Below are 72,089 nucleotides of genomic sequence, written 5' to 3' on the forward strand. Positions count from 1 at the left end.
GCTTGGGTGCACGAACGGCGATGCCTAGCCATCTAGGAGGATGAACCTCCAAGAGTAACAAATGAGATATCGATGCGGCTTGACGATGAACTCAAGTGCTCAAAGATTGAAAAGTAGCTCATTAGCACTCAATTTGAATCTCTCAATCCAACTCTCAAAATCTTGCAAGAGTTAAAGCCAAAGTGAGTGGGGAGAGCCCTAGAGGAGCGTTGAATGCACTTGTTCCATGGTAGGTCAGTAGTAAATGCAAGGGGGTGAGGGGGTATTTATACCCAACCCCTAAAAACTAGTTGTTACATCACTTTCTGCCTAAACCTGGAACTTCTGGGTGGAACTCAGAACTTCCGAGTTGACACTTGAACGCATAACTTAGAGCCCTAGCCCAGACTCAATCCAAAGGTTCCGGCTAGCCACCAGAATCCAGAACTTCCAGGTTTAGACTTGAAACCCAAACAGAGAACCTCAAACCAGTTCTCATCCAGAACACCCGGCTACCCAGAACTTCCGAGTTTAACCCGAAACTTCTAGGTTGGTTAGAAAAGCCACATCGAGCTCCCTGCCCGGATCCTTATCTAGAGATTTCGGCTTACCCGGAACTTTCGGGTTGCACCCAGAACATCCGGGTACACACAGTAAGTTAGAACTTCTCGATGTTCGTGAAGTGATTTGTGTCTCTCAAGTTGGTTTAAAATTGGTACTTTGAGCACTGAGACATCTTCAAGTCTATCTACATGCGTCCCTCTCGATAGTATGGCAAATGTAAACTCAATTTCAAAACTAAAACAAATTTAAATCTATTGAGTAGGTGCATGCCGCTTCTTTTCCTTTTTGAGGGTCTCTAGCGTCTTATTAATTCTCCATGGGACTAATACCTGTTCATAAACTCATTAAACTTTATTAGTCCCTTAATCGCTTATCATCAATTAACCAAAACCCACCTAGGGGGCTTAGATACACTTTTAATCTCCCCCCTTTTGGTTATTGATGATAACACAATTAAATCTTACAAAAGATAATTGAATTAAAGATTTTGAATCCTAAGATATATTGTGAGCTCCTCCTAAATGTGTGCATTGAATGAAATTTGATTTTGACATCAAATGTATATATTTAAAAGAATTTTACAAGAGCTCCCCCTATATCTTAGTATTTGTAGGGTGCAACAAGTGAGTGTACAAGATGATCTGTGATGCGTATGACATGATATATCCCACAATGAGATAAAAACAACATTACATCCAAACATCACATGGCTTAACATCACAAAAGCATCACACTAACATATATAACTTCAAAAAAAAAATCAATGACTAGCACACCATATAGTTCAATACACCATTACAATAGATAGTCTTACATGTCAACCATTGGTAGAGATAAAGGGTTTAACTGAGAAGAAACTGAAACACGAACTGCCATAGAACCCGGAACTTCTAGGTTCTGGCAAAAGAACAGAACAAGAGAAAGATGAACGTTATCTCCCCCTTTGGCATCAAGAAACCAAAAATGAAAGAGAAATAGGAAGAGGTATCACTCGATGTCCTCCTCATAATCGTCATCTCCTTCTCCACTACCATCATCGTCCATGCCATTTGAGCCCTCCTCGGCTCCCCCAAGATCCTCTTCTTCGGACTCTTCCTCAATTTCTCTATCTTGAGCATGAGTGGCAGCGGAGGGTTCTGCACTCCCTGCATTAGCTTGGGCAGCATCATACCAAGCCCATGAGTTCTCAAAAACTTCAGGCTCACTATCTTCTTCCTAGAAGGCCACCGGAGAGCAAGGATGCTTAATTCTCAAATGAGCATGAATCTCCTTTTGTCTCACACAAGCTTCCTTAGCCTCATGTTGGTGTGATCTTTATGCTATTTAATCTTCACTGCATTGCTAGTGCATACTTTGAAAATAGCCTTGAGAGCCCTCTTGATAAAAGAGGATGAGAAACTACGCCTTGTTATCACCCTAGGAGGAGATGGCATGCTTGCAGGCCCACTTGCTTGACCAATTTTGACCTTATTCTCAACGGCTTATGCTTTACTTCCTTCACATAAGTTCTCCATGTAACCCTCTCAATCATATACATGATCTATGGAGCATACGCACAACTCTTAAGAGTATTGGTAGAAGTAATACAAATCTCTTGCCATATGAAATCGAACACACTAAAGCCTTTGACATTTTCATCCATCTTGGCCAACAAATTTCTTGTGATTCCCATAACACTTGTGGCATCACCACCTTTTGGAGCTAAAGTCTTTCAAAACATCATATTGATGATCTCAAAGAATGATTTCATTCATTTGGTCTTCCCATACTCAACTTCACTCTCATCATCATACATGAAGTGCATCTTGTCAGCTGAGAGTTGAAATTCATCATGGATCTTATCCTTGCTAGCGCCACGAATGTCAAAACCAAACATACATGCAAAGACATTTTATTTGACCTCATACTTTGCTCCTTTTATCATCCAACTCACAGTCCTATCCTCATCATGCTCAAACAAAATTGTGGCATAAAATTGTGCAATAACTTCAATACTACAGTCACACCTGAAACCCATGATCTTCTTGACATTCTTGTTCTCACAAGCTGCAATGATGAAATTGAACTCTTGATTGTTCTTCTTGGCCGTATAGTCCCAATTGATCCATTGCATATGAGTTATTGGACCTTTCTTTGGATAGATCACAGAAGCATAAAAGTCCTATTGGAACCAAGAATGAAATCTATAGTCGGTGGCTTCCTTCTCATACTCATAGGGATCCTTTTCCCTATCCCTTTTGCCAAGCTCCAATTTGTCTTTATACTCAACTGGCTTTCTTCCAAGGTCAAATTGATTTGTCATGTAACAAGCAGGACGCGGTTTCAAAGCTGCTACTGAAGTGTGCCTCTGCTGCTCAGAAGGTGCAACTTCTTCCTCAATCTCATCTCATCTTCTTGATCGAGAGGCCACTGCCTTTCTTTTTCCTCTTCCCACTCCCTTTTCTTTCCTAGGTGGCAAGGCACCACCACGAGCCATATTGGCCATTTGAGCCGACTCATCAATGCGGATACCACTTGATTGTGAAGCCCGAACCTTCCAAACGACTTTTCGGACTCCATGTTGTACATGTTCACTTCCACCTTCACTACCATTACATCCTCTATCTGAACCAAGCTACTGTGATGAATCATCCCTTTGAACTTGAGGATCATACCAAGCCTTTCTTCTCCTTTGATAAGTTTGAGTATCAACCATCTCACGCCCCATCATACAATGTCCTTAGAGACACCAGGATGATATGGTTGAGATAGGAAAAAGATTGAACAAGATTTGGAAGAGAAGAACAAGATCTAGATGAATAGGGTTTGGACAACTTGGAACTTCCAGGTTCAACCCAGAACTCCCAGGTTGCCCGACTTAGGGCAAGAGTTTAGGGTATGAAAGATTTATCTGACGGAATTGCAAACCCTTTTGAGACAAGATTATATGACAGATAAGGAGCTAGTTCATAAAAGAAAATTGACTCAGAAGATCAACATTGAGAGATTGAGAAGAATGGTCTTGAGATGTACCTTGGAGAACAACTGTGAGGAATCGTCCAAATAATATTCTAATTAATCACTAGGAGGATTATTATTCATAATCACAACCTCGATGATTAATCAGAATATCATCTCGGTAGTCCCGACACATGTTTTGTGCCCAAGATCGGAACACATGCCTTTCCAACATGTACATCACAATAAAGCTTAAGAAAGAGCGAGTAATTAACATTATATTACAAGTTCTTAAGCATGCAACAAGTTATCATAATTTACAGTAAAAGAGAGCTAGGAGGAGACTAAAACCTGCTCAACTCCTAACCAGCAAAAGAACTAAGCAGCGGAAGACTAAAAGATATACAACAAAAGGATATAGATCCACATGCCCTTAGGCTCCATACCAAAAACTGAGTTCGGAGTAGAGTGTGCTATTCCTACCCGCCACCTTGATCGGCAGGCACAAAGTAGCCAAACACCGTCCCCTCCTCGTCGACCTGTGAACCTGCATCAACTTAAGGGTAGCACCTTGAGTACGAAGGTACTCGCAAGTCTTACACAGTATGGGTATATATATATTCCTAACTTTAAGGATCATGCATTAAGCTGGTAGCAAGAATTAAGCATGGTTAAATTAATTAAGCGGTAAGCAACCTAGACATAGGTGTGAGCAACTAACTTAACCAACATATATGAAACTACCTTGCATGACCATCAACTGAACATATGTAAATGTAACAACAGGTGTATCAAATATAAACAAGTGCCATCCCGACCACCAGCCCACAAACCACCATACCATCATCCAGACCACCACCACATACCCAACAACCACAACCTCATGCCATTGCCCACAAACCACAACGAACCTCTACGACCGATACAAATGAAACAATAGCATGCTCATGACCGAGAGCGCGGTAGTTCGAACTGTTTATACACCCTGCAGGGGGATACTCCTGGACCCACATGACTCAGGGACCATACGGCTTGTGCCACCCGCTAAAGTGCACACAAGGGGATACCCGTGTTAACCTTTCCCAACCAGCCCCAACCATGTGCGACATGCAACGCTCGACGTGGCAGTGCTAGAACTACTCCCGGAGCAAACTAGCACCGCTTACAAGCCCGCCCGCTCACACCGTCGTTGTTCAGGCCCCACAAAACCACAGCTGCGAAAGTATTCGGCTCGCCTTACCATTAGATCGGCATGTGGTGAGTAAGGTAAGTACTAAAGTCAACTGTACCGACGGACGGCCTTAAACGATGCAAGCGGTCTACGGTGCTCGGGTTCCTCTCCCGACCTGCCTCCCAGACTTTCCGCCGAGGCAGACGACACTCCTAACACCGCCCACATCTCGTCTCATACTCATCACTCACCATCCAACCATCTCAACATCCGTGAATAAAAGTATTGCGAACCATAAGTAATTCCTATACTCACGAACAACGGAAACACCGTCGTTCGACTTCTACCGAAATACCTAAGCATTTCTAAGCATAGCGAAGACCTTTAGACATCGACATCACTTCTAGGCTTCAAGGAACATATATGAACTCGTGACCAAGGTGGAAGAATGCAACGGCATAGGTTCTACCCAAAGGTACCCGACACATGCATACATACATAAGCATAGATAACATTTTAGACTTTCAAATTTACATGGGCACAATATGATAGATGCTTGCCTTGCTGCACTGGATCACAAGTGTGAGGCACGCCGCTATCGAACTCGGCCTCCGGGATCGTCGGATCGGCGTTCTCTAAAAAAAAGAATAACATGTGCAATGCCATGAGTATGGATGAAACGCAACAATGCATGCCACAAGATGCGCAAAACATGAATTGCCCAAGTGGTTTCATAATTTTTGAAGATGGTATTGAGTATCGGTGATTTACACAAGTGGAAACACATTTAAATAACTCATTAATTCTCCAAAGTATTTTCTTTAGTTCCAACATTTTTATCACATAGTTCACACTTATACGAAGCTAACGCAACTGGTCTCACATCATTTGGAGTTCGGATGAATTAATTATGAATTTTACAGGCCTCAACGCACCCGATAAACAGTAAGTGCGGACCCTTCGCACTTTTCTGCGTAACCTCTGCACTTTTGCGGACTATCCGCACTTTTCTGTGGAGGTTCCGGACTGCAGAACCTCCGGATAATTTTTCGGAGGTTCCGGACTTTCCAAAATTGCTCCTATTTGAGGGGAAACTTTGCTAAATCAATTTGCGATCTTTTCCACTCCAAAGGGGGATATGTTTGGGAGAGTTTAGAGAGTCTAGAACTCAACTAACCAACTAGCAACTCAATTCCTAAATCAAATCTCATCTAAATCCTCATTTTGGTCTAAAACCTCAAAAACTCATGAACTTTGCTAAAACTCAAAATCGACCAACCAAACTACGAATTCTTGCCATGGGGAGGCTAAGAGACTTACTTAAGATACTTGTGGAGTTGGGTGACCGCCGGGAAGTGGAGGAAATGGAGGGAAATCGAAGAACTCCGGTGTTTCTTGTGCTTCAATCATGAACACCAAAAGACATCAAATCCAGCTCAAATCTTTCGAGAAAAAGAAAATGAATTGGATGGATGAGTAGTTTATAAGCTCTAGAATGCAATGGTACCATATGCATACCTTCAATCCTTCTCTAGAGCTTGGATTTGAGAAGGAATGGAGAGAGGGAGTGAGAGCTCTTGAGTGAGAAGGGGAGAGGAGGAGCAGCAGCTCCTGCTGCACGGTGGGAGTGAGGGAGAGTGAGGAGGAGAGAGAGAGGGTAGGTGGGGGCTGCCCACTTGAGTGGTTGGAGGGAGTGGGTGAGGTGTGGGGCCCACGTGTTAGTGAAAGAAGTCCGTTTTGACTGCGAATTCAACTATTTTCCCTCCCGAATTTCTTTCTCTCATCCAATTGACTTTTAACGAAGTGCAATAACGTTCCTAATTAAAATTACGCAAAATTAAACATAATGCTTAAAAAGCATAATTATGCTTAATTGCGTAATTAAGGATTTGGGACGTGACAACAACCGATGATCCCGAAGACGATCCGGATGGTAGCCTGGAGTATCTGACCTAGGGAGCGATACTTTGGGCAAAGATCTTGAGGTTTTGAGGGAGGAAACAAAAGATTTTTGGAGGGGCACCTTTCGAAGAGATAGAACAGTGGAGAGAAAAGAACAAAGAGGTGTGCAGTCAAGGGTTATGCTCGGCAAGGGGTTTAAAGATTCCAGAACTCAGAACTTCTGGGTGGAACCCGGAGCTTCCGTGTTGATATGTGAACAAAATCAAGAGGGGTCACCCAGAGGGGAACTCGGAATATCTAGATTAACTGATAGAATCCGGAACTTCCAGGTGAAACCTGGAACTTTCAGGTTCTGGAGGATGACAAAACTGGTTTTGAGCTGAGATTTGATTTGGAACTTAAACATATTTGATAGTTGGATGAGTAAGAAGTTTTACTACTTGTGATCACAAGTAGCAAAATATAATTATAATATCAAATACTCAAATCTTTTTGAAAAATACCACTTAAAAGGAGATTTTCGCAAACTTCTAGCTGTCAAAACTACTAAACTAAATTAATCAATTGAATGCAACATATTAAGCCATATTGCAAGAATCTAGGATATTTAGCTTATTTCTCAATTCGCAAAACCTTTACTCGTCTAGTGGTTTGGTAAGGATATCAGCTAGTTATTTTTCGGTTCTCAAATGGGGAATGTTGATATCCCCTTTTGTTGAGTGGACTCTCAAGAAATAGTGTTGGATATCAATACGCTTGATTCCTAAGTGTTGCACAGGATTATTGGCTATTTTTATGGCACTCTCATTGTCACACAAAAGTAGAACTTTAGTCATATTGTAGCCATAGTCTATCAGGGTTTGCCTCATCCAAAGTAGTTGAGCGCAAAAGAACCCACGACAACATACTCAACCTCGGCGGTAGATAGGGCTATTTAGTTTTGTTTCTTTGAGGACCAAGAGACTAAGGACCAACCCAAGAATTGTTAAGTCTCCAAGGTACTCTTTCTATCCACTTAACAACTAGCATAATCAAAATCTGAATAGCCGATTAGGTCAAAGGTTGAACCTTTAGGATACCATAAGATAAGATAAGAGGTATGAACTAAATATCTAAGAATTTCTTAACGGTCATTTAATGACACTCTTTTGGAGCATCTTGAAATCTTGCATATATACACACACTAAGCATAATATCGGATCTAGACGCACAAAGGTGAAGTAAAGATCCAATCATAGAACGATATATCTTTTGATCCATGGTATTTCCTTCTTCATTTAGGTTGAGATGTACATTGGCTTGCATGCGAGTTTTGATAGGCTTAGCATTCTCTATTTCAAACTTTTTGTGCATATCCTTGATGTATTTAGTTTGACATATGAATGTCCCTTCCATGAGTTGTTTGATTTAAAATCTAAGGTAAAACTTCAACTCCCCTATCATTGATATCTCAAACATCTTTGTCATAATTCTACTAAATTCTTTACAAAACTTTTTATTAGTAGAACCAAATATAATGTCATCGGCATATATTTGGCAAACAAATAAATCATTATCAACATTTTTAGTAAAGATAGTAGAATTGGCTTTGCCTATTTCAAAGCCTTTTTTGATGAAAAATCCCTAAGGTATTCATACAATACTCTAGGTACTTGCCTAAGCCCATAGATCACCTTATGGAGTTTATACACGTGATTGGGGAACTTTGGGTCTTCAAATTTGGGTGGTTGCTCCACATACACCAATTCGAAAATTGATCCATTGAGAAATACACTATTCACATCCATTTGGTATAGCTTGAAATCATGGTGAGTGGTATAGAGAAGTAATCTACGAATTGACTCAAGCCTAGCTACGGGAGCATAAGTCTCACTAAAATCTAAAACTTCTATTTGTGTGAAGCCTTGAGCAACCAATCGTGCCTTGTTTCTTGTCACGATCTTATTCTCATCTTATTTGTTATGGAAGACCCATTTGGTGCCGATCATATTTTGATTGTTTCTTTCTACAAAGGACCAGACTTCATTCCTCTTGAAGTTATTGAGCTCTTCTTGCATGGCCATCACCTAATCTAAATCTCCAAGTGCATCATCTACCTTCAAAGGTTCTAAAGAGAAAACAAAAGAGTAATATTCACATAAAAGTTTGCAATTCTTGAACGAGTGATTACCCCCTTTAGTATATCACCAAGAATGTTGTCAACCAAGTGATCTCTTTGGATGTTTTGATGAACTCTTGGATGTGGCACTTGGGATTGAGTTTGAATGTCTCTCACTTCTTCATTATCATCATCATCAAGGATATCGTTGGAGTCACCATGAGCTTGATTTTGACTTGGATCTTGAGGCTTGATTTCACCTATTACCATCTTCTTGATCGCCTCATTTGGAATTTCTTCATCACCTAAAATATTTTGATCAACTTTCTCTACTTGAGATCTATTAGATTCATCAAATGTTATGTCATGCATAATTTCAACACAATCGGTGGTCTTATTGACAGCACGGTAGACGTAGGCATTTGATCTATAACCAAGCATAAAACTTTCATCAACCTTAGGTGCAAACTTAGAATTTTTGACCTTCTTATTTAGAATGAAACATTAACTTCCAAAAACTCTAAAGACACATTGGTTTTGTTACCGGTAAGTAACTCGTATGCGGTCTTCTTCAAGATCTTATCAAGGTACAATGGGTTGATGGCATGGCACGTGTTGTTGACTGCTTCCACCCAAAATTGATCTAATATCTTGTACTCATCAAGCATGGTCCTTGTCGACTCAATGAGAGACTTATTCTTCCTCTCGACAACCCTATTTTGTTGAGAGGAATAGGGTGCCAAGAATTCAGGTTTGATGTCTTCTTCATCAAGAAAGTCTTCAAGTTTAGTATTTTTGAATTCATTTCTAATGTCACTTGTCACCCTTTTTATCTTTAAATCAAATTCATTTTGAGATTTTCTCATAAATTTCTTGAATAGTCTCACTCTGATCATGCAAAAAGAATACACAATTGAAACGAGAAAATTTATCTACAATAACTAAGCTATATTTGTTACCATCAATGCTTATGTAGGCAATTGGTACAAACAAATCCATGAGAAGAAGCTCCAATGGTTTTGTGGTCATCATCACGTTCTTGGCGGAGTGAGAAGCTCCAACTTATTTTCTCGCTTGACATGCACTACAAATTCTATCATTCTCAAAAGAAACATTTGTTAGTCCTATAATGTGTTCCCCTTAAAAAGTTTAGATAACTTCCTAATTCCAATATGAGCTAATCGGTGGTGACATAGCCATCCTATGCTAGACTTAGCAATCAAACAAGTCTTAGGCCTCACTTCATCCATTGAAAAATCAACAAGATAAAGCTTGCCCTTCAAATGACCCTTATCCAACAAAAAAGAAAACACATATCCTACATACCTAACTCCTCCAGGTTCAAGGTTTTCCGTTTGCAAACACTAGGAAAAGGGAGGATGAAAGATATTGAGGAGTCCTCCCTTCTAAAGATGGTTACACCCTCATTAGTAAAAAGATAATTGTAGCCTCACAAAGTTATGACATGGACAAAAAATTGTAGTTAAGAGATTTGACTAACAAAAAATTGGAGATATAATGATCATTTGAGATAGCAATTTTACCTAAACCAATTACCTCTCTTTTCCCATCATTACCGAATACAATATTTTCATGTGGTCTTCTATTTTCTTCAAATGATGAGAACATGCTCTTCTCTTCGATCATATGATTTGTGCATCCACTATCAAGCACTCAACTTGATCTACCGGAGGAGTATGCCTACAAAGCAAATTAAGTTTTTTGTTTTTGGTACCAAATTTGTTTGGGTCCTTTCATGTTAGTCAGAAAACTTTTGGCACCCACACATTCCTTTCACAACGCGATACTTTGTGCGGGCACCAACATATAGAGCAACCACTTTATCAAGATGGTTCCTCTTCAAAACATAAGAGGCATAAAATGTAGCTTGTGGTGCACGGTCTATGGGTTGTTTGGCTTGTGTAGTGAAATAAACTTGCTTGCCTCCTTTGATGAATTTAAGGCACTCCTTGCCATTTACCACCACACGCTCATTTAGATTGCTTGTATACATATCAAACCTAAGCCCTCTCCTTTGCTTGTTGTCCTTGATCTCTATAGTTTTGTATAGGGCATCCTTACATTTATATGTCTTGATACACTCATATTTGACTAAGACATTTAACCTCCTATTTTTCTTTTGTAATGATTGCAAAGATTGAGCATTAGTAGCACAAGCATTGATATCAACATAGCAATGAGAACAACCTTAACTAATGGAAGCATTAGAGAGCAATGTTGCATCATTAGAGGAGGAAGTGATATTCCTAAGAGTATCAAATTGCACTTCAAGAGCCTTATGAGTTTTATCCAAACAATTGACATTCTCTTGAAGTGTGGCATTGCTACCCTCTTGGATGGTCTTTGAAAGGATCTAATGGCCCTAGAGGCGGGTGAATAGGGCACTAAACAAAAAACTAAACCAACTATTGATTTCTAGAACAAGGAGCAACCTTAGCCTAGAATGTATAAAAGCAACTAGACGACCTAGCAAATTAGAAAGATAAGCACAAACATGCAAGCATATAGAACATAAGTAAAGTGCGGAATTGAAACTTGCATGAAGGAAATGATAGAAGCAAAATGCAGAATGTAACAAGAGTAGGAAAAGAGGATACCAAGTTTTTCCCGAGGTATCGAAGAGTTGACACTCTCCACTAATCCTCATTGGAGCATCCACACAAGGATGTCGCTCCCCCTTGAGTCACCAAGACTCAAGCACTCACTAGTGATTGCCACTTCTCCATATCCGGATTGACGGGCATTAAACCAAGTACACAAGCTTCCCGGGGCTCCCACAAGACCTCCAAGAGATCACCGAGAACACCTCCAATCTCCACGATCGACTAGGTGTTGTCAACCACCAATAGTAATAAGCTAACTGGTTCACTTGATCCCAATCAAGCCTAAAACAATAGCTAGATGCACACTCACTACTCTTGAAGCACTAATGGAGTCCTTAATCTTCAACTAAGAACTTGCAAATCACTTCAAGTACTCTCCCTTGCCTCTAGATGATACAAAATATGTATGAATACTTTTGGGTTGCAAGAGAGAAGAATGAAACTAAGTGAGGGGGTATATATAGGCTAGAGGTCCAAATCTAGCCGTTGCCCAACCACTCACTTTTTCTGTGAACACCGGATGGTCTGGTGCACACGCCTCTATTAACACTAGATAATCCAATGAGTTAACTTTTTCCAATACTGATTTGACAGTTATCAGCAGCTGTTGCAAAATGCTCTAGTGTTCTTCCACATAGCATCACCGGATAGTCTGGTGCGTTATACTCCATTTCCTCCAAAAATACCAAGCTTCTGTTAAAAAGTCCGATGTTGACTCCTTTAAGTCACCGGACAATCCAGTTCAACTTTGATTTTCTCCAGAAAAACGATCCTTCTATTAAATAGTCCAGTGTATGAGTCCTTCAGATCACCGAACAATCTGGTGCATGTAACTTCAAATTTCTCTGAAAAATGACTCTTCTGTTAAATGCTCCGGTGCAAAATTTCTTCCATCACCAGACAATCCAGTGAGTTCATTTGAAATCTTCACACAGAAGAAAAATAGTCCGGTGAGTAAAATCCTTCTCACACCGAACAATCCGGTGAGAACAATCTTCCTAGAACTCGTCTAATTCAATCAATTTTGAGTTCTAACTTCTCACCCATGGATTTCTTTGAGCTACCTAGTGCTAGATTTTCGCAAGTATGCATCCAACTATGTCTAGACTCAATTAGGTCAAGCTACAACACTTAGCCCCCTTCTATAGTATGGTCAAAAGACAAAAAGGAGACCTATAACTGCTCTAAGTGTCCTTCATCACCTTATGACACTTAAAACTAGAAGATCCTTAATCTTGACGTAAAAGTCATTTGATCGATCAATAGAATTCCATGAGGGACCAAGAAAAAACATTCAATCATTATGAATTAATGAATTTGATTTCCTTAAAAACATGTGCATTAGTCACAATGATATGGTTATCATTAATCACCAAAATATTTACCACTTACCTAGGGGTCTAGATGCTACAGTCTTCTTTTGAACTTGTCTTTTTTTGTACTTGCTATAACCACATTTTTTCATGAATTTTTTGAACTTCCTTACAAAGAAAGTAATTTCTTCATCATCGGAGCTCTCTTCTTCACTTGAGCTTGATTCTTCACTTTGCTTGATCTTGCTTGCCTTAAGTGAAACTTCTTTAGTCTTGGAGGTTGAGCTTTGCTTCACAAGGTTCTTTACTTTATTTTCTTCCTCTTCCATGAGCTCATGAGCCAAAATTCTTCCAAGCACACCACTTGGAGTAAGTCTCCTATAATTCCTTCTTTTGCGGATGAGTGTTACCAAGGTGAGATTCCTTGGTGCGAAAGCTTTCAATAATCTTCTTACCACTTTGTGGTCATTTAGCTCTTCACTTCTAAGTCCTCTAATCTTGTTCACTAGCACCATCATACGGTCATACATTGCTTAAGGTGTTTTATCATCTTCCATCATGAATCTTCCCAATTTCCCTTCAAGCAACTAGACTTGCTTAGGAAACTTGTGGCGTTCTATCTTTAATTCTCTCACACTTGTGGCGCCTTCATGTGTGACTTGGAGTGTGTCCCGTATCACTTTGACCTCTTCAAGCCCACTCACCTTGTTGAACTCCTCAGGGCTAAAGGCACCAAGCAGCATGCTTGCGACTTGTGCATTGCAGTGGAGGTTTTGCTTTTGTACGGGAGTGAGCTCTATGTCTTCGTCCGGTAGTTCAAAACTTGTACACACAATCTTCTAAATACTTAGATGAAAAGATATTAGATGTAATTTTATTTTATGCATGCACATGGTATAATGTGTGCCATCAAAATATGGCGCATGTTCAGACGGCACAGAAATGTAACAATGAACTGCATTTAATTTATCATAATTGAAATCGATCTCAACTCCCTTCTTTTTATCATCGCCAGATGTATCATCTTTAGGACTCTTTGGGCTTTTCGGACTCTTCTCCCCGGATGTCGACATCATCAAATTCTCCAAGTGATGCAGCCTTGTAGGAGATTAGGCTCTGATACCAATTGAATGTTCAAGATGTCACATAGAAGGGGAGGGTGAATAGGCATTTTAAAAAATAAAAACTTCACAATAGATTAACAGAATCCAAAACTTCTGGGTTCAGTCCAATTCAACCCAGACTTTCTAGATACAGAGAGAGAAATCAAAATAAAAGTACGACTAAGCAAAGTCTAGTTGATTCTATGTGTTACCACCGATTTCTAGAGGTTCTATGTATCAAGAACGATATGGATGATGCTGACGAAGCACGAGCCCACAAGGAGTGTCTAGTATGTGGAGGACTCAGCTTTTTGTATGAAATGATACCAATTGAATGTTCAAGAAGTTGCATAGAGGGGGAGGGTGAATAGATATTTCTAAAAAAATAAAAACTTCACAATGGATTAACAAAATCCAAAACTTCTGGGTTCAATCCAATTCAACCCAGACTTTCCGGATATAGAGAGAGAAATCAAAATAAAAGTACGACTAAGCAAAGTCTAGTTGATTCTATGTGTTACCACCGATTTCTAGAGGTTCTATGTATCAGGAACGATATGGACGATGCTGATGAAGCACGAGCCCACAAGGAGTGTCTGGTATGTGGAGGACTCAGCTTTTTGCATGAAATGATAACACATTGCTGTAGCACAACATCTGTGTAGTGACTCACACTTTCGACACAAAGTAACCACATGACAGAGCTTTAAGCATGAAATAACAACACATATGTCGTGAATCAGGATTTAGACACAAGCTGACCACACGACTCGGTCCATGCACTAGCCCCCAGCCACCATAAATAACTCATCCCTCAACCATAAATACATCACTCCTTCCTCAGCTCTCTCAACTGCAATGTCTTCTTTAGCTCCACCTAGCCCATCTAAGAAATATTTGGGGTTTTTCATCCCCCAGGGGTCAAACCACTGATGTGCTTTTATGGCGACCCTTGTGGGCTTCGCGAGTCCCAAGATATCTCCTATACATATAGCCTACACTTCTTTATGTGTGCCAACTACCAATACGACAAGCCTCGATATGGACCGTACGAATCTGCACCGGTATAGTGAATGTTCGAGATGTCGCCAAGAAGGGGTGAATAGGCATTTTTGAAAAATAAAAACTTCAAAGCGGATTAATATAATCCAGAACTTCCGGGTTCAGTTCGGAACTTCTGGGTACCGGAGGTTCCGAGTTCAACCCGGACTTTCTGGATACAGAGAGCAAAATCAAAATAAAAGTTTCCTAAGCAAATATAGTTGATTCTATATGCTACCATATGTTTCTATAGGTGTAGTGAGTCCTTTCCATAAGTCACCTGCAATCACAAAAACACAATCATATAGATCGGGGCAAATTGCCCAAAAGTCAACTAGAACAAAAATGAACACAAATAAGCAAAGGAGACAAGGATTTATTTCTCAAAGTTTGAATCCAATGATACCACATCTCCGTTAAGGTACTCACAAAGAGCTGAGTCTCTTTTAACCCTTTTTTTCTCACTAAGCAACCATAAAGATTGAGCTTAGGCCTACTCAAAGTCCTCTTCCCTTGCGGAGGCAAGGTTGAACCTCCACAAACGTCACGTGACACTCCACAAGCTTGGGTGCACATAGAGTGACACCTAGCCTTCTAGGAGGATGAACCTCCAAGGGTGATAAATGCGATGTCGATGCGGCTTGATGATGAATTCAAGTGCTCAATGATTGGAAAGTAGCTCAGTAGCACTCAATTTGAATCTCTCAAAATCTTGCAAGAGTTAAAGCCAAAGTGAGTGAGGAGAGCTCTAGAGGGGCTTTGAATGCACTTGTTTCATGGTAGGTCAGCAGCAAATGCAAGGGTGAGGGGGGGTATTTATACCCAACCCCCAAAAACTAGCCGTTACAGCACTTTCCACCTAAACCTGAAACTTCTGGGTTGACACTTGAACGCAATACCGAGAGCCCTAGCCGGGAATCAATCCGGTGGTTCTGGCTAGTCACCAGAATCCAAAAGTTCTGACCCAATCCGGAACTTCCAGGTTCATACTTGAAACCCAAACAGAGAACCTCAAACCGGTCCTCATCCAGAACATCCGACTACCTAGAACTTCTAGGTTTAACCTAGAACTTTCGAGTTGGTTAGAAAAGCCAAACCGAACACCACTGCTCATATCCTTATCCGGAGGTTCCGGCTAACCCAGAACTTTCGGGTTGCACCCAGAACATCCGAGTACAAACAGTAAGTTAGAACTTCCTCGTGTTTGTGGGGTGATTTGTGTCTCTCAACTTGGTTTTAAAAAGATACTTTGAGCACTGAGACATCTTTAAGTCTATCTACATGCATCCCTCTTGATATTACGGCAAACCTAAACTCAATTTCAAAAGTAAAACAAATTTAAATCTATTGTGTAGGTGCATGGCACTTCTCTTTTCCTTTTTGAGGGTCCCTAGCATCTTATTAATTCTCCATAGGACTAATACATATTCATAAACTCATTAAAATTTATTAGTCCTTTAATCGCTTCTCATCAATTAACCAAAACCCACATATAGGGTCCAGATGCACTTTTATAAAGAGACATATATCACTCATGTGGCACGTTTCATACGATTTCATGCAATTATCTTACTAATCTCCCCGCTTTTTCCATTTGTCAAGTCTCCTCCACCTATATGTGACTTCACAGAATGGCTCGACATAGAGCAAAATATGCACCAAAAGTGGTAGGTCGACATGAGCATACGGTGGAGGAGGAAAATGTACGAACACCGGGAGTACGAGCAACAACAGGAGAAACTACGGCTGGAATATCAAGAGGAGGAGCGCATGAGGAAGGCAGTGGAGGAGCATGCTGCGGTTGAAGCACGCAAAGCAAAGAGGGAAAGGAAGCATGAGAGGGCCCGTTGTACTAACACGGTGGGCCCCGTGCTGTAAGAAAGGGCAAATATCCGAGGTGTACTCAGTAGAGAGCATCTAATGTAACCTGATATATTTTTATTCTCTAAGGCATGTTAGGATTAGCAGCGACACACTATTATGTTAGCCTTTATGTGTATCGTACGTGCCAACGTTTGTTATCATTATCTCTTTATGGTTATCAACGTATGTAACCTTCGTGCATGGTTCTAAGATAATTATGCTTCCCAACTACTATTGTTCGCAAAATTATATTTTGTGTTCTCCCAACATTACTTCATTCAAAAATTACTCACAATTTTAGATCAACTAAATCAAGAAATATCGACAAAATCACATTAAACCAAAAATAGGAAAAAAATGAACCACTTCATGATGTCGTTAGCCTCAGTCTCATTAGCCAATATCCGCATGCCTTATTGCCTCAGCCACCGTGTAGTCGTAGTTGATATTTTTGAAAGAGTGTTAATTCTTCTATAAGATGTACACTGAGTTCTGGTGGTGTCTCATTGATATTGCATAAATTATTATTAAAAACCAAATAAAAAGATATGTAACACGTCGGCATGTGGAAATTATCAGTATTCCAATTACCAATGTTCTTGTCGGTATTCCATATCCCTATAGGCCTATCGGCTAGCAACTAGACTGACGCCCATATCGGTGTCTACCCAGGGACCGCGCGGAATGCCGATAAGCTTTTTCTCCGCATTTCGCATACCAACAGTCACCCAAGCCCAGTGCCACGTAGGCTGTCGATATTCAAAGTACCGATAGGCCCTTTGTCGGTACTCCGCGTACCGATATATATATGTATTCTTGCAATTTTATGAATTTAACTATTATTTCTATAATTTTCAATAAAATAATATTTATTAAAACAACTCGCAATAGGCGTGGGTGCAGGCTTAGATGGCGCACAGTGGAGGTGCTCATTGTCGGTTGAGTCGGCCTGGTGTCTTGTGCGCAGGAGCCATGTGGGAGGCCCAGGTGGATGGCGGCCTTGCTGGCAGGCCCGGCCCAAGGCAGCTGTGAGATCGTGCGGCCAGGCCGTGGCCTCAGCCCAGGTGCCGCTCGGGTGGGTTCTTTGCCCACGTGGGCTAGTAGGAGGCACGAACAGCTGGGCGCCAGGCGAGTGGGACCGAGAGCGCGCGGCCCAGGAGATCACAAGACCAGGCCGGTCGGAGCCGAGTTCATGGCCCATGCGGGCGCAGATGCTCAGCAGGCGAGTGCGACATGGCAGCCCAGACCTGCAGGCGGTGCAGGTTGGAGTCGGTCATGTACTGTAGCGACCGAGAAGATAAAAGGATTCTGTGTCGATTGGTTTGGAACTGTGCGGCAACATACGACGACGAACAGTACTTTTGCGCATTGACGATGAACAGTACCAGAAGGAGAAATATATTTAAAAAATAGGGTTTCACGAGGAAACTTTTAGTGATGCTTTTAGATACATCTTGTGAACCCATCCATACGCTGAAGAGCGAAATTTCGTAAGTTTTTCTTCGTGTTCGTAGTTTCAGATTGATTTTTGGTGGATCGTTCGAGCGTTGCAATTTGTGTTGGTTTAGTGATGCTTTGGTATGCATCTTGTGAACCCTTAAGAGCGGATTTCGTAAGTTTTTCTTTGTGTTCATAGTTTTAGATTGATTTTTGGTGGATTGTTTGATTGTTGCAATTTGTGTTGGTTTGATCCATCCAAAATCACCTAGAGCATCAGCCTTCTAAAAATTTTGATTGGTCAAGTTTTCATAATTCTTGCATAATCATAAATTTAGTGTTTGATCTATTTTTATCATAGTCTGCTTGTGAATTTCATATTTATAGATCTTTCTGGACATCGTTTTTATTGACGTAATGACAGTCTGTTCTAAACTGATTTCAAGATTAAATTAAATATTTTATTAAGATGAATTAAACCTAGAATTTAGTTTCCGCAACCATTCACCCCCTCTGACTTGCGTGTAATTGATCCTACAAAACTTGCGTTGACAGTTGCTCAGATCGTGATGGTTACTGCTCACATCGGGACCTTCCTGGTTGGACTCAGATACGGAGCTCATTGGGATATTGTGCCGGCTGCTGTCTCTGAACTTTTCGGCATAAAACACTTTGGTGAAACGTACAATTTTTTCCTACTAGCAAACTCCACAGGATCAATCATCTTCTCAGGCCTTATACAACTACGAAGCTGAGAAACAAGCTTGCCAGCGTGAGAGCTCAGCGATGTTGCCTCCACGATTGCTTCACAACATGGGCTTTCTTGCAGATGAACCATGGAAGTGTGAAGGACCTGTTTGCTTCTTTGTCATCTCATTGGTTATGACAGTATTCTGCATTGTGGCAGCTGGCTTGAGCCTCGTTGTTGTTCACAGGACCAAACGGGTTTATGTTCATCTATATCTGTCTGACAGCACATGAATTTTTCATGGATAGAAGATGTCAAATTCTCCTGTTGTTCTATGTACCATATATAATATATTCTTGCATATCTGATCATATGTAATCAAAATTAAATGTACCTGTAAATTCTCAAATCTTTCCGTAGCTTGTATTGTAAGAAGTAAGAACAGGTATTGCTAGTATTTTTGAACAGCAGCCTCAAGAGTGTGTACTCTAGCTGCAAGATTGTGGCCTGGAATATCAAGTTGGACTATGGAGCAACTTCACACATGTGATCTTTAGTTTTTTGGCGTGTGCAGATCTTCCTACCCAGCTCAAGGATTAATCAGCTATAAATCGACTAACACTCAGCTTGTTCTACAACTATGAAGTATTATACAAAGATTCAGCTTGTGGATGCTACTGTCAAACAACAATTTGTTCAGTTGTCTTCTTTACACTTGCAGCTCTAAATCAGCTGGTACATTTTTCTTGTGTCCTTGTTTCAGGCTTTCAATGAGCAGCAGCTCACCAACACATCTCTCAAGGTCCACCCTTTCAAGTGCAAGTCTGTAAACAACAGCACACCGTTACAATCCCCAGCGGCTGCTCTGTTCTACTGTGTTCAACTGATAACAGCCTTAAGCCTGCCGCTCCGCCACCAGAGGCAATTGGTTAGCCTCGCCGGTTCTAGTTCAGAGTAGACATGAACTAACTATTGAGCACTTTCTGGGCCTAGGCCTGGGCCTGGGCCCGGGCAGGGCCGACCCGAGCCGATTAAAAGTCCCATAACTCTCTTGACCGACCGGGCCTGACTGTTTCTGTTGGCCAGGCCGGTGTAAGTCTAGGAATAAGTTTCCCTAAAAAGGAGTCTACGTGCAGTTGAATAAAAAATTGAAACAATTTTTTAAAAACAAGTAGTTGAATTCAAATATAAACATTAGTTAAATCTTTGTTAGGGCCATGCTTGGTTTGTCAGAATTTTACAGAAATTTCATCTAACTTTTATGAACATTACAGTTCTCGTAGCAGACGGTGAAAGCCATATATTAACAGGCCGACTAGAAGAGGATAACATAACGTTCGGTGTGAAAGGACATGCGGAAACATGTCACATTAGTTCTTCTTCATTTCCTGACCAATTTGTAATTTTCTACTACTTTTTTTATTTTTATGCTGCTAAAGAATCATGTGATTATGTATCCTAATCAGCATGTCAAAGCATCACGAAGTAGTGGTTGGATACGTCAGCACACTAGATACTAATTGATGATGAGTAATATAAAATTATTGTATATAACTATCCTATACGTATACAAATCCTCGGGTTTTCTATATTCTCGGAATATATGTTTGTGTCTAGGAAATCATAAGATGTATATAAACTGTCCACAGGTATCAGAGAGAGAGTGTGTAACAATACGCAAGCCTATTGCACAAGGCTACAAAAGCTTCAAGCACACCACGAGCCTTGAGCCTTTTGTACCCACGATCTACATTAACACCTCACCAAGACAACACACAAGGAGCTCTCGACTAGGTTTAGATTCCATCTAGGCTAGCCAAGACCCCTCTGTAATCTATCTCGAAGATCAACACAAGACCACATAATGTAGGGTTATTATCCTTCGAGAGTCCTAAATCTGTATAAATCTCTGAGTTTTAGCATACGATTCGGCAAAAGGGAGTATCCCCTACTTTATTCATGTATTTGTAAAATCGACGATTTACTAATCGTCGACAGCTAGCGCCATTAGTGGGGATCATGAACAATGATGGCGAATATTCACCACGAAACATGTCACCAACGAGGGATACTTAGACGAGGGGTTTTACAATAACTTTGCCCTCTCACTTGATAACGATTCGATGATCGATCAGGTGGATCTAGGAGACAACTTCCCTAGTAAGGAATCGCAGTTGATGCTGAAAAGACCCTTTTTCATCAAGGAAAGGGAGTAGGATGTATGACGCCCTCCAATCGAACTCAATGGTGACTCTTTGAGGAACCAATCCTAGAACACCCATGACTAAGCACCCAAGGTATGGAATTGTACTTTAATATATTGTTAATGCTCAAAAACTCGGGGGCTAGGGAAACCCTTGTCTCCCTGAGCGGAGAATGCCTACTATATGTTTTGCAAATTGACTTCCTAGTTTCAAATAGCGGGGCCACGTACAGAGGCTTGCTCGTCAGTCTTTGATTAGTTCTTGCACTTGGGACCCATCGCCTTATCATGAATTGAGAGCGAGTTGGCAATGAGTATTAAACGACATATAAGACCATTTCAGCTTGAATTACGGAGGTGAGGAAGCTAAAAAAAGAAATTTATTGGACTCAAGAAAGATAATTGCCTCGCCGATGGTCTTGCCTGACTAGCCACCTCATGATCTCCATGACATATCAGGATCTATTAAGAAAGATTCTCGAAGCCGTCTATGACATCATAAGATAACACAGTCGAAGGAGTGGTGGTCTAAGAGATCTACAATAAGCTCTAGATGTCACCAAGAATTGACACTCTACAAGGAGTCATGCTGGAACTCATAACTCCGCTCAAGTATGAAGATACGTGGATAGATCCAATCCATAAGTTTCTTCAGGTTCGAGTTGTACCCGAGTATGAGGCACTATCTGAGAAGGTTTTTCGTAGTCCAGAACGTATACCCTAGTCAAAGATAGCCTCTATCAAATAGGCGCCCACAAAGTGCTCATGACATGCCTCTCTCGGAAGCAGGGTAGCAAACTACTCGAAGAAATCTATGGAGGGGTGTGCGAAGCTCACGTTTCCTTTCAAACCTTGGTCCGAAAGGCTTTCAAACAAGATTTCTATTGTCTTATGGTTCTCTATAATACAAGAGAGATGATAAAAAGATTCACCAAGTGGCTCAAGATATACAAATGATCCCCTTGTCATGACCTTTCACTACTTGGCATTTGGATATTTTAGGGTGGGACTTCAAGTGCTGATACGATCAGCTGAATACCAAATCCCTCTAGAGCTACTATGACCAAGACGTCCAACAATGAACCCCTACAAGCCGAGAACTTAGTTCTACGACATGTTCAAAGCCAATGTAACAACATCAAGTTGTCCCCTAAGTGGTCGAGTCTACTCGCACTGTGTCTCTTAGCAATTGGGAATGGATGAGTCTTCAATAATTCTTAGAACGTCGACCATCTCTAAAAATTTTGTGTGTAAGTACTAAGAGTAAGTTTACACTAGTAAATGTTCATATTTCCTATAAGACCGCTTGAACCTATTTGTATTATTTTTTATCTTCCCTGGCACCCGTGAGACGGGTGCACCGGTGGTAAGCTGCAATCTGGGTACTTTACCTATTACACGCACTCAGATAAGCTCAAATATGGTCACATGGGAACCAACTTCAGAAAACAAAAGTTTCTATGATAAGAGGGAGTATGAACGTTTAATTTTTTTCTTTTACCCCAGCTGACTAATTCATAATTGTTGATCGATAGTTTTATCTTATTATATTTGACTGCCTATCTGAGTTCTCTTCCCAGATAACTGGTCAGGTCAGGATGAATATAATATACCAAGAGCTAACGAAATCATATTGTACGTGAGCCAAAGTGACTTCCTTCACGTGGGGACGATGTTCTAAGTTACGAACCCACGGGATGTGACAAAGGTTTCTTATCGCGTCCTTGAGTGCCTAGGGGCTACGACACCTGCTACTCATGTTGAACTTCGGGCTGAACTGATTAAGCTCCCCGATTAGTAACAAAGTCATCCTACCTTAGCTGGAGGATGAAGCGAGTAGCATTAAACATGTTATGTTGTCAGTATCTCCATGGTAACGAGTTCCTAAGAAATCCCACTATTTTCATTTACATTCTTTTTTGTTATTTACTAACAAAAGAATAAGTTTCTATTCCTAGGCACAAGATACAAAAGAAAGTCTAAGCGGACTCACCGATTCTTCGACTGACCACCGCGGCAGTTCTAAGTACTACTCGTAGCTATAATCTTCTATGCCAAGATCCCATCACATTTTATATTCACGATCTCTTCCGACACATACGGAGGCTGCTGTTACGAAATCCCAGGAGAGCTAGCACACGATACTTGACAAATGCGCTTAATTTCCAAACATCATCATGATCTTTTGCCAGGAAAGATTCTATTCACCACTACACAAAATTTCCACCATGATGGTTCAAGTTTTAAGAAACCGTCAAGCAAGGAGTCACTTCTCCTCATCCTTTTTAGGATACTGAAAAGTTAGGACAATATTTCTCAATTGACTCAAATTCTCTACTCAAATGAGGTACTTACTTGAAGGCTCATGTAGCTAGCTACTCGGAGGTGTCTAAAATTCTGACTAATGACCCGAGAACTTTCGGATGCCTGGATAGATGTACATCATATCTGGAGACCCGAGTCCTCACTCAAAGAAACAGCTTGTCAGGATGTTTTCTCTGGATGGGCTAAGTTTTTTATCCGTTCAAGCCTCTTCACGTATTGATGGGAGGCTTAACGACGAGTAATATAAAATTACCATGTACGATTTTCCTATACGTGTTAGTGCAACATGAATTTTTTAATAATATTATTTTGTTGAAATTGCAAAAATAATAGCCAAATTCACTAAATTGCCAGAATTGGTACCTGTCGACATGCGGAGTGCTGACAAGAGACTTGTCGGTACTCTGAATACTGACACCCTACATGGTAGTGGGCATGGGAGCCTATCAGCACTCCGCGTGCTGACAGACCCCTGGTTAGACATCGATACGGTTGTTAGGATAGGTGATAGCCGGTCAGTCTGTCGGTATTCCACGTGCCGACAGGCCTGCTAGCGAACGGCGTGTCTGTGGCCTTTTTTTTTCCATTTTTATTAATATATTTTTTAATTTGGGAAGAATAATGTATTTAATGAGCACAGCCAGAGTAAAACTCAGTGTACATCCGCGAAACATCCTATAGAAGAACTCAAACTCTTCCAAAAATGAACATCAACTATAGCTATGAGGAAGCTGAGGCAACGATGCGAGCCGATGTTGAACTACTGAAAATGTTTGTTGTGCAAATAGTAGTCCAAAAGGCATCACAGAGTGGTTTATTTTTTCCTTAATTTTGGTTTGATGTAATTTTATCGATATTTCTTTATTTAGTTGATGTAAAATTGTGTGGATAATTTTTTTAGTGAAGTAACGTTAGGGGGATACAAAATATAAATTTTTAAACAATAGTAGTTGTGAAATATAATTATTATAGAACTCGGCACGGATGTTACGCTGATAAACATCACATGGAACATGGAGTTTTTCATTGCTATGCGAATGGATTCTAACTATAAAGAGATGACGATAACAAACGTTGGCATATACGGTACAACTAAAAACTAACCTAATAGCGTACCGCTGCTAAACCTAACATGCCTTAGGGAATAAAAATATGTCAGGTTACAATAGATGCCCTTTCTCACTTGATTTACCTCTCTGCTTTGCGTCCTTCAGCTACGGCATGCTCCTTCATTACCTTCCTACTGCGCTCCTACTCCTAACGCTTTAGCGTAGTTTCTTCTGTTCTTATACTCTCGGCGTTCGTAAACTTGCCTCTTGCACCGCATGCGTATGTCAACCCACCGCTTATGGTTCTAAGTTTGTTCTATTTCTAGCCATCCCATGAAGTCACATATAGGTGGAGGAGATTAGATAAATGAAATAAGAGGGAAGATTAGTAAGACGGTACATGAAATTGTATGAAAACTGCTATAGTAGTTATCTATGTCGCTGTACCGGTGGATAGTCATACGACCTATGTCAAGGAGAGTCATATTGTTAGTTAGCAAACAAGAAGAAGCGTTTGCCATAGGTGTAAGAGATGTTTCTTGGTTGGACTTTGTGGAGTTGAGGAAGATATTGCACTTGGGAGAGGTGAGGAAGGAGTGGTGTACCCATGGTTCAGGCTGGTGTTATTTATGGTGGTCAGGGGTCAGTGCATGGACTGAGTGAATAGGCTTATTATATTATTGGAGGAAAGCAAGTGAATTAGATGAAATTCATAGCACGATATGATGTCATGTAAACTTACCTCACATCGGTACTAAGCAACTGTGGTAAGCGGGAACAATTTGTGACGTGCTATTTTACCGCAGTCACACCATGGCATGTGTACCTTGTGCTTCTATTTGCATCTCAATCTCCCTCTTCTTTTACTCCGGATCTTCATTTCTTTTTCGCTCTTTGTCCTCACGCTTGAGTCTATCAAGAATGTTGCGTCATAGGTCGTAAGGATCCATCTTTTCCTTATCCTTGTTGGACCCAATCCTGAACTTACAAGCCATGGATGAGATTGTGGTGGAGATAAAGTAGTTGGTTTATATACACTGAAGTGTATTCGCCCTTACGGTTACCCTTATATAGACTAGGCGGTGGTGGCCTATGTTAGAGATCTTAAGGAATCTAACCATGTGTTGAAATTGAGTCATGGATGCACAGTTTCTAGTCATGGGCACAACACATCTATAAATATTCACTGCTATCTCCAATAGATCGGTGCAGTCTAGTGAATAGATTTTTCAAAGCTAGTCCTAATAGGCTGGTGCAGTCTAGCCCTAATTTGAGCTATAAAACTATATATAAAATAGTACATACAAATACCTATTAATTCCACTATGTACCTTCACTCCAATCTAATGAAATATGTTACATGCCATGCACTATTTCTCATCAAATGTTCTTTAGAGGTTTTAAACTTTTTATTCCTTGTGCGTGGTAGGCTCGAAAATTATTGTGAAACGGAGTACATGTGAACTGTGACGACATTTGCTGAATTATATGCGCATAAATGTCCGATCAATTTAACTTCGCGTGGACCGATACCTCCTCTCTTTCTCATCATTCTTTTTTTCCTTTTTCTATTATCTTCCTGCAAGGTTTTTTAAGTTTTTTTATATTAATATTAAAAACATGTGGGATATTAAATTTTTAGAAACTAGCTTTTTTAACCTTTTTATGACAAAAGATACATGATTAGTCAAGTCATATATTTTGACGTGGTAAAAAAGATCATTTTTAAAAATTTAGTATCTTACATAGTATTTTTAAAATATTAATTTAAAAAACTAAAATAAAAAAACGCTCCTGCTCGTCCTCTTCCAACTGCGAGGAGCGGTCATATCAGTGAATCATCTTCCGGGAGGCGAATCCTTCTTGATTTCGATCTCTTCTGTGCTCGTTTCCAACTTTAGTTGGGAGAATTTTGGCAATATATTCACCACGAGTTCAATCGGAGCATCGAAATTATTGTTTTTGATTATCTTTAATCATATTTCTTTTATTTTTCTTTTTTATTTTCTCCTTATTTCTATTTCTCTTATTTTATTTTATCTTTAACAGCTTCTATTTAAATAGATATATATAAAAAAGAATTTTTTTTTGACTAAAATTGTAAAGAGAAACTATTATAACACTAAATAAAATGAGAATCCCTTTACAAGGAAGCGGAGCTGCGAAAAGATTGGGTTAGATATGTCTTAGTATTTCAGTAGCAACTCTGTGCTGTTTTCCATTAAATACTATCAAGATTGCCTTTCCGCTCGGCTTATTTGCATTCATTCTATAAAGTTCTCCCCTTTCCAATCTCTGTTATTTCCTTGTCGATCGCTTGCCTTTGATCAATCAAAGCCCAACAATCCTTTCCGGCGGATTAATCATTTCTTTTGCGCTAAAGAAGCTACCCAAATTAGTTTACCATTTTCCATTCTTAAGCTTTTGTTGCTTTAATCTAAATTTAGTCCCGTCTGAAGCGCATTCCTTGCTTCTTCCAATTGAAATTCTTCTTCTTTCCTCAGCTCCAAATCTGCACTCGGTTTCCATCCTTTTGCCAAATCTCCCTCCAGTGTTTCTGAAACTCTAGGATCAACGCCTGCCCCAGTTTTAGCATCAAAATCCAATCTTTTCTGGTGATTTCTTGGCCAATCCAATGGGGAAGCTTGGGGAGAAGCTGAGGGCCTTCTCCACGAGCCGATGGCTGGTGTTCGTGGCCGCAATGTGGCTGCAATCCATGGTTGGCATCGGGTACCTCTTCGGAGCCATCTCGCCGGTGGTCAAGGCAGCCATGGGGTACAACCAGCGGCAGGTGGCCGCGCTCGGCGTCGCCAAAGACCTTGGGGACTGCGTCGGCTTTCTTGCTGGCACGCTCTCGGCCACGCTGCCGGCGTGGGGAATGCTGCTAATCGGCGCGGCCCAGAACTTCCTCGGGTATGGCTGGCTGTGGCTCATCGTCACCAGGCAGGCGCCGGCGCTGCCCATCTGGATTGTGAGCTCATCCTGCATTGGTTCTTGATTTGCTTGTTGATGGAATTGGAACCCATTGTTCGATTCATTGGTTGATGGTATTATGAACCATAGAGTTGTTCAATTAGTTTTTTTATGAGTTATTCGAGATACTAGGCGGATTGGCGCGTTTACGGTGTGCCCATTTTTTTGTTGCATGGAGCATGATAAAAGAAGACTAAAAAAATTGGATTCACCATTTTTGGACATCTCAATATTTATTTATGAATTTATCAATATTTAACACATTCATTTAATTGTGGGGAAAACAATGGTACTTTCATGCATGCACATAATTTTAACATATAGATGATAGGAATACGGCCCTAACTAAATTTGTTTCATATTTTTTGAGTTTTAGATATTTTCCTATGCATTTTAGATCACTTCAGCCGATTTATCAATATAACTATTATTCCTTTCGCTATTTTTTTAGAATTTCAGGAAAAAAATATGTGTAAGTGTATATGTAAGGATACACATATGTATGCGTATATATACGTACACATACATACACGTATATGTATATATATGGATACATATGCATATCCGTTTATATGCGTGCACATATGTGAGCCTCATATGAACAGTAGCGACAGTAACTTGACCCTAGAATTGCTCCAATTCTTGGCCCTTTATATATGTAATAGATTAATGCTAGTTTCACTGTTCTTGGTCATGAACTCTGAAGATGAGATGTGTTACTAAATTACAGCACAAGTTGCCAATTTGTTGGCTGCCAAATTGCTTTTTCCCACCGACAAAATTTCTTGATCTGTCTCCTTTTAATTGGATAAGGATTAGTGCTTTTATTTTACTGTGAGCTATCCATTTGTTTATGGTACTGTGAAGATGGTGGGCTTAAGTGTGAGCTTGTGACTAAATAAAATGGTAGTTGGATTGGCTTGGCTGAGGAAAATGGGGCGTGGAAGCTAGATCTTAGATCAGATCAAGTGTAATGATGAGTTTTTGAGCATAGGCTTTTACTTCTAAAATTGACCAATCACATGAGTGCAATGCTGGGCCATTGATGGTATAATCTTTTAGTGTTCTTATTTAGGTTGTCTTTGTCACTATGTTGGGCCATATGCACCCCCTTTGTTTTTACTGTTGTGACCATATTCCGCCAATTATCTAGAGTGACAGCAACAGATTGCGACCTTTGTTAATATTTTCAAGTAATTTTTAGAGCATTATCAGTATTCAAGTTGTTATTTATCATGAAATTACACAGCAAAAGTTCAGATTAGCCTGTTTGCATGTTGCTTTATAGTAGAAACTATTGCGATTTGCTTATGAATTGGCCGTCAAAGTAATCAAGTTTGACTTCCTGAACTTAACTTGATGTGCTCATCCAGATTCTATAAAAGTGGGAAATAATTGTGCCACATATAGCTTCTTGATTTGATATATTTTCATTAATATGCACATAGTCTTGGCAGATTGCAACGTTTGGTCAGAAAAAAACTGTATGCAAACACCTCAAGAACTGATTACACACTGGATGACTTGATGGTGCCGATAAGTAAGAAATTAGTTTATTAAAATAATTTGCCTGACCAAAGAATGAAGGGTGTAGGGGTTACCTAGAGAACCTCAGTTCCTTGGTCTAGCAGCTGATAATGATGTGATCTGTTCATTTTTACTCGCCTCTTTGATTTATGAATCTATCTACTTTCACATTACATCTACTCATTTTTGCACACTAAACAAGAAAGACAACATGCATGGTATAGAACAGCATGGACTTTAAAATTGAACTTTTAATTTCGATGTATTCTGTAATGTAAATACAATGAAATTGACCAATACATCCCACTGCCATCCACAATTCCAAATTATGTGAAGAAAATGGGAATCTTTTACGTTCTGCTTTGTTCATTTTACCAACCCTCCACATTCAAATGAAACCAAAATTTTGGAACTTTGAGCAGTTATTTGGTTTAATTTTCTGCAGCTAGTATATAACATCATTGTTTTGTTATTCACATGTGTGCGCTTATTTTTGTTGGGACCAACGGCGAGACATACTTCAACACGGCTTCACTTGTTACATGCATCCAGAACTTCCCAAAGTGCAGGGGGTCCAACTGTGGGCATCCTGAAAGGATTTGCTGGCCTAAGCAGCGCTATTCTGACACAGCTGTATGCAGTAATGCACACACCAGACCATGCCACACTCGTCTTCATGGTTGCTGTTGGTCCATCATTGGTTGCTCTTGGCCTGATGTTTATTATTAGGCCTGTTGGAGGTCATCAGCAGGTGCGACCATCCGACAAGAACAGCTTCATGTTCATCTACACTATTTGCTTCCTCCTTGCCTCATATCTTGTCGGTGTCATACTAGTCCAAAATTTCCTGCAACCGAGTGACAATGTTGTGGTTTTTCTCACTGCGATTCTATTCGTCCTTCTTATTTTACCAATTGCTATCCCTGTAGCCATGACGTTGTCCTCGAAAACTGGACACCCAATGGAAGAGGTTCTTCTACCTGAACCATCAAAAGGAGAGAGAAGCACTTCACAAGATAAGGAAGATCAACCAGAGGTCATTTTAAAAGAGGCGGAAGAGGAGAGGCCTAAGGACATTTATTCATTACCCCCATCTGAAAGGAGGAAGATGGTCGCTGAGTTGCAGGCCAAGCTAGTGCAAGCTGCAGCAAGGGGTAGGATTAGAATCAGAAGGAGACCACACCGAGGGGAGAACTTCACCCTGATGCAGGCATTGGTGAAGGCTGATTTTTGGCTTATTTGGTTATCGCTTCTGCTTGGATCGGAATCAGGGCTGACAGTGATTGACAATCTGGGTCAGATGAGCCAGGCTGTTGGGTTTGAAGATGCTCATATATTTGGCTCACTGACAAGCATATGGAACTTCCTTGGTTGTGTTGGAGGTGGCTACTTCTCAGAGACTATTGTCAGGTATCAACAGTAAGCCATCCACCCTGTGATCTGTTGTATATAATGCGATAAAGTGAGCATGGATATCATTCCACAAATAAAAATACAAGGACATAGCAATAGAAATTCATTACACATGAACATGAAACAGAATGACAGCAGTTCTGGACCAACAGTGCCATATATCATGTGCAAAACATGAACTGAACAGCAGGTACATTTCTTATATATAAGTGCTCTCAGTAAAAGTATAACAATTGGCCCTAGGAATGTCATGGTCCTGCTTCCTAATTGTCCTAGCAAGTATATCATCGATTGTGCAATGTTACTAAGATTTCAGCTAGCAAATATAACCTGAACTGAATTCTCAAGTTTTAAAGGCGCATCATGGACAGTGCTGCAATGCAATTTCAGAGTGCACAAAACCGGAACAGGGAAGCAGGTCATTGCCGAGACAGAGATGAAATTGAACAGCAAATTGCAAAAGACAGGAACTGCAACTTGGACTAGAAATTCATCTAGAATCAAATATGTAAAGTACACTTATAACTCACTATAGCATTGAACCAAGGATAAGATTAACAGGTAGTATACAGGTGACCCAATCCACTAACTGTATCACGGTATACAAGAACATAACTGATACACACACCGATTAGCCTCCAAGTACTACCAATTTCAATCAAATAACTAGAGAAACCACTGCCCTAAGCTAGTGTACAAAGTGAACATGCCCAATCTCAGAACATCCAAACATCATCGAGCAAACTCGTATATGAACTTGCTGTCCAGAACATAGAAAGGGGGCAATACTCACAAAGAGAATAGCCGAAAAAGCTTTGATGACAGAGGCAAGACACGACTCACCAGCCGCTATCCTAGAAATCCTATTCGCCGCTGTTGCCGTCGGCAAGGAAGACGGAGATACAAAGCCTCACCGCACCGTGTCGGCACGTGCAGGCAAGCCTTGGCGTAGCACCGACCAGAACACCACTGTGGCTCCTCCACCCAATCCCTTCAAACACCTATTCACCAAAAGCAAAAGACAATCAACAACAGAGAGATCAGTGATTAGCCAAGAAGATGGAGATCATTTTCAAAAATTGCCCCCAAGGAGGAAGAAGGCCCACATATAGATGTCGCGGCGCCATCCAATCCCACACGACCCCCGAAAGGATCGGAGGGGCGGTTATGCTGCCGCCTCCTCCTCTCTCTTCCCTGGTGTTCCATTTTTCCACCATATAAACCCTAGCTGAACCAAAGCCAAGATCTTGTACCATGACCGCACGGGCCTGGGACACACAAGGACAAATGGGCCGACCGGTCCAGCAAAAGAAAAAAGCCCAAGAAAAACATTAAAATTCATATTTTTTTCAACATGATCTACCTTCTCTGTTTGTCTAGGAAAAAAATATCGCTATTATTGTTTGGCAATAAATTTTTTTCACTATAAATGGAAAGCCCTTTTCTTTTCTTCAAAAACTTTAACGTGCTCTACTTCTGTTCAGTCATTCTGCTACGATACATATATGTGTAACATAGAAGTTTGCTCCACAGTATCAGTTCTTTTGAATAAATAACACTTTTCTCGTCCTACTTTCGGTTATTTAGTTTACATTATTACTATTATACATGTTTTCTTAGGCTTGAATAGTCCTGTTGCACATCTCAAGTTTTTAAATTTTTATAGTCGTTATTCTCATCCTGACTGGCGATTCTTTTATTCAGGGACCACACATACCCAAGGCACATAGCACTGGCAATTGCTCAGATCCTGATGGCTGCTGGGCATTTCCTCTTCGCAATGGCTTGGCCTGGAACCATGTACATCGGTACCTTCCTGGTTGACTCGGATATGGAGCTCATTGGGCTATTGTGCCAGTTGCTGCCTCTGAACTTTTCGGCGTAAAACACTTTGGTGCAATGTACAATTTTCTCACAGTAGCAAACCCCACAGGATCACTCATCTTCTCAGGCCTTATTGCCAGTAACCTGTATGACTATGAAGCTGAGAAACGAGCACACCACTATCAGAGCTCTTCACTGCCGTCTCCAAGATTGTTTCACAATATGGGTTTTCTTGCAGATGGACCACTCAAGTTTGGAGGACCTTTTTGCTTCTTTGTCAGCTCATTGATTATGTCTGCATTCTATGTTGTGGGAGCTGGCTTGAGCCTCATTGTTCACAGGACCAAACGGGTTTATGCTCACCTCTATTGTTCTGTCCGCACATGAAATTTCTATGGATAGGAGATGCGAAATCCTCCTTTTTGTTGTTCCATTTACCGTATATTCTTGCATATATGTATCATACATACACAAGTTAATGTTTGCCTGTAAATTCTCAAATCATTTCAGTGCTTGTAATGTAAGAACAGCTGTTCCCAAGTGGAAATTTACAAGTCTTATGTGTCAGATATTCAGGGTGCTGTTTATGCTTGGACCATGAATTCTGATACTTGTAATCCTGCCAAAAAAAAAAAAAAATCCTTTTTTTACTTAGATGAATATCTGTATATTCCTCTCCAGATGGTACTTCAGCTGCAACTTTCCCTTACGTACATGGTTGAATCTTCATGATTTTACCAAACCTGAAAACTTGAGTTGTTATTTTGTAATTTTTCCCTTGCAATGTATGAACTTGTTACCAGTAATTGATTCTTCCTGCACAGCTTTCCTATATGCTTTTTTCTAGATAAACTGTACTTAGGAACAACAGCCTCAAGAGACAAAAGTTTCAGCTCCAAATTTATTCTAGGTATGTACACTCAGCCTGATCTTGGTCCCATTCTGAAGCTGGAACACATAATTGGCTAAGTTCCAGTGCATTTGCAGTCCTAGGCATCTCTCCGTTCTAGCATGCAGCCGTTACTAGCTGCTGCTGAACAATGCTGTCTTTGCAGATGCGCAACTGCAACCTAAGAAACAGCAGCAGCTTGTTTCCATTTACTCTGGCTACAAAATGATAATCCCTATATTATGATATTTTTTAAGCTTCTGAATGTAACATATGTACCTAGTAATCTTCTCTTTTTTTGGTGAGGATACCCAAGTGATGATCCTAGTCAGCTGAAGGATTAATCAGCTATCCAGCTTCTGTCCATTCAGTCTAGAATCGAAGCTAGTTCTACAACTAGGAAGTGTGATATAAAGATTCAGCTTCTGGCTGCTAATGTCAAACAACTGAATTCTTGAACTTAATGAGAAGAAACAAGTTGCTCAATTCTATATCCCTAAACTCAGTCACACTGCTGACTCAGCCCCCACATTTATCTTGTGTGCATGTTTTCACCTTTCAGTGTGCAGCTCTCATCCACAATCTTTCCAGCTCCACCTCTTCAAGTTCATTTCAGTAAGGCAACACAAGATGAGCATCTTGCTGCTGCAAGTCTGAAAAAACAACAGCACATGATTACAGTCATCAGCAGCCGCTCTCTTCTGCTGTGAACAACCACCTTATGAACTACCACACCGGTCTCAAGTGTGATCTTAATTAATGTTCATTTGCAGACTCTACATAGCTGGAGCCTTCAGGCTCATCTGCAAAAGTGCAACCTCAGGATCAGCGGCTGTCTTCTGCTATATCAAGAACAAATGGCATTCTGGAACTGGGCAATTCAAGGCTGCAGTTCAGTTCAGTGCAAATAATCCAAATTATCACCTCTGAACAGTAGCAGTAGCAGGATCAATCTGTTTGTCAATTGTTGCTACAGTGACTGAAGCAGTTCCAGCAATGTTAGGGCTAGTCCTAGATATTTTGTGCTAGTGCTGTTCTTTATTGTATTTCGTTTTCCTCAGATACCAGTACAAAAACCATAAAGTGCTAGTGAGTGATGATGTAGAGAGGGAATGCTTAAAGACTAGTAACAAGGAGAGTGGGTCCCACATTGGGGAAAAAGGTTCTCACACACAGGCATGCACACAAGGTATCTTCTCTGGTGGAAAAAAAAAGGATTAGAGAGGAGTGAGAAACTTTTTTTGTGGCTGGTGGTTGTGATTTTAGCCCTAAGCATAATTCTATGGGAATTTACTAAAATGTCCCTGACATCTGATTGTTTTAGCAACAGTGCTAGCCTACCCCTACTGCTGTGATTTTACAGGAATAGCCCCTAATAAAGTGTGATGTACGCGTATACAACTATACTGGGTCACTACATACGAGTTACCTTATGAGTGCCTTTGTATCTGTGCGACGTGGGACCCAGCTGGAGGACATTTGAGCCATTTCCCATGTGGAGTGCCCCTATGTTAGCCTCAAATCTCCAGCTAAAAAACAATAATTAATCTATTAATCCCCAAATTAAAGTCAATAAATTATCAGAAACCATTTGGTTTGCTTTAGTTTTGAAAAGAAAAACAAGGAGTTCTTCCCAAAAATATAAATATGAAATGCCAAGATAGCCCTTGAGTTAGGGCTCAACCTTGCACTGTTGGTGAATTTAATTTGGGGCACCGAATAGGGGCAAAGTTTGAAACTTTTAAAGCAAACAAAAACATATCGGAATAATTTATTTCCTTTTTACAGGACACACATGACCTGACCTACCCTTTTTCTACTTCTACTGCTGCTGCTGCTGAGCTACATAACACTCTCTCCCGTTGTGTATTACAAATTTGTTGGGGTTTTGACTAAAAAAGCTTCCATTTTTTTTAGAGCTTCCTCCTCCCCCCGAAATAATATTCGGGGGCCCAAAAAATTGCAATTTTGGGGGAGCTCGTGGCTTCGAATCCGCCCGGATTCGCGCGCCTCGACGAGCTGATCCGCATCGGTGAGTCCCCAGTCGACCCCTCTCGTTTGTCAGCTTCCGGTCGAGGTGCGTCTCGCCGCCGGCCGCGGCAGATCTGGCGGGCTCGAGTCTGAGCGTGGTTCTTCGAGAGCTCCGGATTCGTGGCCGCTGGGGTCGGGGTCGCGGCTGGGTCGGTGCCGCGAGGCTGCAGGTCGCACGGATCAAGGGGTTCTTGGCTCGATTCGAGCTGGGTTTGGGAGTGCTCGCGAACTGATTTGGGTGCGCCTCCTCCGCACTTGGTTTTGTTCATTTCGTTTGGTTTTCGGGAGCGTTTTGGGGGTGGTAGGGGTGCGGGCCGCAACCACCCACGGACCCACAGCACGCCGCAGCTCTCCTCGAGATCTAACCTCGCCGCCGTCGTTTCCGTCAATCTGCCCTCCTGCCGTTGTTGGTTGCTATGAAAGGCCTAATTTTTGTTTTCGTTTTTCGGGGTGGAGGTTCTTTAGCTCTAGTTCTTGGTCCAGATGCAGATTAAGAATGAAACGTGGTTTTAGGCTTCTATGGAATTCCAATTTGTGAAGCAAGTCCCAGCGGCGCGTAGTGATTCCAGGGGAGTAGATGTTCTGTGTGGAACCGAGAAATTTGTCTGAGCTGAACTACATATTCTGCAATGCGATTTCTCCATCAAGTATTTCTAATAAAATGATTATGGGATACAATTTCTAGTGACTCTAGGTTTGTTTTTGAATTTTAAATATGATTAGTTCAAGCTTCAAGGTTCAAACTTTGTAGCTCTGCTGTTGCAGGTTTGACACTCCAGTGAGTCTATATGTTTTGGTAGTATGTTGTCTGCAGTTCTGTTGAGTGTGCTTTTGTTATCTTTTTCATGATTTCTAACCTTCAGCTTCACTGCAGGCCAACACAAGAAGGTTTCATTGCCCTCAAGGTTCGATGAAGAGTAGTGTATATTGAGCTCTTGTCCAGTTCATGGTCTTGGGCTTCTTTGCTCCTGCTCAAGTCCATCTGTTTGCCAATCAAATCAAGAGGTGCAGATGAGTGTGGAGTACAATATGGATGAGGCCCTGAAAGCCAAAAATGTTGCTGAGAGCAAGTTTCATGCCCGTGACATCAGGGGTGCTCGGAAGTACGCAATCAAGGCCCAGACTCTCTGCCCGTCGCTTGATGGCATATCTCAGATGGTGTCGACGCTTGAAGTTCATCTTGCAGCTGAGTCCAAGATTGATGGAGAGAGTGACTGGTACCGGATATTGTCTCTAAGCACCTTTGCAGATGAAGAGGAAGTGAAGAAGCAGTACAGGAAGCTAGCCCTGCTGCTGCACCCCGACAAGAACAAGTCAGTTGGTGCTGAGGAGGCTTTCAAACTGATCTCTGAGGCGTGGAGTGTGTTGTCTGATAGTGACAGGAAGATACTTTACGATGAGAAGAGGAGAAATCATTCTGTTGTCAATGTAACTAATGGCATATATACTTACGATAAGAAGGCAAACAAGAGAGCTCGAAAGAATGCTGCTGCAGCGGCAGCCGCCGCCGCTGCGGAAGCGGCAGCTGAGGCTACTACTCGTCCTGTCGGGGTTGATACGTTCTGGACATCTTGCAACCGCTGCCGGATGCAGTATGAGTACTTAAGAATTTATCTTAATCATAACCTACTGTGCCCGAACTGCCATCATGCATTCTTGGCTGTGGAGACTGGATTTCCTTGCAATGGAAGCAGTTCCTCGTTCTCCTGGTCGACCAAGCAGCAGCCGCAGCAGAACCACAATTCCACCAAGCATTCATATGGCTCAACAAACAGGACTTCTAGCATCCCAGGGACAGGGCACGGGGCATACCAGCAAGATAATACTTATGATTCCTACAACGATCAAAGCTTCCAGTGGAATCAGTACTCTAAGACAACACCTGCAGCTGGTACAAATGCTTGTAGTACACAGGCCTCGGAGAAACAGAGAAAGAAGCATGATGAGAGCCACATCTACAACTATCCTGCAACTGGCAACACTTATGGCCATGAGAAAACTACTTCAAGGCGTGGCCGCTTTTCAAAGCGGAGAAGGTGTAATAATGATGGGTATACTACCGTGGATTATGGTGTCGATAACAAAGAAACAGTCGCTGCAAGCACAGAAACAACTGCTTTCACTGATGTGGGACGGGTCAATGGTACTTCAGTGGAAAGGTTCAGATCCGCAGTGAGTGGAAGAAGAGCAAATATTTTGGGAGAGATCGCCCAGATAGATACACGAGGTCTTCTTCTTGAAAAAGCCAAGGCGGCTATCCGGGAAAAATTACAAGAGTTGAACCTCACATCATCTTCAAGGTTTGCATACAGAAGAAAATCAGAAGGGAAGCTACATCCTTGTGACAACAACATAAAGGTCAATGGGGTCCTCTCTCACAAACCTGGCAAAGGAGTCAAGCTATGCAACTCAAGAAGTGCTGACGTTCAAGTGCCCGCAACTGATGAAAAGAATCAAGAGCCTAGACGTGTGCCTGTGTCAATTGATGTCCCAGACCCTGACTTCCATGATTTTGATAAAGATCGAACAGAGAGAGCTTTTGATGGTGATCAAGTATGGGCTACATATGATAGTGAGGATGGCATGCCTCGTCTATATGTAATGGTGCAGAAAGTTCTTTCAATGAAGCCTTTCAGAATCCGCATGAGTTTCCTCAACTCCAAGTCCAATATTGAACTGGCACCGATAAGCTGGGTTGCCTCTGGTTTTCAAAAGACATGTGGCGATTTCAGGGTCGGGAGATATCAGGTCACTGAAACAATCAACATATTTTCACACAAAGTCAGCTGGACCAAAGGTCCTCGTGGGATTATCAGGATTGTTCCTCAGAAAGGGGATACATGGGCTTTGTATCGGAACTGGTCTCCTGATTGGAATGAGCTTACACCTGATGATGTGATCTACAAGTACGAGATAGTAGAGGTTATTGATGATTTTAGTGAGGAGCAAGGGCTGACTGTCATCCCATTGCTAAAGGTTGCTGGTTTCAAGGCTGTCTTCCATAGGCACATGGATCCCAAGGAGGTCAGGAGGATACCAAAGGAAGAGCTGTTCCGGTTCTCACATCAAGTTCCTTCTCGTCTTCTAACTGGTGAAGAAGGCAACAATGCCCCAAAAGGTTGCCATGAGCTGGACCCTGCCGCTACTCCGGTGGACCTTCTTAAGGTTATTACAGAGGTCACGGAAGATGTGGCAACACAGACTGCTAAATAGAAGAGGGCAACCCTGAACACTGAAGATAGTTTGGAAATCTGAGTTGCCAGATCACACTTCATCAATTACCAATGCTGGCACTCACTGGTCTCTTAAGCACTATTATGCCATCTTATTTTTGGCTGATGACTTGGACAATACTGCCAGGGCAAGCAGCTTATGTCAGAGACTTCTGATGTTTAATTATTAGGCATTTCTAACATTTGATTTTATCACTACACGGATACCACTTAGATTAAATGATCATTGGGAGGCTGCTCGCGGCATTGGTGAGGCGGTTAGTCAACGGAAGCTAGGAGGCTCATGACTTGCTGAGGGTGTTACTTGTTTGTCACTCTGTAAGGTACGGTATGCTGCATAGTGCGTGCAGAGCCAAGTTTGAGTTGAGGGAAAGAGCTGCGAGGCTTGCCCATGTACCCGCATTTGTGTACCCGTTTACTTATGATGTTGTATTTCCTTAATCTATAGTAATTCATCCCTATGTGTTGCTTGATAATTCTAGAATCTGATTGAACTCGTACAACCGTTTCAGAAATTTAGAGCTATATTTAGTGGAGGCATCTGTCTTTTACTCACCTTATATTGTTCGGCTGTATACCTCAATACCTAGGTTGATTGATACGCTGATGAAAATTTTGTGCTGGTGCATGCTCTATCCAAGCATGTAAGCTTCTGACATTATGTGCTGTTTTGCACCTGCATTCTGTTTCTAGAGGAAATGTTGGCATCGTTCAGGTTCTTGATGCGGTTATTGAAAAGAAATATTTTTGTATTCTGCTACTAATTCTACATGCTTGTTGCTTGCAGTGCCCAGTTGGGCGTTTTGTATATGCGATTATGTTTCTGAAATAGTGCTTAAGTATAGCTGCCCATGAACTCTGTGTATTTGGAATTGCTGCTCCAGCAAATATAATATCCAGAGAGACGTTGCAACAAAACTCACTGGTCAGCATGGTGTGATTTCTGTTGAACAGTAAATGGTGGCAAACAAAAAGCGGGAAAGAACAGTAAATGGTGCCCTATGATGTTGAACGTGGTATAGACTCTGATCGAACTCCAATTAACTGTTTCTTGGACTGAGTACTCTATTTAGTGAATGCTTTTGTTTTTTACCTTCACCTTACATTGTTTGGCTGTATAGGTTGATTGATATTCAGATGAAATCCTTGTGTTGGTGCTTCCTGCATCCAAGCATCTAAGGTTCTGACATTATGTGATGTTTTGTACCCATGTTCATTCTGTTCTAGGGAAAATGCTGGCATCGTTCATGTTCTTGAATGAAATATTTTGGTATTCTGCTACCATTTGTATATGCTTTATGTGCCCACTTGGCGGTTTTACATATGTGATTGTGTGTTCGGAGATAGTATGCAAGTATTGCTGGTGAATGATACTGTAGAGAGGGAATGCTTAAAAACTAGTAACAAGGAGAGTGGGTCCCACATTGGGGAAAAAAGGTTGTCAGACACAGGCATGCACACAAGGTATCTTCTCAGGTGGAAAAAAAATAGGATTAGAGGGGAGTGAGATACTTTTTTCTTGTGGCTGGTGGTTGTGATTTTAGTCCTAAGCATGATTGAATGGAAATTCCTAAAATGTCCCTTGCGTCTGATTTTTCTAAGAACAGCACTAGGATACCCCACCCCCACTACTGTGATTTTACAAAAATAGCCTCTAATAAAGTGTCACATACACGCGTATACAACTAGTATATTACATACCTGTACACAAAATCACCTTATGAGCCTTTGTATGTTTGTGATTGGGCCCACCTGGAGGACATAAGAGCCATTTCCCATGTAGTGCCCTTGTGTTAACCTCAAATCCCCTGCTAAAAACGATAATTAATCCTTTAACGCACAAATTAAAATCAATATACAATCAGTAGCCATCTGAATTGCTTATTTTCACAAAAAACATAGCTTTTTCTAAAAGAGATGAAATGCCAACAAAGCCCTTGAGTTAGGGCTGAACCCAGTGCTTGGGCCTGCACTGTTGGTGAATTTAATTTGGGGTACCGAATAGGGGCAAAGTTTGAAACTTTTAAAGCAAACAAAAACAAATCGGAATAATTTATTTCCTTTTTACAGGACACACATGACCTGACCTACTCTTTCTCTACTACATCTTCTGCTGCTGCTGTGCAGCAGCTGCATAACACCCTCATTACAAATTTGTTGGGGCTTTGACTAGAAAAGCTTCAATTTTTTAGAGCTTCCCCCTCCCCCGAAATAGAATTCGGGGCCCCAAAAACATTGCAATTTTGGGGGAGCTCGTGGCTTCGAATCCGCCAGAATTCGCGCGCCTCGACGAGCTGATCCGCATCGGTGAGTCCCCCATCGATTCCTCTCCCTGTCATCTTCCGATTGAGGCGCGTCTCGCCGCCGGCCACGGCAGATCTGGCGAGCTCGGGGTTTGAGCGTGGTTCTTCGGGAGCTTCGGATTCATGGCCGCTGGTGTCGGGGTCGCTATAGGGTCGGCGCCCCGAGGCTGCGGATCGCGCGGATCGAGGGGGTTCTTGGCTCGATTTGAGCTGGGTTTGGGAGTGCTCGTAACTCGTGAGCTGATTTGGGGGCGCCTCCTGCGGGCTTGGTTTTGCTCATTTCGTTGGGTTTTCGGGAGCGTGTTGGGGGTGGTAGGGGTGCAGGTGGGGCGGGTTTGTCTACGAACCCACGTACCCGACCCGTTAAAGCGTCATTCGTAAGGCCCACTTGTCCCTTGCGGGTTCGTTGGCCCGCAAGCCCACGTTCAGCCCGCGAGGCCGCAACCACCCACCGACCCACAGCGCGCGCGCTGCAGCTCTCCTCTCCGCCGTCGTTTCCACCAAATCTGCCCTCCTGCCGCCCGCCGCTCGCCTCCTATGTCTGTGGTCTCCTCTTCGGGCGGCGGCGGGGAGGGTTGCCTCTGCACCTGCTTCGCGGCCCGCTCTTCCTTGGCTTCCTCGTCGACACCGCCCGGCTCAAAGCGCTCCTCCCCGCCTGCGGCACCGGGAGCGTCTTCTCCGCCACCGTCGAGGTCGTCAGCCTCGTCACCAACGTGCTCGCCACGGACTGAGGCCTCGACCAGGGACTCCTCCGCCACTGCGCGCGCCGGGGCCTCCAGCTGCTCTGCCTCTCCAAGCCGCTCCAAGCTGCACGTTTTCGTCCGCAGTATAGGGAAGGGTGATTGCTTGAGTGTTCTTCACTCTTGGTTGCTTTCCATCTAACGAGGTCGTGAGTTGGATTTCTTGGTGGTTTGTTTTGGTCTTGTAGATTTGTATGCTTTGCATTTGGTAGAAAATTGCCTGTTTTCTTCTAGGTTTTCACAATATCATGGTTGAATATGGTATTTTGTTTAAGTTTTGCCAAGTTGTGCTAACGAAAAAAAAACTGGCTTATTCCATAAAACGAAAAAGAAAAGTAACTGGCTTGAAGTACATGTTGTCCAGCGTTGACGCGAAAAGACATCACACCAAATATTGAGCACCTAGTGTGCACAATCCGACGAGCAGCACCCAGGATACCCCAGTCGTATTGCTATGTTGTCGGATCTTCGTCGTCACCCACGCTCGGAAAAGACCTTGTCGGAGCGCGGATAGCCAGTGGCTTGTCCTTGATCGTCGAGATCAAGAACAGATAGCAATATAGATTGAAAGAGAGAATATAACTACAGAAGCTAGGTAAAATAGATGAAAATGAAAGATAGATTGTGTTTTGATTGATTGGTTCATTTTTTCTCAATCGGCTATAACCCTCTCATATTTAAAGGGTGGCATGTCTTAGCCATACAAAATCAGAACTTCTAATTCAAACCGAATAAGACTTACATATATGATTTGGTTTGTCTTCCGATCTCTAAATTTCCCATAACTAACATATCTTTCCTAGTTAACCATATGAACTCCTATATATCTACTCAAGTATTCTTTATTACAGTTCGACTTTCATGGTTCACTGGTTGCAGGCATTGTTCACTGGTTGAAGTAATGTTTATCGGTTGGAGTTACTATTCATCTGGTTGAAGGTATTGTTCACTGGTCGGAGTACTATTCACCGATCAATCAGGAAACTTTCAGAATTGAAATTCTTCCTAATATGCCAATTTCGGTCGTCAACACATGCCTACTTGTTTTTTGGTAAAACTTGCGTACCAAAAAACATATGTTCTCTACTTCTACATTTCTTAGGGCGATGATCAAGACATTGACCATAAGTATCTTAGGATGATGGTAACTAATACATCGCCCTTATGTCTTTGCTTACTGATTCACTACACCATTTAACCGAAACTCAGAAGGTAACATAAAAATCATATTAATATCCATACCTTCGGTTGGTGAAGCATCATTAGAATGCACTGGCGATTCTCCATAATCAAGTAATTCTTTATCTTCCTTATCATCTTGCATAGGCGTCGGCGCTGTTGTTGGTGAAGGGGCTGTTGTAGGAGCTGTTATAACATCTAGCTTTGATCTCTATATTTACTTCACGGGTTGCATTGGCTTAATCTCATTGAAAGTAGCATTCCGTAACTTTTCAGCTTGTTACTCTACCAATTCTTACTTATGTAGCCGCTGCAATCTTTGTTTCTTTGTTTGAGATAAGCCTGAGAGGACACCATCTCGGTTGTAGGTATTTAGAAAGCGTATTAGTGCTACTTGCTTCATGATCATTAGCCCTTGGAACAACTTGGACAACAGTAGATATGTGTTTAGACGTGATCGATTTATCACAAAAACAATCGGTCCTTTGCCAAGTTCTTCGGCCAATATCTTCATTGAACTGCTCTTAATAATATAAGCAGTAGTAGCACATGCTTTATCAACATTAGAATCTGAAATTTGAGTAGAAGCACTACCCTCCTTAGCCCGATATACTTTCTTCACATCTCTAGTATATTGAACATCACTAAACCGATTTGTACGCTTTAATTGGTCATGGACTGGACGTGATATTCTATCAAATACCGGCCTTCGTAGTTCTATCGACATCAAATAAAAGAGATTAAATTGCATAAGAGGGGGTGACATCCACATACCGTTATAGCCTTAAGTTGAGCAAGGAGGAAAAGACATTGGAGGAGGCATCCAGGACCATGGCGCCATACCAAATGGCGGGTAGATGTTAGTAGCATTATCCTCCCTTGATTGATCATGATTGCACATTCCTTGTCTTGAAGGTGATCTTAATTGCTTAGCTTCACTTGGCCGATTTGTATTTGCTTGGACAACATTATCTTTCTCATATTTAGACAAGAGTTGCTTGAAAGTGGGCTTGAATTTCTCAACCTTGTCATGTTTCTTCGTCTCATTGATTTTTTACTTGCCAACTTTGATCATCTTTGGCTTAGCATTGACATGCCTGTCCGCGGCTAAAGTGTTCTCCGCAGTCTTGACCAATCCTTTGCCTTCGAGAGTTTTTTCAAGTAACGTCTCTTTCAACAAGTTTTTGTTCTCCTCCAAAGGCTTTGGCCTTTCTTCACTAACGATTACGTTTTTCCCTATAGCTGACTCGGCTTGAGGTGGCCGAATTAATATGCTCGTCTTGTAGATCAACCATATTAGCCGGGAACGATTGAAGGTCTATTTGCATCTCCGTAAACTTCAATCGTCCTTTATTAATGACTGATTGAATCTGTCGACGGAAAACATTGCAATCGTTAATAGTATGAGAATACGAATTATGCCACGTACAATAAGCTCGCCTCTTTAATTCATCTAATGGTGGAATCACATGACCATGAGGCAGCTTATCTGTTTTTCATGTAGCAAGTAATCAAATATTCTATCACACTTTGCTACATCAAAAGTAAATTTATTTTCTTTTTACTGATTATTAGGAGGCATCGGTTTAAGAGCAGAGCAAACAAATGGTTTAGATTTACCAAGCCTATTCGACCCAACATCATCATCGTTCGAATTTTCAGATTCATACTCAAGCATGTGCACATTAGGACGATCTCTCTTACTCTATTATTTGATTTATGAAAATTTCTAGACTCTTTAGCCTGGCTTTCTTGAGTGGCTAACATCTAAGAAATCATGATTCTCTAGCTTTCCTTTAAATGAGAAAGTAAACCAGAATAAGCTAAGTCGGCCAAATCTCTATCATAAATTGTCAAATTAAAACATCGGTTTCTTGTATCTCTTAACCTTCGAATGTATTCAGCGACGAACTCAATGCGTTTTTATTTAACCGATGTTAAATGTGATAATCTAAGCTCAGTGTCCCTAGTATAAAAATACTAATAAAATTTTCACTCTAATTGGGGTCACATATAAATAGAATTAGGTGCTAAAGAAGTAAACCAGGTAAATGGAGGGCCAGATAATGATAAAGGAAACAATCTCAATTTTAACATACCACTAGCACTAGGTTCACCACACTGCAAGATAAATTGAGCGATATGTTCTAGAGTAGTTCTACCATCATCCCTGGTAAATTTAATAAACTCAGACACTCTATACCCTCTAGGATACTTAATATTATTATAGAAATCAGGGTATGATTTTTGATAGACACGTGCTCTACCCTTAGGTTCTACCCCAAAGTGTTCTTTCAAAATACTAGCTATTTGCTCTCTAATATTTTCATGTCCCATAGGTTGCTCAGCCAGAGGGCTGAGTAGGAATCATATTAGTTTGTTATTGCTGCCCAAAAAAATGTGGTGGCGTATCATGAGAATGCGGCACAACAAGCTGCGTATATGGAGTATTTTGTGGAGACACTTTGAAACAAGCTTCCGGTAATGGACCATAAGGGATATCGGAGCCTTGTTGAGGTATAGGTGGTGTACTATATGTAACGGTATTATATGGAGCTATCAGTAAGTTTGCTGAAATTTCATTAACTCGGTTGTTACTATTAACTATATGTGGAGCCGAGTTAATTATACTAGATGCAGTGTTTGATAATGGAAAAACAAATGGTGTGACCTCTGGTTTAGTTGCATCTAGTGAAGTAGGTGGTGGTGTCACAACATTGACCGAACCTACAACATTAGTTCGGTTATAAATTTGTTCCATCGATATACTTTATTGTGTAGGCATAGGTGGTATAAATTTAACCAATGAATCAAGCAGATCTTGCTGAATTTTACCATCATTATTAGAAGTTGAAGCACTAGCATCATGTGATAGAGGTCGTTTTAGTGTATCGTTAATATTTTGCATCTTAAGAGCCATAGACTCTAAACGGCTACTGAGTGATTGATTAAAACCCTTAACTAATGTATCAAACGTGTTACTCATAACAACACCTACTTGCTGATCAATCATCAAAGCAACTTTCTCTTCAGAAGACGGTACGTTACTTACAGTGGGAGTTACCTCGGGCTTGATATAGATAGGCGTGAAATCTTTTGGTAGCGCGAAGCGAACGCCCTATCAAACTCCATCTTGCGCCTTTCATATTCTTGCTGTGCCTCCTCATCTAGCTCCTCGATGGCGAGCACAATGACGTTGTCAGGGTCGACTTCGGATCCGTTCGTCATGGCTAAGGTTTTAAAATTCGGCTAAAAGTTAGCCGAAAGTTTCTTCCCTAGAGGAGTCGCCAAAAAGTGTGTTGACGCGAAAAGATGTCACGCTAAACACTGAGCACCTCGTGTGCACAATCTGAGGAGCAGCACCTAGGATACCCCGGTCGTAGCGCTGCGTTATCGGACCTTCGTCGTCACCCACGCTCGGGAAGGACCCTGTTGGAGCGCGGATGGCCGGCGGCTTGTCCTTATTCGTCGAGATCAAGAACAAAGAGCAATGTAATTGGAAGAGAGAACATGACTACAGAAGCTAGGCAAAATAGATAAAAACAAAGGATAGGTTGTGTTTTGATCGATTGGTTCATTTTTTTTCAATTGGTCATGACCCTCTTATATTTAAAGGGTGACAGGTTTTAGCCATACAAGATCAAAACTCCTAATTCAAACCGAACAGGACTTACAGATATGATTCGGCTTGCCTTCCGATCTCCAAACTTTACATAACTAACATATCTTTTCTAATTAACCACGTGAACTCCTATATATCTACCCGAGTATTCTTTATTACAGTTTGGTCTTCATGGTTCACCGGTCACATGTACTGTTCACTGGTCGGAGGTACTATTCTTCACCACTTGAAGTAATGTTCACCGGTCGGAGTACTTTTCATAGGTCAATCTGGAAACTTCCAGAACCGAAATTCTACATAATATGCCAATTTCGATCGTCAACATCTAGTAGTCATTAGGCACCGCAAAATTGGTTCTTAGTGGTGATTACTCAATTCAAATTTTGTTGTATCATTCTCGAGTGATAACTTGTACTGCATGCTGACAATGGCTTATGGTGCTGAGAGCCTGAAAACTCGAATTAAGCACAGTGACAACAAATTCAAAATAGTAGTCTGCAACTCTGCTGCGGTCTTAGCCAATGACTTGCGGGTACTTCCGGCCTTGGTGGGCTCAGTCACGAAACACACCAAGCGTGATAGCTTTAGGGTCAGCGGCAACCGCAAAAGCCTGAACACAAACTTGCGACGAATACAGGCGGGTTGCGGCTGTCCACAACCTGCCCCACCTACATTCCTAACTGTTGGTTGCTATGAAAGGCTCAATTTTTTTTCGTTTTTTGGGGTGGAGGTTCTTTAGCTGTGGTTCTTGATCTGCTAAAAGCAGCTGCAGATCAAGGATGAAACATGGAGTTCGGCTGCTATGGAGTTCCAATTTGTGAAGTAAATGCCAGTGGTGCATAGTGATTCTAGGGGAGTAGATGCTCTGTGTGGAACTGAGTAATTTGTCTGAGCTGAACTACATATTTTGCAATGCGATTCTTCATTAAATAGTACTAATAAAAATGACTACGGGGTGCAATTTCTAGGGACTCTAGGTTTGTTTTTGAATTTTAAATTGATTAGTTCAAGCTTGAAGGTTCAAACTTCGTAGCTCTGCTGTTGCAGGTTTCACACTCCAGTGAGTCTATATGTTTTGGTAGTATGTTGTCTGTAGTTCTGTTGAGTGTGCTTTTGTTATCTTTTTCTTGATCTATAACCTTCAGCTTCACTGCAGGCCAACACAATGAAGGTTTCATTGCTCTCAAGGTTCGATGAAGAGTAGTGTATATTGAGCTCTTGTCCAGTTCATGGTCTTGGGCTTCTTTGCTCCTGCTCAAGTCCATCTGTTTGCCAATCAAATCAAGAGGTGCAGATGAGTGTGGAGTACAATATGGATGAGGCCCTGAAAGCCAAAAATGTTGCAGAGAGCAAGTTTCATGCCCGTGACATCAGGGGTGCTCGGAAGTACGCAATCAAGGCCCAGACTCTCTGCCCGTCGCTTGATGACATATCTCAGATGGTGTCGACGCTTGAAGTTCATCTTGCAGCTGAGTCCAAGATTGATGGAGAGAGTGACTGGTACCGGATATTGTCTCTAAGCGCCTTTGCAGATGAAGAGGAAGTGAAGAAGCAGTACAGGAAGCTAGCTCTGCTGCTGCACCCCGACAAGAACAAGTCAGTTGGTGCTGAGGAGGCCTTCAAACTGATCTCTGAGGCGTGGAGTGTGTTGTCTGATAGTGACAGGAAGATACTTTACGATGAGAAGAGGAAAAATCATTCTGTTGTCAATGTAACAAATGGCATATATACTTACGATAAGAAGGCAAACAAGAGAGCTCGAAAGAATGCTGCTGCAGTGGCAGCTAAGGCTACTACTCATCCTGTCGGGGTTGATACGTTCTGGACATCTTGCAACCGCTGCTGCATGCAATATGAGTACTTAAGAATTTATCTTAATCATAACCTACTGTGCCCGAACTGCCATCATGCATTCTTGGCGGTGGAGACTGGATTTCCTTGCAACGGAAGCAGTTCCTCATTCTCCTGGTCGACCAAGCAGCAGCAGCAGCAGAACCATAATTCCACCAAGCATTCGCCTGGTTCAACAAGCAGGACTTCTAGCATCCCAGGGACAGAGCACGGGGGATACCAGCAAGATAATACTTATGATTCCTACAACAATCAAAGCTTCCAGTGGAATCAGTACTCCAAGACAACGCCTGCAGCTAGTACAAATGCTTATAGTACACATGCCTCGGAGAAACAGAGAAAGAAGCATGATGAGAGCCACATCTACAACTATCCTGCAACTGGCAACACTTACGGCCATGAGAAAACTACTTCAAGGCGTGGCCGCTTTTCAAAGCGGAGAAGGTATAATAATGATTGCTGCACTTCTGTGGATTATGGTGTCGATAACAAAGAAACAGTCGCTGCAAGCACAGAAACAACTGCTTTCACTGATGTGGGACGGGTCAATGGTACTTCAGTGGAAAGGTTCAGATCCGCAGTGAGTGGAAGAAGAGCAAATATTTTGGGAGAGATCACCCAGATAGATACACGAGGTCTACTTCTTGAGAAAGCCAAGGCAGCTATCCGTGAAAAATTACATGAGTTAAACCTCACATCATCTTCAAGGTTTGCAGAGAGAAGAAAATCAGATGGGAAGCTACATCCTTGTGACAACAACATAAAGGTCAATGGGGTCCTCTCTCACAAACCTGGCAAAGGAGTCAAGCTATGCAACTCAAGAAGTGCTGACGTTCAAGTGCCCGCAACTAATGAAAAGAATCAAGAGCCTAGACGTGTGCCTGTGTCAATTGATGTCCCAGACCCTGACTTCCATGATTTTGATAAAGATCGTACAGAGAGAGCTTTTGATGGTGATCAAGTATGGGCTACATATGATAGTGAGGATGGCATGCCTCGTCTATATGTAATGGTGCAGAAAGTTCTTTCAATGAAGCCTTTCAGAATCCGCATGAGTTTCCTCAACTCCAAGTCCAATATTGAACTGGCACCGATAAGCTGGGTTGCCTCTGGTTTTCAAAAGACATGTGGCGATTTCAGGGTCGGGAGATATCAGATCACTGAAACAATCAACATATTTTCACACAAAGTCAGCTGGACCAAAGGTCCTCGTGGGATTATCAGGATTGTTCCTCAGAAAGGGGATACATGGGCTTTGTATCGGAACTGGTCTCCTGATTGGAATGAGCTTACACCTGATGATGTGGTATACACGTACGAGATAGTAGAAGTTATTGATGATTTTAGTGAGGAGCAAGGGCTGACTGTCATCCCATTGCTGAAGGTTGCTGGTTTCAAGGCTGTCTTCCATAGGCACATGGATCCCCAGGAGGTCAGGAGGATACCCAAGGAAGAGCTGTTCCGGTTCTCACATCAAGTTCCTTCTCGCCTTCTGACCGGTGAAGAAGGCAACAATTCCCCAAAAGGTTGCCATGAGCTGGACCCTGCGGCAACTCCGGTGGACCTTCTTAAGGTTATTGCAGAGGTCAAGGAAGATGCGGCAACGCAGACTGCTAAATAGAAGAGGGCAACTCTGAACACTGAAGATAGGTCAGATCACACTTCGTCAATGATATGTCAGCACTCTTTGGTCCCTTAGCTCTATTATGTCATCTCATTTTTAGCTGATGACTTGGACAATACTGCCAGGACAAGCAGCTTATGTCACAGACTTCTGATCTTTTCTTATTAGGCATTTCTAACATTTGATTTTGTCGCTACATGGACACGACTTAGATTAAATGATCATTGGGAGGCCACTCGCGGCAGTGGTGAGGCGGTTAGTCAACGGAAGCTAGGAGTCTCGTGACTTGCTGAAGGTGACTTGCGCATACAGAGCCAAGTTTGAGTCGAGGGAAAGAGCCGCTAGGCTTACCCATGTACCCGCATTTGCGTACTTGTTTACTTATGATGTTACATTTCCTTTAATCTATAGTAATTCATCCTATGATGTTGAACTTGGTAATTCTAGACTCGGAAATTTAGTATTGTCTTTACTGGATACTTCTGTCTTTTACCTTCACCTTATATTTATATACTTCAATCTATGTTTGGTTGATTGGATTCAGATGAAATATTTGTGCTGATTCATGCTCTGCCAAGCATGTTAGCTTCTAACATTATATGCTGTCTTCTACCCATGTGCATTCCATTTCCACGGAATATGCTGGCAACATTCAGGTTCTTGATGTGGTTGTTGAATGAAATATGTGGGTATTCTGGTATGCATGTTTTGAATATTTAAATATAGGTATATACGTATAAGGAATATATTATATATGGACAGGGTATATCGTATATTTAAGAACAATTTTGGATATTGCAGATTCGAATCTACGGAACTTGATATACTCGGAGATTACGAAAACTCGTATTATGAAGATCTTGATTGGGTTAATCGATCCAAGTACGATTAGTATCAAGTTGAATTTGACTGCTTTACCTTGACTAATAAGATGACGTACTCCCTATCGACTATAGTTGAGGTGACATCAAGATCCCTTTATAAGGTGAGGACCCTGACCCCAGAGGAACAACTCACTAATCAATGCCTACACAACTCGATGCAAGCATTAAGACCCTAGTTTTTGGAGATATTCGGCAACTTCAAACCTAGATTAGTTTAGATCCGATCTACTCTATTGTAATAGGTCTACCCACCTTACTTGTACTCGAGATAATTCATATATTGCATCATCCATATAGGACGTAGGGTATTACTCCATATCGGAGGCCTGGACCTGTACACATCATGTGTCTTGTTTCCTGCTCGATCGCTAATCTCGAAGGTACCCTAGTTCAATTACGAATATATTGTTAGGAACTAATCTTCAACAGTTGGCGTTTCAAGTAGAGACCTTCATCTGTTTTTTAGGATCTATCATGTCTCAAGTGCGCGTTCGTGTTGGACTCTGACACCGGCTTCTACGACCACTTCGAGTCGGCGACGGTCATTTTCGCATCATCACCTTTGGAACAATGGCATACCGCTGGGACGATCAAGGTGAACTGATCCACACCAGTATCATTGAGTCTAGCTCATTAGACGCATATCGCAAGGTGGGACACCTCGAATGGGGATCCTAATGGGCCTAACATTCTTTAGTTCATGGACACCGACAACGAAGGTGGGAGTCAAGACAGTGGCGACGACAACTCCATCGATGACTAGAGCAGCCGAACAGATCGATTTGTGTTTATGGCCAGAGCCGACGGCACACCCATCGAGCAAAACATGGAGAATTCGAACACCGTGATGAATGATGGTGAAAGAATCCTCGAGGATCAAGCAGCATCAGCCACTGCCCAAGGCAATGGTGTTGCTGGAGGATTTCCACCAAGGATGTCCATAGCTAGGGCTATGCAGGCCCCCAGTACCTCCCATCATCGACGAGCGATGGAGAATCAGGGGAACCTTGATATTTGATGTCGACTTGGCCTGAGAATGCCTGCGCTGCAGGTACTGCCTCCACCAGCAACAATTCCAACGTCGAGGAACTTGAAACAAAAAAACAAAAAAAAATTAAAGCAATAATAAGGAGCAACCGGGGTTAATAAAACTGAGAAAATTGACTCGGAAAGAAACTTTTTTGGAAGCTCCATTGCAGGATTCAAACCTAACCATTAAAGGAGAAGCTATGGGAACGACAAAACCTATGACTGCATAGGATTTTATTGAAAAGAATCCTAAACTCCCTCAACATAGCGATCGCGGAGCGACATCAGTTCGACCACAGCTAAGTCTGGGCAGCTATATTTTCAGTACTCCGAAAGCTAATATCCAGGGTGGTCATATGATCCTGAGTTCCTTCCCCGAGTTGGACCCGAGAAATCCTCTAACCCTGATGGTCAATCAGCTCAAAACTCTACTCGATGCAGCTCAGATCTAGGAGGCTCGAGTGAATAACCCCAGCGGCTCTAGGCACCCTAGCCAGCAAGGTGCTGGTTTGAGGAGTCACGAACGCGGATATCTCCGAGTCGAGGGATCTCAAATGGGAAGCTCAGGTGGTCGAGTTTGAGCATAGTCCTGCATCCTAAACTATAATTGCCCCATCTATTGGTATAGGAACCAGGAAGACCTGAGGAACCGCATCCCTCACGATAGGCACGATCTACGAAGAGTGATAGAAAATCATCGTGAGGAACATCACGATGACGACCATCGTTATAATAACCCCAGATCTCCGGGACGAGATGATCGACGTGACTCCCTTGTTCGAAGGAATGTGCATAATAGTCCTCTCCCATTTCCTCTTGAAAAAATTGACAGAGGCTGTGAAGCCTTCGCACCTGAGCTTGGTCGATACGATGGTCTGAGAAGTTCAAGGTGAGCCCGATTAATACAACAGGAAGCTCAATCCTAATGAGTGGTTGCAGATGTACACTATTGTTATTCGAGCGGTCGGCGGTGACAACAAGGTAATGGCCAATTACCTACTGACCGCCCTCAATGGACCTGCAAGGTCCTTGTTGTTGAATCTGCCACCCAACTCGATCCGATCATGGGCTAAACTGAAGGCTTAGTTCATCGCTAACTTCTAAGGAACATTCGAGCGCCTAGGAACGAAAGACGATCTTCACCAGCTGAACCAAGCTAAGGATGAATCTCTTCAATACTTCATTCGTAGGTTCAACGACAGGCACAACATGATCTCGAACATCTCTGACAGCTCAGTCATCATCGCCTTCAAGTGAGGCGTCAAGGACAAAGATCTAGTCAGGAAACTGGCTATCCAGAGGATCAATACAGTAAAAGAACTCTTCAAGCTGGCTGACAAGTGTGCAAAGCGTGCCAAAGCTCAGGTACACACCAAAATTTCTCAGTCTGGCAAGGACAAGCATGAGTCCTCAAAGAATGAGGGGAAAAAACAAACCTAGTGACAAGCGTAAGGGTTCGGACATGACTGTAGCTACGGTCGATAGGAGCAAGTCGTGCAACACCGGGGATAATAAGGGCATGAGCCATGGAGGCGGGAAGTGGTATCCCGTCCATCGGATCAACCAGCATGACTTTGACGAGTGTCACGTTATCAAGAAGAAGCTCGACGATAAGCTTAAGGTTGCTACTACTGATTATCATAGCAAATAGGACAAGCCAGACTCCAAGGATGATGAGCCCAAATTCTATGGGGCTGACCAGAGTTTGGCACACATCTTCGAAGGGTCCGCCTCATACGAGTCCAAGAGACAGTACACGGCGGTTGAAAGGGAGGTCAATCTGACTTTAACTGGGCCTCCCCGGTACCTCAAGTGGTCATAAATCCCGATCACTTTCGATCAAGTTGATCATCCAGCCACGGTTCCACACCCAGGTCAGTATTTGGTTGTGGTCCAGCCTACTATCCTCAACATCAAAGTCTTTAGGACATTGGTCGACGAGGGTAGCTCGTTCAAGCTCATCTTCGCCAAAACATTAGACAAAATGGGGATCCAAAGGTAAGAGCTCAAGACAGGAGCTGAGCCTTTCCATGGTATAACTGTGAATTCATTGACCATGCCCCTTGGCTTGATCGAGCTACCGATCACATTTGGCAAGTCCGACAACTTTCGCATTGAAAAGTTAACCTTCGATGTCGCGGACTTTGAGATGGATTACAATGTGATCTTAGACCGCCCAATGCTTGGCATGTTCATGGCTGTAGTACACTACGCATACCAGACGCTCAAGATCCCAGGTCCCAAAGGGGTCATAACTGTCAAGGGAGATTAACGTGCAATAGTCAAATGTGGCAAGCAGAGCTTGGATATGATCGAACACTTCTGCCGAGTGGCAACCACTTCAAAAGGCACGGAGTCCAAGCGCCATAAGCATCAAGCCACCGCTAAGATCAAGGACTCCAAACTCATGAGCCTCACCAAGGCCTCCTAGTTCGACGACACCACCTAAGGAGATAACACCGATGGTGCTAAGGACAAGAAGGTAGGTGGTGGTGCCAAGGTAGTTCCCCTCGACCTATCTGAACCAGCCAAGATGGTCAAGATAGGGGTTGACCTTGATCCCAAATAGGAACTCGAGCTCATCACTTTCCTCCAAGCAAACCAAGATGTTTTTGCGTGGCAATCATTCGATATGCCTGGATTCCCTAGGGAGGTGATCGAGTATCGACTAGCTGTGAAACCCTATGCCAAACATGTGGTGTAGAAGCAGTGAAGATTTACAAAAGACAAAAATCTAGCCAGCCCGGAGGAGGTCGGTAAACTCCTAAAAGCGGGCTTCATCCGAGAGGTCCACATTCTACATGGCTCACGAATCCAACCCTCATGAAGAAAGCCAACGACAAGTGGAGAATGTGTGTCGACTTCACCAACCTCAACAAGGCTTATCCCAAAGATCATTTTCTTCTTCCTCGCATTGACCAAATAGTCAACTCTACAACAGGTTGTGAATTGCTATATTTTCTAGATGACTATTCAAGGTATCACCAAATTAGCATGGGGATATAGGATGAAGAAAAAAATTGCTTTTATTAATCCTTTTAGTGTATTTTTCTATGTAAAGATGCATTTTGGTTTGAAGAGTGCTAGTGCTATGTATCAATAGTGTATTCAGAATTATTTACATCCCTAGATTGGGCGCAACATTGAAGTTTATGTCGATGATATTGTAGTCAAATCTAGAACCAAATATGCATTGATTGACGACCTTAAGGAAACATTCAGTAACCTTAGGAAGTATCGTATGATGGTTAACCTTGAGAAGTGCATGTTCGGCGTCCCATCCAGTAAGCTTCTCAGTTTCCTAGTGTTAAGTCGAGGCTTTGAGGACAATCTAGGCAAAATTGAGGCTATCGACAAGATGTGGTCACCTCAGACATTGAAGGAAGTTAAAAAATTGACAGGATGGATAGCGACCCTTAGTCAATTTATCTCCAAGATGGGTGAGCGAGTGATGCCTTTCTTCAAGCTGCTGAAGAAACACGACCAGTTCAAGTGGACGGAAGAAGCAGAGAAGGTTTTTCAAGACTTAAAAAGGTATTTATTGTCTCTGTTGATTCGAACCCCGCCTAACGAAAAAGAGGAGCTCTTTTTATACATTGCAGCTACCCCACAATTTGTGAGCACGGTCCTAGTAGTCGAGTGGGAATGCCTCGAGAAGAAGGCCAAGATCCAGAAGCTGGTTTACTACGTGAGCGGAGTCTTATATGATGCTAAGCTATGATACCTACAAGTGCAAAAGTTGTTGTATGCAGTTGAATTCTTGAAAGTTACGACATTACTTCCAAGCGCACAAAATCACCATCGCGACAATGTATCCGCTAAAGGATGTTATACGCAATAGGGAGACTACTGGATGAATCGTGCAATGGGTGGTCGAGCTCAACAAGTTCGATGTAAACTACAAACCACGAACAAGCATTAACTTGGGAGTACTAGCATAATTCACCGCCAAGTGGATAAATGTTAAGGAAACAAAGCCAAACATGGTCGAGGACCACTATGCGCTCTTCTTCAGTAAATCGCTCATGCTTCGAGGCTTGGGGGACTGGCATCATGCTCAAATCTCCAATGGATAATGAACTCAAGTATGTTGTTCAATTAGAATTTAAAGCTTTCAACAATGTTGCAGAATACGAAGGACTGGTAAACGATCTCCGCACAGCTATATCACTTGGAATCAGTTGACTACTCATGAAAGGGGACTCACAACTAGTTATAAACCAAGTGCAAAAGGAGTACCAGTGCTTAGATGACAACATGGTAGCTTATCTGAGCGAAGTACGAAAGCTTGAGCAAATGTTTGAAGGGCTGGAAGTCACACACATATGGAGAGGTGACAACTCCACCGCTAATGAACTCGCCAGACTCACTTCATCTCGTTCTCCCACACTTGTAGGAGTCTTCATCAAGAAAATCCTCAAACCATCTATCTCGATAATCTCGAGCACAGATGCTACCCAACTCAGCCAACAGTTTGGTTGGGTCAGCGAGGTAGAATCCACATACACGATACATGCACTACTCAAACGCGAGCTGACTCGGATGACTCCATTCTGAGCCTATCTCGAAGGTCAAGATGTCCCTAACAATGATGCATCTATAGAGAAAATTGCTTGTAAGTCCAAGCTATACGTTGTGGTAGATGGCAAGCTCTACCGAAAGGGGAGTAACAAAATCTTGATGAAGTGTATTACTAAGGGAGAGGGCAATAAGATATTAATTGATATCCATGGAGGCATGTGTGGTAATCATGCACCTTATCGCACCTGGGTTGGAAAGGTTTTCCGCCAAGAATTCTATTGGTCGACTGCCCTCCAGGATGCTTTCGAGTTAGTCAAAAAGTGTGAAAGCTGCCAATTTTTTCGGAAGGCATACCACTCGACCGATTCAAGCTTTGCAAACAATTCCTCTTTCTTGGCCTTCCTCTATCTGAGGCTTAGATATTCTGTGACCTTTCCCAAGGGCCTAAGGTGGTTTCAAATTCCTATTCGTGGCTCTCGACATGTTTACTAAGTGCATCAAGGCCGAACCTGTGGGAAAGATAACCACAGAAGTGGCTAAGAAGTTCATGAGGAGCATAATTACTCGATACAGCATTTCACATAAAATAATTACGGATAATGGTAGCCAGTTCAGAAGCAGAACCTTTACTACATTCTGTGAAGAATTTGGCATAAAAATTTGTTTCACTTAAATAGCTCACCTTCAAAGTAATGGTCAGGTTGAGCGTGCTAATGGTATAGTCTTACATGGTATCAAAACTCGGGTTTTCGACAGGCTGAAAGCTTACTCAAAATGTTTGGTAAAGGAACTTCCCTCGGTACTATGGGACGTTCATACTTAGACTAACAAACCACTAGTGAAACTCCTTTCTTTTTAGTCTACACAGCAGAAGCAGTGCTTCCGACTAAACTGTAGCTTGGATCACCACAAGTGGAAAGTTACTCAGAAGAGGCGCAAGAACAGTTACGAGCAGACAATATCAATATACTCAAGGAGTACCGTGATCGAGTGTCCATACAAGTGGTGAAGTATCAACAAGCATTTCATAGATATCACAGTCAAAAAATCCAGCCCAGGAAACTCACTATTGGGGACCTGGTTCTACAAAAGGTGTAAAAATAGACTAGGTGCCATAAGTTATCACCTAAGTGGGAAGGACCTTACATAGTAGTTGAAGTCACTTGACCTGAATCAGTACGACTATCTACTCCAAACGGTGAAGAGCTTGAAAACATGTGGAACATCGATCAACTCCGACAATTTCATTCATAAATAAGGTAAGTTAAAGGTAAGTCGATTACATTTTAATCAGACTGACTACCGTATTACATGTTTTTTTTCTGACCTACATAACTAGTGCAAAGTTAATAGAAAGGATTCACCTAGCTCTTGCAAATAATGAAGATCCACCACCTCCAAGAGTTCAGAAGTATGTAGAACCCTACTTGCCCTCGAATGAGCAACCTCTTTTTCTCCTCCTTGGGGTAGCAGTTGATTGCCCCGGGAACTAGTCGCCTACTAGCGTAAAGGCTAGGGAGAGTGGTCAAGGCAAAGACCTTGCTGGAGCTGCTGACTGGCACCGACGATACCGAGTGACCCTCATGGGATGCAGAGGCGATCTGGTGGTTGTTGATGGAGAAGACGACCACACTTTCTTCACCACCGGAGGCTCGGGGGCTCCATCGCCAAATACCTCGTCAGTGACCTAGTCGATGATCTCTTCAAGATCACCAACATCGACATCTCCCTCTTGTGCAGCCTACGATGCTGACTCTTGCGCCATTGGCTCCTCAGCGTTGGCATCGAGGAAGCGCTAGAGGTGCTGAGTGAAGGGTTAACGACCTTCAACGAACATTTTGTTCCCTCTCCTCTTTGACCTCTCACTCGATTCCTCTTCATCGGATGACTCCCAGTGGAACCATGGCGAGAGGTCATGGGGTGAGAGATCCTACTTCTTTGATTTCTGGACATTGCTCAGGAGACGACGGTGGAGTGGAAGCCATGGTTTCAAGTTCTATGAGTTATACTGAGTAGTGCATAGGGAGAAGGGAAGGAGATTGGGGTGAAAACGAACGGCTTCAGGTCCCCCTATTTATAGTTACGGGAGCTGGTTGAACAAAAAGGTTTGGAGCTGTTAAGATCTGATAACAACAGTTGAAATTCTGAGGTCACCTCGGGTGTGCGTTGATTCAAAGCTGACACATCGGGCGAAAGCTGAGACATCACCAAGGCATTATGGCACGTCAAATCTCCATGTAGAGGGATGTCGCGTCATTATGACACGCCAAGTCAGAGGTTGCTGTGAAAATGAGCATGAACGGGAGTGGGTTTACAATGTTCACCTGTCTGACTGTTCGAATTCACTCGATAACCATAACATAACCACAACCATACACCTGTAGATTTATGCCTTCAAGCATGTGGTCGAGAATAATGTATCGATGCTTACGCTCTACTCTCCACTTAATCCAGTCATCGAGCAGAGAGTCGAGGGCTACATCGCATAATTTCGATGCTTATGCTTCACTCTCTGTTTAAATATCATGCTAACTAGAGAGCCAGGAGTTATATTGTTTAATGTCAGCATTGATGCTCTGCTTTCTACTCGAACTCAATTACTGAGCGAAGAGTCACGGGCCACATCGAGTATTTTTTGATGCTACAGCTCTAATCTGTGTTGATGATCGCATCAAACAAAGAGTCGAGAGCTACATTGCATACTTTCGATGCTACGGCTCTACTCTCCACTTGATCTAGTCGTCGAGTAGAGAGTTAAGGGCTACGTCATATACTTTTGATGGTATAGGTATGTTCTTTATTACTCTCCGATCGAGAAATCTTCTCCTCGACTAGAGAGTCAGGGGCTACATCGTAATACCATATTCTGTAAATATATATTTTTTGTAATACACATTTTTTTGCAAAAGTTTTTCTGGCTTTGCGTTTACTGCATTGAATAGAACCAATGGAGACATGTGTTGGGTTGATGACAAACAACTACACCTCATAAGGCATAACAACACAAGAGATTCACTATGCTAGAATAGCACATTAGTGACGGGTGATAACCGTCATCAGTGATGGATCTCATACCCATCACTCCGAACATGTCACTAATGATGGCCCATTAGTGACTAGTGCCGACCCGTCACTAATGACGGTCACCAGTGATGGGTCTCACTAAGGTGCGTTTCCTATGGCCTGAGCAGGCATGTTGCCCCACTAATGATGGTCATTAGTGATGGGTACATTTACCACCTATCACTAATGACCGAGTTTCAATGACGGGTTGTAATCTCACACGTCATTGATGACGGGTAGTAACCACACCCCATCACTAGGACTCGCTCATTAGTGATGGGTGTTAAATTCATCCATCACTGTGATACGGTCATTAGTGGCGGGTGGTAAATGCACCCGTCACTAATGAGCGATTCATCAGTGATGTATGAGTTTACAACCCGTCACTGATGACCTCTTTAGTGACGCGTGATGTTTTCACCCGTCAAATGTGCTCATGCCCCGAAGGGCTTTACCTGCTTCCTGGCTGCATCCTGAAGCAATGTCAAGATATTGCAGCCATCTTCTTCTACAAATATTTCACACCAGGAAACATATATATGCACATATCGACCACATCTTCAAAATCAGGTAACATATATAAGAGCTCAGGTAACATATATATGCACATATTATCCACATCTTTAACATCAGGTAACATATACAAGAGCTTAATCTATATAAAAGGGTGCCATAACAAAACACAACTGTACATCGACCATATCAAATACATCACATTAGTACAATGGCACATATCACATCAATACAATGGAACATATCAAACATATCAAGTTAGTGTGCCACCTCCCTACAATGGAACTCGCCTTTCGAAGAGATGACTTCTGTCATTATGAATGAAGTGATCCATCCTTGAACATTGAAGAGTGCAGACTCCTCGATGTTGTCATTCGCTATGCTGAATTCCTGCTAAATGAAAATAGTAATAGAAAAAGTATGCAATGAGCAAAATTATTTTATTATCGGATATTAAATGAATGAAAGCATTTATGAAAAGATTATATGCGATTATCTTACAGCTAGGGATTTTGTATCCTTTGATGCCATGGCTAGCAGCATGTGATGCGTAACATAGAAGCCGCAAGTGTTGTCGATGGTTGTTGGTGGCACTGGAGAGAAAAGAAACCGTTAGTTTGAAAGAAAAAGATGAAGTAGTAGAGTATTTGCAAATATGTCTGCTGGCACTTACCGTGAGGAAGGTCTTATGTGTCAGTGTGCGGGGCTCATTCGAATCATACTTTGGATCACAACGCATATACGTGTCAAAAGCCTAACATGCAAAGAGGGATCCATTAATCAACATTTGGAAAAAGTTTGAAAAGTTCAATATGTAACCTAAGTCATGAAGAACTTACTCGTCGAGGATTTGTCTGACCAAAGTATAGTCACGTACTCCCCATTCATCGTTATTATCCTACTATTGGTCTTCCTGAATCAAGGTACTAGACCAAGTTCCACCTGGGAGCAATGACCAGTAAGATCCAATGGCCACCCATGTTGTCTATCAAGTAGCCATTCTTCAAAAAGTAGCTCATTGCCTTAGCCACATATCACACAACGGATTTCCTATCTTGTTCCATCACATAAATTGTTGTAATTTGGGGGTCAAGGAATCCGAAGGGCTCCTTCCTCGTTTCTTGCATCAAGTGACTACATATAAGAAGTTAGTTAGATTAGAGAATTAGTGGTAATAATTAATAAACGTCTTGTTTGAAAGGTCTTACAATGTAAAGCATCGCAGTAGCTCCATGTCCAGGCCATCGAGATTAAAGAGATTGTATAAGTCATTGACGACCACGAGGAAGTAGCCGTCCCCATTCAAGAAGTGACAATTTTGGTACTGGACGAAAACAGAACTCTTCTTCACTGTACAACCTTACAGGTTGTACTTATACAACTCGACACAAGGCTGTCCCGCCCTCTATAGTGGATCTGCCATCAACAAGGGCTTCCCAAGCTGGAATTTTGGGTTAGCCTGAGTCCAAGCTTCTCCTATCATGCGCTTCTCGGTGCTTGAGTCCTTACAAGAGGAATTGGACTTCTTCGGCAGCTACTTCTTGGACCCTAACTTGGACTTCTTCTTCTTCTCTAGGCTGCTCTCAGGTTCCATAGCTGGAGATGGAAGAGTGGGCAAAGGTGATGCAACTGGCTCATCTCAAGGCTAAGGTTGGGGTAGGAAACTCAGTGCACTTGAACATCTAGGCAGATCACTCCTAGATGGTTATGTTTGCACCAAGATGTCCCTCCTCTTCCATTGGATCCTTTGAAGATGACCTTCACCCAGTTTTTGGATCTCATCATGGGGGGGGGGGCAAATATGTGTCCACGGCATTGGCATGTACAAAATACACAAAGACCACGGCATAACCAGGATGTATCAAGACTGTATGTAACATTTGTACCTTTGGATGCACCTGGCCCATTGCAACCTCAATTTGGTAGTCATCAGGTCTAATGACCAGCGAGCATGGCGTGAGCCTATCGAGAAGGTCTATAGTATATAGCTCCATGGATGGAGAGAAGACAGGTTGTTCAACCTCCTTGGAGGCTTGACTACTACTGCGTCCAGCAATGGGGCTATCACCCGCTGATGCACTAGGAATTATGACTCCCTGTGATACAAACCTTTACATGAGGTCTTGATAAACGCTCTCCGTGATTGACTGGGTCAATACTTACACATCGATTGGACATGGCCTCTTCCTCTTCTTATATATCCCAACGTGTTTGGGCAAGCCTAACTTCCAGCCCTGGAAACTAAACACGCCTCACAAGTGGCCTGTTTGCTCAGGGTTTCCTAGCACATTGGAGAGCTCGTCATGTTCCCTAACCTCGGTGAATGAACCTTCGGTGGATTGGACTGCTATTTCTTTGAGTGAATTACATAAACTATAAGTGTTGTGCCATTTGTAACACAAAACTACAAGTATTGTGCCTATTAACACAAAACTACAAGAATTGTGCATTAATTTCACACAAATCCCGATTTTAATTAGATTCACCAAAAAAATGGTCTTATGTTTCTCCAAAAATTCTAGAACTTTTTGTACGTGTTCCATAATTCATGTGCAACCTATTTTAATTGGATTCATCAAAAGGTTGTGTAGAATTTAAAATAAAATTCTCCAAAAAGGCTACTTTTATAACTCCTAACAATTTTTAGGGCCTCAAATAAAATCCCAAAAATATGGGAAAATTCACTAATATTTTTATTATATGATAGAAAAGGTGAGTACCTTTGTAATGCTCCATTTATATACTTACAAAGGAACTCACTTTTTCACCATATAATCTAGGGCTGAAAATAATTTTAGAAATTAGTCCACATATAAGAAGAATATTAGTGATTTTTTTTTTCATATTTTTGGGATTTTATTTGAGGCCCTAACAATTATTAGGAGTTATAACAGTAGCTTTTTTCGGAGAATTTTAGTTTAAATTCTACACATGCTTTTTTGGTGAATCCAATTAAAATGGGTTTGGACATTGATTATGGAATATGTACAAAAAGTTCTAGGATTTTTTTGGAGAAACGTAAGATCATTTTTTGGGTGAATCTAATTAAAATTGGGTTTTGTGTGAAATTACTGCACAATACTTGTAGTTTTGTGTTACAAATGGCACAATACTTGTAGTTTTGTACAAATCACTCTATTTCTTTTACCAGTTTCACTGGATTTGAAGGTAATTTTTCCACTATTTGACAGCTTACCCGTCGCTCACAAATATGATTGCGATCATCCCGGGAATTACAATCAAGGATTCTCGTGGTCTTCATTGACTAACTTTTCATTATTCGCTTGCTATTTATCCCTTTTCCCCACGTACCCATCTGTGCCCGGGTTGTCATTCTTCTTATTCTTTGCCCGACACTGCTTTTTTGATGAACTCTCCATTTGGAACGCCTCTGAGCTCCTTAACCCCACAAAAGATTCATAGTCCCTCCTTTTCATATATGGGTACTTGCTGAAGGGCTCCAACCCTTTTGCCATATACTTGTTCACAAGCTTGATCTTGTGGCTTCTCCAAAGTTTGGCGATCATTTTCATAGAAGCCCTGCAACCCTTCGCCTTCATGTTCTCCAGGAACTCTAGAAACGTATTGATGCAACCATTGAACAAGGCATTATTTTGAGCCATAGTGAGGTCATCGAACTTCAGAAGGGTCAATCGAACCCTCTACCGAGCATTAAGGCCTGTGAGCTTCTGCAACCTCTGCAAGGCTTTCTCCATAGACATGCCATCATCATCAATTTTCATGACGGTAATCTTGTTCGTTATCTACTTTGCTTGTGCCCTTGGCCTTTATACTGTTGCTCCACTAGGACCTGGTTGCGTAGGCATCTGACTGAGAGCTTGTCCTTCGTTAGAGGATCCTGATGAAGACTCGTTGGCAGACATCTAATAGATATGAATATGCAGATACAATTGTATAACTATTAGTAACTATATTCACTTTTATATGAATTTATGAAAATATGATGTTTTCTTATCTAAAGCGAATGATCCTAGCTAATTTCTAATAGGCAAAGATAGGTCTTAATCCCATTCGAGGATATGTGACCTGAATAGGTTTCCATACTCTTGTACAGTTCTAGAGAAAATTTTGGTAGCATGTCCCCGCTATTATCTAAATACACGTCTCGACAAAGAACCGAGAGGGTGTGTATCCGAAGAACAAGGAGACACCACCGAAATTCTCTCTAGAACCATACAAGAGCACAAAACCTACTACTTGGACCACATATTATCAAACTGTCCAAAATACGTGGACTATTCGGGAGCATCTTCTTATAAATATGACTTGATAACTCAAGTCATATTTATAATCAAACACTCATGAACGAGAGACGACGTAATAGGTTACACAACCTAAATTCATTTTTGGGATTTTCTTACAAATTTAGTTTTAATTTCCTAAATATCATCATCAAAGCAAAAATGGATAACAACATGTATACTGAAGCAAAATCATTCTAATAACATGATCTTGCATAACTGAAAGTAACTGGTAAAGAGCAGCATATGAGAATTTGAAATAACATTGTGCAAACTTTAATATGGAAACAATGGCATTAAATAGAAGTAGAGCATATATTAAGAGATATGATAATAATATGACAGTAATGGCATAACTAAATAAAACAATGTCAATATAATGTAAAAGAGCCATACAAATATGGAACCAAATCTGGACAGTGGGATTAAATATAATCATGGTTCTCGGTTTGATCATTACAGTTGGCCCCAAGGCTAAGAAATCCCTACTCCCTAACTGTACCAGTTTGCATGTCATTAATTGGGCAAAATATAAGACCTCAACTAGCTACAGAACCTGAAAGGTTTTCTAGACTGAAATAGAGCACATATGCAGCAGTTATTCTACAGAAGAAAAAGAACATATTCTGTCTAGAAATAGGTCTGCTACTGTCGCATTCAGTTCATCAACAGATTATCATGCTAGGTGCAAGTTCTGAATATCATCAGACCTGAGTAAATCACAATTGTACCTACAATCTTTCCCAATTTCAGTGTATATGCAATCAAAATACTAGAACAACACATAACAGGTTCAGAGCTAGTGTACCTAGAATCTTGCCCAATTTCAGTATCTTGACAACATCATCGAGCATTCAAGTAGTAGATGACCACCAATCTATCCAGATCAAGAGAAGAAAGAATGGCCGAAAGAACTCACATGCAATGCTGTGGGCATTAAGGAGGAGGGGGTGGCAACTGTCGAGAAGGTGGGGGTGACGGTGGTGTTGGGCGACGATGGATGGAGGCGGTGGGCACCCTTGGGTCGGTGAAGGCGGATTGGGGCGGCAGGCTCCCTCGGGTCAACGACGGTGGGTGGGGCGGCGGGCGCCCTCAGGTCGACGACAGTGGGTGCGGGCGGTGGGCTCCCTCAGGTCGGTAATGGCGAATGGGGGCGGCGGGCTCCCTCTGGTTTGCGATGGTGGATGGGGGCGGCGGACTCCCTCAGGCCGGCAATGTCAAGGAGGAGGGGGAGGGCAAGGTGGAGGTGTCGGTGAGAAGGAGGGGGAGGGCGAGGACATAGGCAAATTCAAGCTAGGGTTCTGTCTACCATTTAAATAGGCAGGTCATTAGTGACGGGTTATATATGTGACCGTCACTAATGACTAAGTCATTAGTATGACTAAGTTATTAGTGACAAGTCATAGTTTTCACATGTCACTTATGACTCGATGCACATTAGTGACCCAGATATGACAGGTGAGCCTGACAAAATTTTCGAATGCTGGATGATCCGCTGATGACAAGAAAGAACGCCAAATAGATCGCCAGACTAAAGTCTAGGAGGATGTGAAAAAGAGCCGATTTGAAGATATGAGCGCCGGATGATCCGGTGATTGCTAGAGATGAATGCCAGACCATTTTGGGAAGAACACCGAGATATGCACATATGATAATCCGATGATGAAGAAAATGAACTCGTGGGATGATTGCATAGAGACAAGAGAAAGGCTAAAGGATCTCTGAATGCCAAATGTTCCGTTGAAGAAATGATTGGGCACGATGAACTATCCTGTGAGAAGAAAAAGATTTTGCTGAACCAGAATCTCTCACTGCGTCCAAACTTCAAATAAAACACACAACATAAACACATGTTTAGACCAGATTCTAGTGAAGAACTTACCCTCTCAAACACTCATTTGAAAGTATTTGCCACCCATCACTAAAGTGTTTACGATCTATCACTAATGACTTTCAGAGGGATTTTGGGATATTTTCTTTTAAGAATAGAATTTCTTTTTTCCCTTCTGATTTAATTATTTCCTTTATAAATTTATTTACAATTGCATAAATTCATAAAAATTCATCTAAATTCATAAAAAATCATCTAAATTCATAAAAATTCGTAACTTAGGGCATCAATCCACATGAAATTCAGACTTTACTGAATATTACAAATATTAAAAATTTGAGATTACATTAATACATGCATCATTTGGGTTGTACTCGTCATTTCGGTGCTTTCTTGACATGGATCCCTTCGTTATGGTCGGAACACAGGTATGGAGTCTTCTCGTTCTGTGCAACATGTGGCATGATTGCAGTAGAAAAAGAGGGGATTTAATGAAATTGATTGTACTCATCCTCATCAATCACGTTTTCAACTCCAACGATCCGTCTTTTCCCAGCGAGAACCATATGAAGTTTCTTATTTGCCCTGTCAGTCATATAAAACACCTGAGCAACTTGTTTAGTGAGTACGAAAGGTTCTTTCTTATATTCGACAAGTTTGAGATTAATGCTAGTGAATCTGTATTCATCTTTCATAACGCCCTTTGTCCCATGTACCCAACGGCACCGAAGTAGGAGTACCTTGAATCCCATATAATCCAGCTCCCATATCTTCTCTATCTGACTGTAGTATGTGCTCCTGTGCATGTTGTTATTATAAGCATCTATACGGACACCGTTGTTCTGGTATGTGCTTTTCTGATCTTGGAACCGTGTAAAATGTGTAACCGTTTATATCGTACCCTTAATATGTTGTAATTGTGTATATAGGGCATGCTGCTAGTTTCCTGCTCAAATAACTTGTAGGAGTACTCGATTAATTGATTGGATCTCAAAACCAAGTGTTGAACCTTTGCATATGTTGCTTTGCAAGCCAATACGCCAATCCGTCGAGATATGGTATGCGATGTGGATGAAATTGTTGTATAAGCGGATTTTTTGTATTTCCCCTAATAAACGAAGACTCTTTTCTGTAAATACTGTCTTCGGTCCGCCCTAGGTTCTCTTGAAGAAGCAACTTCTTGTGCTTATCAATATATGGGTACACTTCGCTCATTTGTTGCAACACGAAGAAATGAACTTGGCCGTATGCATTTGGCTCAGGAGTAATTGCATGTTTCCCCAGAATACCTTAACCTGCGAGCCTACCCTCGTGGCGAGAATGATGCACACCAATTGGGTTATCTGGATCTGTGTAATTAACGCACCACTCCACTACCTCCTCTGTAGAGTAACCCTATGCGATGCAACCCTTAGACAAAGCTTGATTCCTCACGTATGACTTGAGAACATCCATGAATCTCTCATATGGATACATCTGATGCAGGAACATAGGGCCAAGGTAATAAATCTCCTTCACAAGGTGAGCTGTGAGATGGACCATGATATCAAAAAAGGATGGTAGGAAATACATCTCGAGAAGACACAGAGTCTCGAAGTTTCTACTTTCTAGCTTGGCTAGCACTTCCGGATCGAGTACCTTCTGACCAATTACATTGAAGAAAAAAACACAAGCTCATGATAGCCACTCGAACACCAATTGACAACATGTTTCTAATTTCAACGCAATCATCTACGTCAACATCACATGGTAATCATGAGTCTTCCTACTGCCAATCATTTTTAGATCTTTCACTGAAATAAGTCTTTTAATGTTGAACGAGTAACCGGAGGGAAATTTCACACCGTGCAAGAACTCGCAAAATTCTTTTTTCTCCTTCTTGGATAGGTGATGCAAGATGGGGGTAGGAATTTTCCTTTATCCGTATCCATGGAATAAAGCTCCGGCCTTAAGCCCATTTATTCAAGGTCAGTTCATTCGTTTCTATAATCCTTTGTTTTCCCCTTCATGTTAAGCATTGTACCGAGGAGACTGTCATAGATATTCTTCTCTACGTGCATGAGGTCAATTAATTGGTGAATGTCTAAGTATTTTCAATAATCAAACTCCCAGTGAATTGATTTTTGTTCCACATTATATTTTCATCACTCATGGAGGATTATTTGAAGGTGATATGCCTTAGAGGCAATCATAGAGATGATTGTATCACACGTCTATGTTCATGTACTTCTGAATAATGTGTTATTCCCAGAATGACTATCATTTACATTGATTAGAAAGTTTGTGAAACTCTTTGTTTGTATCATGATGTTATTCTAAATTAATCCCTGGTCACGTATCATTGTGATGATTCATAAGACCAGCACATGTATTGATTGATGATCACATTTCACGGATCATAAGTATAGAGATATCACATCAATAATGTGGACATTCATGTTGGAGAACATTATGTTGGATAGAACCACCTTGATATACTGCTGGGATTGTTTTTTATGATGTACCATTAGTTGTTATCTTAGATGGTGTAGCTACAAGATCCTTAGACCTAAGATCATCATTGATTCCCATAATGTGTAGTGATATATTTTGAGGCTGTCAAATGTTATTCTGTAACTGGATAGTCATAAAGGTAATGTTCAGGTTTGTCATGAAACATGTCGTGGGGTGTGAGTGATCAAGATGGGATTTGCTCCTCCTTGATAATAGGAGAGATATCTCTGAGGCCATCGAGGTAGTTGGATTGAGAAAGTGTATAGCCATGCTAATATGATTAAAGAGTTAATCATGATGAATTCACTACTTGATCAAGTGAATGGTCGAGCTATCACAAGGATGGCATGTATCTCGCCTTGACATTGACTGATATCATGAGGCGAAGGGATCGGTGCATGTGTATGTCATGGTTCAACCGATATGATCTTTGTGTATACTCAGGACTCAACATATCCTGCTAGGGACCATTATTGACTTCAGTTTAGAAAGGGTTTCTGAGTCGTAGCCATTCGTACATGAACTTAATAGGTCACACACTTAATGAGTTGGAACAAAACATACGAATTGGATTCGTATATGGATTTGATTGGATTGTAATCCATGAGGTGTTATAGTCCTAAATAGCTCTTTATAAGGAGAGACATAGGGTGGGACGTGGAGGGGTAGAGCCACTTCAAAACCCTAGCCACAACCCTCCACACGATCTCCTAAAACCTTTGTCGCGCGTGCAGTGCTAGCACACGGTGCTCAATGATTTCGCCCAGTACGTGTGAATACTGTAGAGGCGCTGTTGTTATTGTGGCGCTAATCTCCTCAGCATGTAGATCTTAACGCTGCTGCTAGGCTGGTCGAGGACCTACTGGGCTGGTCGATATGCTTGCTCGGCGTTAGTCGCAGAGCGTGACGTGACCACTCGGAGCAGGTCGATGACGTGATAGATTTGCTCAGTGTCTGGTCGATGAGCATGACCACCTGCTCAGAACTGGTCGAAGAGCACGACCACCGGCTCAGAGTTTGTTGAGGAGCGTGACCACCTGTGCAGGGCTGGTCGCGGACATGATCGAGAAGTTGTTCGAGGAGTTTGACACGCATAATGTTGGATCAGTATACTCCAACTCTTCTTCCGCTGCACTACGCGCCAAGTGGTAACGATCTATGATCTCCTACTTGCATGGTTTTCTGGGTGAAAACGGTAGAAATTTTTTGTTTTAGGCTAGCATAGCCTACCCGTTCTCCAACATCATTTTCTCTTGCCAAGGACAACATTGATATTCTTAACCTTATCATAGATATCTTGCCCACTGAAATACCTTAGAGGTGACGCTTTCTCTCTTGTGCCATCTAACTGAGACTTCATTTTCTGGGTACGGATGGTTCTTGGGAAGAAAACATCGATGTCGCATGTACACTGTTTTCTTTGACTCATTCAACCACATACTCTTAGTGTTATCTAAGCATTGAACGCAAGCTTCACCTTTTCTTTTACTCTACCCTGATAAATTACGAAGTGCTGACAGATCATTGATAGTGATGAATAACATGGCATGTAGGATGAGGTATTCTCGCTTGTACTAATCCCAAACCTCAATGCCTTCAGACCAGAGTGCTTTAAGATCATCCACCAAAGTCTGAGGTACACATCGATGTCGTTACCAAGTTGCCTCGGACTAGAAATTAATGTCGATAAGATAATTTATTTTAGCTTTTTACAAAGCTAAGGTTGAAGGTCGTAGATAGACAGTACAATAGACCAGGTGCTATGTGAGGTACTCATGTTACCAAATGGATTCATGCCATCTGTGCTCATAGCAAACCTAATATTTCTTAATTCTTCAGCAAACCAACCAAATGAGGAATCAATGGTTCGCCATTAAGCTAAATCTACAGGGTGTTATATCATTGCGTCGTTTTTACAACCTTCCTTATGCCACCACATCTATTGGGACTCCTTTTCGTTCATGAACAAACGCTTCAAATGAGGAATTACAAGGAAATACCACATCACCTTCTTAGGAGTCTCTTATTCTCTTACTGCCTTCCTCCAAGTTGCCATCGTCATTTCTACGCTTGTATCGATGGGTATCACAAATATGACATTGATCTTGGTCTGCATACTCTTCACGAAACAGGACACAATCCTCTTTATATGCATGTATTTTTTCTATTTCCAATCTCAAAGGATAAATTATCTTCTTCGTGTCGTAGACGGTCTTGGGCACCTTGTTCCCCTCTGGTAGCATATCCCTTAGCAGATGCAACAATGCTTTGAAACTCTTATAAGACCAACGATGGGTTGCCTTCAATTGCATAAGTGTAAGCAGCGTAAACAACAGTGTATATTTCTCCTTATAGCCAGGATAAAATGGTGTCTTCGAGTCTCGCACCAGTTTCTAGAATTTAGCAAACACACCATCACAATATTTGTCGTGCCCCTCAGTATCGTAGACCATTTGGTTCACATTCTCCACCAAATCCATGTAGTCATCATTGAATCCTAATATGTCTGCGTCCCTGAGATAATTATCCATATCACCGGCTGGCGTGAGTCCTTGATCCATACTGTTGTCCGGGAGGACCTGATCCATTTTCCCTTCGTTAAGGCCTTCCTCGCCGTGTTTCTTCCAAATGTGATATCTCTCTTTTAATCCACGCCTTAGCAATTGATCATACACATTGCTAGGTTTTGGGAATTTCTTCTCATTCTTGTAATCATAGCATGGACACCACATTGCCATTTTACCCTGACCTACCATATCCGCCACCACGACACTCATAAAAGACTTCACCCCACTCATGTACTCATTACAAGTACGACAATCAAGGTACAATGAACTTCGGTCCATCATCTACAAATTGACAAAATATTCATTGTTAATAGAAATGACAGAGTATATACAATTGAATAAGTATAAATTTTTTAACTAATTCTAACTAAATTAAGCCAATTTCTTATCTAAGGCGAATTATCCTAGCTAGCTACTTTCTACATAGGCAAAGATAGGTCCTAATCCCATTCGAGGACATGTGGCCCGAGTAGGATTCTATTCTCTTGTATGGTTCTAGAGAAAATTTTGAAAGTATCTTCCCGTTGTTCTCCAAATATACGTCTCGACAATGAGCCAAGAATGTGTGTATCCAGAGAACAACATGGAGATGACGATAAAATTCTCTCTAGACCCATAGAAGAGCACAGAAACCTACTACTCGGGCCACATATTATCGATCTGTCCAAAGTTCGTAGACAATTCAGGAGCATCTTATAAATATGATGAGTTACCAAATCATATTTATAATCAAACACTCCCGAAAGGGAAACGTAGGTTACGCAAACTAGGTTCACTTTTAGGAATATAATTAACATAATTGCACCATAAACATATCAAGATTTGCACCTTATAGCAACATAATTTAACTTTTAGGAATATAATAGCACCATAAACATATCAATATTATACTCAAACCCTAATCTAGAAAATAGGAGCAAGAGGAAGAGGAAAGGGGGATGCAAACCTTCAAAGGCCAAGGGGGACAATCTACATGTATCAAGATTTGGGAGAAGGAACAAAATTGTTGATTCTAACACCATATATGAGCAAGAGGAGGAGGAAGGGTGGAGGCAAACCTTCAAAGGCCAAGGGACAATCTCAACTTCAAATCACCCAGATTTGGTTGGTCCTTAACAGAATCGCCAAAAAAATCGCCCCTTTGCCGAGCAGCTGGTGGACAGACACTGTTTGGTCATGCTGCTCTGTGCAGTAAATATCACTCATTAGTGATAGGTGATAAGTACAGCCATCACTAATGACTATATCAATAGTGATGGGTGTCCTCATAACCTGTCACTATTGATGCTAGTCTCCACCAATCCAAGAACAACACATTAGTGACAGGTGACAACTATGATCCATCACTAATTACTTTCACATTAGTGATGGGTGTTCTCATTTACCCGTTACTAATGAGTGGCCCCGACAATGAACCTTT

At 41.7% G+C, this 72,089-nt stretch overlaps 2 protein-coding genes and 1 pseudogene across 5 annotated transcripts; all 3 read left to right on the forward strand.

The window, feature by feature from the left end:
- The first annotated feature begins 26,483 nt into the window (after positions 1–26,483).
- On the forward strand, positions 26,484–32,605 carry LOC133887763 (protein NUCLEAR FUSION DEFECTIVE 4-like; annotated as a pseudogene).
- Positions 32,606–34,766: 2,161 nt separating this feature from the next.
- Positions 34,767–38,663, forward strand: LOC133888107 (uncharacterized). Of its 3 annotated transcripts, none has more exons than XM_062328232.1 (2): positions 34,767–34,955; positions 35,818–38,663. In XM_062328232.1, the coding sequence occupies exon 2, from the start codon at positions 35,966–35,968 to the stop codon at positions 38,165–38,167; it is 2,202 nt and encodes a 733-aa protein (XP_062184216.1). In that variant the 5' UTR covers positions 34,767–34,955; positions 35,818–35,965; the 3' UTR covers positions 38,168–38,663. The 3 variants fall into 3 exon arrangements, with proteins under 3 accessions (XP_062184216.1, XP_062184214.1, XP_062184215.1); XM_062328230.1 differs by having other exon boundaries at positions 35,829–38,663; XM_062328231.1 differs by lacking the exon at positions 34,767–34,955 and adding an exon at positions 34,986–35,192 and having other exon boundaries at positions 35,829–38,663.
- Positions 38,664–40,169: 1,506 nt separating this feature from the next.
- LOC133888108 (uncharacterized) lies at positions 40,170–49,983 on the forward strand. 2 transcript variants are annotated; one of them, XM_062328233.1, is made up of 2 exons: positions 40,170–40,494; positions 47,188–49,983. In XM_062328233.1, the coding sequence occupies exon 2, from the start codon at positions 47,326–47,328 to the stop codon at positions 49,501–49,503; it is 2,178 nt and encodes a 725-aa protein (XP_062184217.1). In that variant the 5' UTR covers positions 40,170–40,494; positions 47,188–47,325; the 3' UTR covers positions 49,504–49,983. The 2 variants fall into 2 exon arrangements, with proteins under 2 accessions (XP_062184217.1, XP_062184218.1); XM_062328234.1 differs by lacking the exon at positions 40,170–40,494 and adding an exon at positions 41,221–41,376.
- The last annotated feature ends 22,106 nt before the right edge of the window (positions 49,984–72,089 follow it).

The sequence above is a fragment of the Phragmites australis genome, chromosome 13 (genome assembly GCF_958298935.1).
Source record: "Phragmites australis chromosome 13, lpPhrAust1.1, whole genome shotgun sequence".
In the NCBI taxonomy this organism is placed as follows: domain Eukaryota; kingdom Viridiplantae; phylum Streptophyta; class Magnoliopsida; order Poales; family Poaceae; genus Phragmites; species Phragmites australis.

Bases quoted from the DNA above. Each gene is read 5' to 3' on its own strand.
- LOC133888107 (XM_062328232.1), top strand. From the start codon at position 35,966: ATGAGTGTGGAGTACAATATGGATGAGGCCCTGAAAGCCAAAAATGTT.
- LOC133888108 (XM_062328233.1), top strand. From the start codon at position 47,326: ATGAGTGTGGAGTACAATATGGATGAGGCCCTGAAAGCCAAAAATGTT.